This window comes from Peromyscus leucopus, chromosome 18 (genome assembly GCF_004664715.2).
Source record: "Peromyscus leucopus breed LL Stock chromosome 18, UCI_PerLeu_2.1, whole genome shotgun sequence".
Classification (NCBI taxonomy): domain Eukaryota; kingdom Metazoa; phylum Chordata; class Mammalia; order Rodentia; family Cricetidae; genus Peromyscus; species Peromyscus leucopus.
Window position 1 is genome coordinate 41,251,822 of NC_051078.1, and position 67,717 is coordinate 41,319,538.

The window sequence follows — 67,717 nt, forward strand, 5'->3', positions numbered from 1 at the left end:
GCCAGACCAAACCCCCAGGTTTCTCAGTGCTTATGGATAGGGTACAAACTGGCGTTCACACTGTTCTCACGACCCCATATCTCCCCAGGTTCAATGAATTTGCTTGGGCAGCTCACAGAATTCAGAGAATAACCTATTCTGCTGTTTCATTTATAGTGGGTGTTAAAGGCTACAAATTGCCTGAGTATGCGCAGTAGTTTTTGTCTACTAGACACAGACTAGAGTCACCTGGGAAGAGGGGCCTCCATCCGGTTGGCTCGTGAGCATGTCTTGCCGGGCAATTTCATTGATGTGGGTGGGCCCTGAACACTGTGAGCAGGGTCACCCCTGAGCATGATCCTGTGCAGCCTAAGAGAGCAACCTGAACACGCCAGTCATAGGAAGTAAGGCAATACACAGCAGTCCTCCAGCTCCTGCCTTGACTTCCTGCCTTGGCGACCCTCGATGACTGATTATAACTTATAAGGTGAAATAACCCCCTTTCTCCCCACATTGCCTTGTCATTGTGAAGGGTCCCCCAAACAGCTTGACCACACAGCAGCCATGACAGCCTTAGGGGCCTAGACACAGCTTCTGTGACAGGCTTACTGGCAGGCAACACCCAGATCCAGGAAAAGCCTCAAGCTGATACCACCCAGGGATCCACCCAGGGGTGAGGAATGTGCCTTGGCGTCCCAGACATTGCAACCATTAGATAAGGTGGACAGATGTCCTTGAGTCTAGCACACACCTATTTTTTGTTTTACAGATACCCCTAGACAATTGTCAGCCAATCAGGGTCCTGGACCCTGGGAATCCCCTCACCCCAACCTCTGATATGATAAAAACTCTGCCCCACCTGAGCTCAGGGCTTTCTGCTCTCACTGCTGTGTCGGACAGACAAAGGGACAAAGGGACTGAGCTCTGGAGCTTGAAATAAAGGCTGTTTGCTTTTACATTCGGGATTCGGTCTCCGTGGTGGTCTTTTGGGGGTCCCTGTGATCTGGGCATAACAGTCATCATGGTGTTTATAACAACATAGAAGCAAACTAAGGCACCCAGCGTGGTTGGTGGTTCATGCCTGTAGAATCTCAGCACTCAGAAGGCAGAGGCAGAGGTTCACAAATCTGAGGCTGGTCTGGCTGGATGGGGAGACAGTTGTCTCAGAAAATCAGGGTCCAGGAATAGTGTTTGCCAATCGTGTGCAGGCCCTGAGTTTGATGCTCCCACCACCAAAAGGAAAAGAAGGGATGAAAATGAAGAGCTGTAAGGGGGAAGGTATCTGCAGCCCTCATACCCTCTTCAGGTGTACCAACTTTTAGGAATCGGGAGTATGTTCAGCTACCTAGAAACTGGTTTTATGGAGACTTCATCACACAGGTGCAGTTACTTCTAGACTGGGAGGTAAGCACAGGCCAATGGGTCCTGATTCCCCTTTCTCTCTCCAGGTAGCCTTTCTTCCTTCAGATTATCAGCAGCACCCCGCTGGATAAGGAGAGTCTTAGGACCTAATACCAGACAGCATAGGTCAGAGAATTTCTTTTTTATGTATTTTTTATGTATTTATTTATTGGTCAGGGAAGTTATCTATCTATCTATCTATCTATCTATCTATCTATCTATCTATCTATCTATCTATCTATTTATCTATCTATCTATCCAGAAAACACTGTAGTCCAGGCTATCTCTGAACTTAGATAGTGACCCTCACCTCCTCTTCTGGAACTTAAAATAAAAAAAGCACACCACCCGTTTCAGAGACATTTTTTTTTAGGCCAGCTGTATTGGTTGACCAAAATACCCGCCAGAAACAATTCCACAGAGAGAAAGTTTATTTTGGCTCAGGATTTCAGAGAGAGTTCAGTCTGCCGCAGCAGAGCTGTACCTGGTAGTCAGGAAGGTGAGGAGGCAGCTTTCACAGGGAAGTCACCCAGGAAGCAGAAAGCATGCTGGGACCTGGAGTGTGGGGGGGGTCGGGGCCGCAAACCTTCAAAGGCCCCCACCCTAGGGCAGGGAGGCCTTACTTCCTAGAAACTTCACATCATTCAGCATTCAAAGCAGTCTCCAGCTGCGGAGCCAGTAGAGGATTAACCAGCTAAAAGAGAAGCAGACAGACCTAGAGTTCCTGACTTTGGATCTCCCCCTTCTCCCGCTGTGTCTGCAGAGCGAACTCTAACAGCGTCGCTGTTTAGTCCAGTCACCCCAGCTCACCTTCGCACTCCTTGGGATTCCCTAACAATGTCACCCGCAGTGATCTCACTACGTCTAGCGAATACCCTACCCCTAGTGCGTGCCTTTGTGGAGATAGTTCAGAACTTGTATTCTAACACCAAGCCCCTCCCACACTTACCTTCTCTGGCTCCACTAAGGATTGAAATTCCTGAGCCTGATACCACAAACAAGCTCTGCATCCTCAATTCTTTTTTCTTATTCCACTCAAAGAGTTGACCATCAAATCCTTTTTCTCCACCTACAGTCTAGTATCTCCCCCCCCCCTTTGGGTTTTTGTTTTTGTTTTTTTTTTTTGAGACAGGGTTTCTCCATGTAGTTTTTGGTGCCTGTCCTGGATCTTGCTCTGTAGACTAGGCTGGCCTCGAACTCACAGAGATCCTCCTCCTGTCTCTGCTGGGATTAAAGGCATGTGCCACCACCGCCCAGCACAATCTAGTTGTGGGCGCCATGGGCCCTGGCCCCCGACTGTGAGTGGCTGCGGCCTTGCTTGCTGACCTTGATCAGATGTCCTCCCTATTCAGATTCCCTGCTGGTATCCACCCTTCTGAATGCTTAAGGGAAGTTCCTTGTTTGTGTATCCTGCATATTGGGCGTTAACAACTTAGATGCAAGAATGTAGAACTTTGGGTCTAGAATGTAGACCATTGGTAGCGAACTTCTGCCTTCCGGGGATCCTCCATTTGTGTTGTAAGCCTGTATTTAAGGTTTCTTCCCTCTTTCAATAAACAGCATTCGACATCCTATTGTGACGAATGACTCGCTGTCTCTTGTCTCTATTTTTAATCCGCAGCCCTTCGCTCGGACATGGTGAACGGGTATCGGTAATGCGGGCGTTACCGCTACATCTAGTATCTTAACTTATGTGTTTAGTGTTTCTCATATAGTCTGGGCTGGTCTCAGACTTGCAATGTAGCTAAGGTGTCCTCCACGTCTGACTAACATTTCTTTAAAGCTTTCATCTTTAAACCCCAATGCTATCTCTAGCCTTTGTGAGCTGCTGTATTTATCGCCACAAAATCAACCAGTCAAATAATGATGCCACCCTACGGCTTACCTCTCCTTATTGTCTTCATGGTAAAGATCTAATCTCTTCTCCCAGCCTTGTGTGTTCCTGCCACAAAGCACCACTTAGTTTCTCCTAGACACGTAAGGTTCGTTTGAACACCATGACTTTGTTTTCAGTCACTGGGAGTTTTCTTTGTGGATCCCTAATCACAAAGCACGGTGTTCGGCAAATTGCAAATCCTCAATCAATATGCTTTTAAAGAAACTGATCTTAAGTTCTGGGTTATGACCTACTCAATAAAACATTAACCGTAAAGTGAAATAAAAGACATCAGTAAAGAAATCCCTCCTTCCAAAAATTGCTTTGCACATTTTAGATTTTTTATTTGTGGGTATGTCTTCTTGCATGCATGCACCCATGTACGTGTGCAGGTAACCATGTATGTGTGCAGGAAAGCATGGGGGCAAGAGAAGGGCAAGCATTGGTTCACCTGGACCTTGAGATATCGGCAGGTATAAGCTGATGTGGTTGCTAGACACTGAACTCTGACTAAGTGCTCTTACGCTTTAAGCCATGTCTCCAGCCCCCCCAACCCCAAATTGCATTTTATTTTGGAGATAGGAGGCAAGCAGTTGCAGCCTGGTGTCCTTGTTTTCTCAGTCCTTTTCGAGTTTTTTTTTTTAAGTGTGTATCATACACACACACACACACACACACACACACACACACATTTGTGCATGTGTACCAGAGGACACACGGAAAATAGTAGGAATCATTTTGCTCCATTTTCCTTGTGGGTCTCTGGGACCAAACTTGGGTCTCAGTCTTGGTGGTGAGCCACCTCCCTGGACTCTTTTCCAGTGTTGTTCAGTCAGTGCTTATAGACGACCAAGAGAAGACAGCTAGTGGAGATCTTTCTTTCCTCTGTGTGGAGTCTGTACCTCTTATGAGATATAATATAGATACAGAACTTCTTATGGGACATAGATAGACACACAATTTTTTATGGGACACTAATAGGCAGGTAAATAAATCAGTGTGGTCTTTATAAATGGTAGCACCATACCTCAGGATTCCCACAGATAATGACAGCTGAACACGCATTTTACCTAGTGGAAAAGCCCCATGCATGGCTGTCGAAGTCAGTAAGGAGTTGAGGTTAGCCAAACTCAGATCATATGAGTTCCTGTATTTGTGACTTAATTTAGAAACCATGCATGAGGGGAGGAGGGGGAAAAAAACTGACCTCTTCAAACTTACAGTTCTCGTATTCATTGTCATAATGGAAATCCCCAGATTTCTCAGAAATATGTTTTACTAGCTTTAATAAAACCAATTGCCAGAAATTACTATGAATTCGAGGAAGTATCAGATGTTACTGTCCTAAAGGGCAATGACCTAGACAGTTGGGTTATTACAATGGTCACTAAGGACTTCAGTGTTCTGTCTCTTTGAGAAACTGACATATCTAAACCTTCTGTTTCCTTCAAATTCATTTTTGTTACTATTTATATATGTGGGTGTTTACCCTGCTTGTATGTCCATTTACCACATTCATGTGCAGGTCAGAACAGGGGATCAGATCTCATGAAACCGGAATTACAGATAGTTGGGAGCTGCCAAGAGGGTGCTTGGAATTAAACCCAGGACCTATGGACTGAGCCTTCTCTCCAGCCCTGAAGATTTTATTTCCATTTTATTTTATGTGTGTGGGCATTTTGCGTGCATGTATACCTGTGCAACACATGTGTCCTCTGGAACTGGAGGTTGTGAAACACCCCTCTGATTTTTATGCTTAAAGCCATAGTTGCTCTTATGAAATACTGATAGGCGTGGCCCGTGGTGGCACACTCCTTTAATCCCAGCACTCGGGAGACAGAGCCTGGTGGATCTCTGTGAGTTCAAGGCCAGCCTGGGCTACCAAGTGAGTTCCAGGAAAAAAAAAAAAAAAGAAAGAAATACTGATAGGCCTCTGATGTATGATGTATGAATGTATAAAGTCAGATTGTCTTGGTAATAGAATTAAACTAGTATCAAGCATTCACTTTCATATATTGTTTCAATAGACATTTATTAATCAATTAATCTGTGTCAGTTATTGGCACTGGAGATAGAAATTGAACAAATTCAATTTCTGCTCTCCAAGACTTTAGAGTCCAGTTGGTAGGATAACACATCAACATTGTGGAATATGAAACAGAAATAGCCCTGGGATGCAAAGAAACTGGCTCAAAGGTCAGACATCTGGGTTTGTAGGCAAATGGCTCAACAAATAGTTACGAAGCACCCACATCTGGCTCCACATCTGGACGACCATGATTGAGCCTATATGCAGGAGAACAGCCTCGAGAAAGAACAGAGTTGAGCAGAGGAACATTCCAAAAAGAAACAAACCCACATCTTTGGGGGTTAACGACATAAAACAAGTGAGCACGGATAGCTTAGATGCCGGGAAAACCAAGCTCACTGTGTAATCTCTATTTCACTCCAAAACATGTTGAGGACATGTTGAAATTTCCCGGCTTTCCAAACTGAAGAGAGACATTCCTGCATTTCTGGGAAGAGAGCCCAGAACTTATTCGCAGCTCAGGGACCTCACCATGGAAAGATATACATACACAAGTGTGTGCATGCAGGAACATGCATGTGTGTGCATGCAGGAACATGCATGCATATACAACACACACAGACACACACACACACACACAGTGATTGTTGACTGCCTTGCCTTGCCTGGTCCCAGCCTTGATTCCTTGTTTTGAAAGGATCCACGCCCAGGAATCACAATACATGGAGAAGATTCGGTCCAGTCTTCATCTTCAAGAGCACGTTTTAAATTTCTTCTGATCCCAGAAAGAAAGCATGCACAAGGCCCTAGGTTGGAACCCCAGTACCACATACAAAATAAGGAGACCAGAGTTCACATACGTGGTCAGTGCTGACAAGGTGGCAAGATCTAGAGTCACCTGGAGACAAGCCTCTGGACAGCCCCGTGAAGGATCATCTAGATCAGGTTAATTGCAGTGGGAAGACCTGCCCTGGATGTGGGGAGCACCCTCCTACGGCTCGGTCCTGGGCTGCACAAAGAGGAGGAAGCAACCTGAACACAAGCATTTCTTGCTCTCTACTGTGTCTCTGGATGTGACATGGCCAGTTGCCTCAAGCTCTGACTTCCCTGGCTTCCCAGCCATGGTGGACTGTCCCCCCAAAACTGTGAGTCAAAATAAACACCCCCTAAATTGCTTTTTATCAAAGGGTTGTATCACAGACAGGAAGAGAAGGCCCTGCCATGGTGATTTCTAAAGAGGTGGTGGGTGCATGCTGCCATGAGAAGTCACTCACTTTAGAGCAGCGATTCACATTCGCCCACTACGTGAGTCTGGAAGGACTCTCCGAAGAAGATAGTGACACCACTTGAAAAACAGACTGTTTTCTTAAGTATATAAAGGTGTAGGTGGCTGGCAATGGTGGCGCACGCCTTTAATCCCAGCACTCGGGAGGCAGAACTCTGTGAGTTCGAGGCCAGCCTGGTCTACAGAGTGAGTTCCAGGACAGGCTCCAAAGCTACAGAGAGAAAACCCTGTCTTGAAAAAAACAAAAATAAATAAATAAATAAGTAAATAAATAAATAAATAAATAAATAAAGGTGTGGGTGTAACTGACATTTTCTTTCTCCCTCCTTTCCCTCTTAGGTTGACTTCTTTTCTTTCTCTCTCTCCCTCCCTCCTTCCCCTCCCTCCCTCCTCCTCTCCTCCTTCTTCTCCTCCTTCTCCTCCTCCTCCTTTCTTTCCTCCTCCTTGCCTCCCCTCTTTCATCTCCTTTTCCTTCTTGAGACAGGGTCTTATAATCTATTTTAGGCTGGCTTCAAACTCCCTTTCCCTGCCTCAGCCTCCTGAGGGCTGGCTGTATGAACGATGCATCACACCTGTCTCCTTTGGGGTTGGGGGGAAGAATTCAATATATACAGGCATGGTTGAGACACGGACCATCACGTTGAAGTGGGCTTGGACTAAAGGGGGTGACCCTGTGACAGAGTGAGCAGGGGTTCCAGGGAGGCCCGTGCGCTTTAGTGACCTCCTTCTCCTCCCTGCAGCTTTCATTCTTCCAGGGTCAGGGCAAGGTCTTCTGAAAAGGGTCTTATGACCTAATATCGGATAAAGTAGATCAGGTCATTATTTTGTGGCTAGCCAAAGGCTGGAAGTAAGAATTTCAATGTCCTAACTTGGGAGGGGCTTACAGCGGGAATTGTGGTCATGAACCAAAAAGCACTGGATCATGATACAATTTTAATTTTAATTCTAAACATACTGAATTACAAAATTCTTTTATGCCCTTTCCTAGCTCTCCCGTATCTGTTGTTGGTTGGAATCTTCCTCTTCAGGTTAAGAGATCAAATCTAGGACCCTGAGCATGCCCAGCAAGCACTTTATAGCTGAGCTACATCTGTGAGAGCCAAAGTTACGTTTTAAGTTTTGATTACTATACCTTAGAGATCTATGAAACAGAAATGCTTGACCACAGGTAGGCAGGAAGTAGGTGGGCAGGAAATGAGTCAGGATATACACTTGTCTCTGATTGGACCTGATGGGAAATACTTTAGCCTCTGCAAGACTTGATTGGTGGCCATTTTTCCAGGGGAACCAGAGATGGACCCATCCACCAGGCCAGTATTTAATTAAAGGTTGCTTCAAGTTTGGCTTTAAACTGTGGTAGTGGTCCATTCTGATGGGTGGGTGTAATACATCCTCGGTCCATTGTTGATAGTAATTGTTGACATCCGCTTGATACTGTGAATCTAGAAAGGTCATGAATTACTAACCCTGTCCAGGTTAGTTAGACAGGATGAGAGAGTCAGGCTTGCTTTTGTTTGTGGCTTGAGGTGGCAACTGGGTGGGGTGCTTGGTCCCTTTCAGGGACCACGTGACCTCCAAGGCACCCTGGGCATTGGCATCCAGCCAGCAGATAAGGAAGACAAGCGAGAAAGGTCCACTCCTTCCACCCCTCTGGTCTTCTATGAAGAAGCAAGTAGTTCTGATCCACTGTGTCTCAAGGGGGCCTGGGAAATGAAGTCCTGGCCCGAGGAGTTCCTTCCCAGCAAGCACTTATGGGAAAAGTGGGATTCCTGTTACTCTGGGTGAGTACCTCTTCATCTCTGTCACAATGTGTGTGCTGTGGTTTGAGTCTGACACCCTCCCGGGTTCCTGAACAGAGTGCTGAGCCCCAGCTTTTCTGCTGGTTTGAAGGCTGTGGAGGGGCCTGGCTGCTGGAACTCAGTCACTGGGGTTGGGCCTTCAAGCCCATGCTTTCACACGCTTACTCTGTCTCCTGGTCAGCCACCATCCGAGCAGTCCCCTCACCTCCCTGCAAGTACTGCGCAAACCACCCCGGCATGCCTTCCTTCCCTGAAACCATGAGCCAAAATAAACCTTCCCTCCCTTAGGGTGCTTCTGTTGTACATGTTGTCACAGCAAGGAACAGAGTCATTAATATGGTATATTTTCTGCCTCCATCCCAATATGGTTGTCATAGAGTGACTCATATATTCCATGTTTGTGCCTAACTTGAGCCTTCAGTGGAATGATATTAGAAGAAAAAGCCTCTGGGAACTAGTTAGGTCATGGGGATGGAGTCCTCATGGTGGAATCAGTGCCCTGTATTATGCAGGGTTCTTAAAAGGAACAGAACCAGTAAAATGCATGTGCATTATAAATGGGGTGATTAAGTGAATGGTTCAACAATGGCTGCTCAATCCATGAAGCTGGGAGCTGAAGCCTTGAGGATTGACAGAGTCACTGAGTTGTTGGAAGGCCGAAGAGGCTGCAGTCTGACGTCAGCAAAGGATTACAGAAGGAGCAACAGGCATCCAAACAGGCGTGCTCACCAGCAAGAAACAAAGCAGGCAGGCAAGCAAGAGAACTTTCTTCCACCTACCTTGTTATATGTGGGCTTCCTTCCAACCCTCCAAAGGGGGCAGGTCACCCTCAGGGACAGTCTTCCTCTGACCCTCTGAAGGGGCAGGTCACCCTCAGGGACGGTCTTCCTCTGACCCCCTGAAGGGGCAGGTCACTCTCAGGGACGGTCTTCTCACCTTAGTTAATCCCTTTTGGAAAAGTCTTTATACACCTGCCTAGAGTCTTGTCTTTTCGTTGATTCAGGATCCTTGTTGATAACCAAGATTACCCATCACATGTCCTTTTAAGAAGAAAACACCAAATGGCCTTTCTTCTTCTTCTTCTTCTTCTTCTTCTTCTTCTTCTTCTTCTTCTTCTTCTTCTTCTTCTTCTTCTTCTTTTTTTTGGTTTTTCAAGACAGGGTTTCTCTGTGTAGCTTTGCGCCTTTCCTGGAACTCACTTGGTAGCCCAGGCTGGCCTCAAACTCACAGAGATCCGCCTGGCTCTGCCTCCCGAGTGCTGGGATTAAAGGTGTGCGCCACCACCGCCCAGCGGCCTTGGTTCCTCTATGTTCTGATAGGTAAAGACACAGCAAGAAGTTGAACATCAGGAGTTAGGTGTTTACCAGCCCCTGGATCTGCTGATATGTGACAGATCTACCAATTTACCCTAAGAGACAAGAACGTATAAAACCTTTGCTTGTTTTGAGACAGGGTCTCATGCAGCCAGGCTGTCCTCAGCCTCCCTGTGTATCAGGGATAATCTTGAATTCCCGATCCTTCTGCCTCCACATCCCAAGTGCAGGGATCACAGATGAGCACCACCACTCCTGACTTGAAGTGTGAAATTTGGAATATGAGAAACTTACGAACTTACCACAGGGGTTACGATTTGGAGGAAGAACAGGTGGTTGGCATTTACAAAGCTCTAGGTTCAGTCTCCAGAGCAAGTGTGTGTGTGTGTGTGTGTGTGTGTGTGTGTGTGTGTGTGTTATTTAGAGAAGGCACTTTACATTGAGTTCATGGCAAATAAGCTACTGTAGCTCATTTTAGAAGAAACATCTTCTTGGGGATAATTTTAAATTTATAGAAAAATTATGATGATTGAAGATAGAGTTATGCATACCTTTTCCCATTTTTTTTTCTCCTAATGTTGGTATCCTACGTGACCATTGTACATCCATCAAAACAAGAAATTAACACCTGTGCACTGGCACTCATTGAGGACAGACTTTATTCAGGTCTTATGGATTTTCTTTTTCCTCTAAGGTTCCGTCTGTGTTCCAGGATCCAGCCTGTATTAAGTCATTACCTTACTCTTCTTCAGTCTGTGTTAGTTTCTTAAGTCTTTTCCCAGTTTTCATGATCTTCTCTCTCTCTCTCTCTCTCTCTCTCTCTCTCTCTCTCTCTCTCTCTCTCTCTCACTCACTCTCTCACACACACACACACACATACACACACACACATTTCTGACACAGGGATTCATTATGTGTCCCAGGCAGGTCTTTAACAATGATCCTCCTGCCTCAACCTCTTGAGTGCTGGGATTACTGGCCTGCCTACAGGCCAAGCACAATCTCTTGAAGAAACCAATGAGAAATGTATAAGGAAGAGACAAAAGGACTTGAGTTTGTATTTGAGAAATGTCATGATTTGGTAGAAGGAACATACAAGGCTTTTAAAAACAAGTTTAAGCACATACAAATCCAGATTTTCAAAAGAACTAAATTTGGGGATAATTAACAAGTGGACTTAGCATAGCATTTCAAAGATATTTAGAAAAGTGAATTTATACCCAGTTCTTTAGGAGTGTGGCCAGCTGTTGAATTAAGAGACTACTTAAATCAATCAAGGTTCTGATACAAGACAGCAAATAATTAGCTGAGATTACATGTAAAAGAAAAAAATCCCCAAGTAATGGTGGTTAGTGTTAATCTTCTGACCCACCCCTTGGAAACCAGGGTTAGTATTCTGACCCCTTGGTGCTGCCCTGCGTCCTGACGTAAAAGCCTCATTTTAAGGAAAAACCCTCTCTTCTGCTTTTCCTCCCACCAGGTGTGCACCCTCGACTCCCCCCTTCTCTCTTCTCAACCTCTTTCCCATCTTTCTCTTTATCTCTCTACTCTAATAAACTTATTTCTGCTCAGATGCAGCGTCTGGGTTGTGACTGTCCACCCGCCGCCCGCCGCCATGCCCGCATGGTGTGTGAGCCGCCCGCCAGCCTGCCGCTGCCTCTGCCCAGCATGCCAGCATGGTTCCCTGCACTCGAGAGAGACCCTCGGGGTCCCCCGCGTGCATATATCATAACAGTTTGCTCAAGACAGAAGTTTCTTTTTACATTAAAAACCTAGAGCAAGACAATTCAGGCTGCCCAGTAGTTCTCTGAGGTCGGAAAGGGACACACTTTCCTCCTCTGGTGTGGCTGATGACGTCAAGGCAGGCAACCGTAGAAGGTAGTTGAGCCTGGGCCCCTGATTGGTTCTGCTTAGTGGCTCCTTTATTGTAACAATGCGCTTGTAATCCTAATTCCTTTACCTTCATTGGGCCGCAAATACTGTACTCCCAGCCCTGAACAATAGCTTTCCTCACCCCTTTCTATTGGGCGTGTTCCCAGTACATCCAGATATGAAGAACAGAGGGGCTGACAGAGCCGGAACTGATTCCGGGTACATAAGAAATAGGGAAAAGCTGTGTGCTCAAGCAAACTTTTAGGGACAGTCTCCCACTTACCATCCTATGCCTATACACAGTCAGGCATACATTTGGTTAAAATCAGGTTCAACAAGAAAAATTATATAAACTCTCATTCAAAATAGAAAACACCAAATTATGCTCCCTAATACCCAGCTGCTCCTTTTTCCAGCTACTCTTTTTCTTGAATCCCATAAAAGGACCCCCCAAACAGTCATAGGGGCCTTGAGTACCTCCACTCATGTGGCCCACTGATGGCACATCCCTTTTTTTCTGTTTGTTATTGTGGATTTGTTGCTGTTGGTTTTTTTAGACAGGGCTTCTCTCTCTCTCTCTCTCTCTCTCTCTCTCTCTCTCTCTCTCTCTCTCTCTTTTCTTTTTTGGTTTTTCGAGACAGGGTTTCTCTGTGTAGCTTTGCGCCTTTCCTGGAACTCACTTGGTAGCCCAGGCTGGCCTCGAACTCACAGAGATCCGCCTGGCTCTGCCTCCCGAGTGCTGGGATTAAAGGCATGCGCCACCACCGCCCGGCTAGACAGGGCTTCTCTGCATAGCTCTGGCTGGCCTGGACCTTGCTCTGTAGGCCAGGCTGGCCTTGAACTCAAGAGATCCACCTGCAGCTGCCTCCCTGAGTGCTGGGATTAAAGGCGTACTCCACCATGCCCAGGCAGCACATTCCTTTTAATCTGTACTATTGTTTAGTTCCATACACTTACCTTGTTTCTTTTGCAAGTCTGTGTGAGCCTTTAATTTTTTTTTTTTTAATGAAACCAAGAACCTGGACATACCCGCACCAACCCCAACCACCAGTCAAAATTTTTTTTTTCCCTCAAATCAGTGACTTTATATCCCAAGATAGCTGTTGGAATTCAGCCATCTCATCAAATTATAAGACAGCTTTCCTGAAATAGCATTTTTATAGATACTGTGAAATACTTCATGTTAACAGAGGCAAAGAAAACACTGCCATACTCTAAAGTGAGTTAGGAGTTTCCAGAGAGTTTGATATACTTATTTGCCCTTTTGGCAGGGCAGTATCTCTTGTGGGAAAATAATTGAAATATACCAAGTCAAATGTTTTGTGTTATTCTAAATACAGAAGTAGGAGTTGGGTGTGGTATCATACATCTGTGGTATGGCAGACTTCAGAAAGGGAGAGCAACCGCTGTGTTCTCAGGACCGTCTGACACCAGATGTTGTGTACACACACACACAATCACACACACACACACACATACACACACACACTCACACAATCACACACACACACAATCACACACACACACACACACACACACACACACACACACGGTTAGTTATGGTTATACACCTATGTTGGGATCCTGCTTGCCATGACTAATGCCATGTGGGTGGTAAGTGCCAATCTGTCTGCCGGTGGCCCTGGCATGCACTCTATTTAGTTTGGTTTCTCTTGCTGTGATAAAATACTGACCAAAACCAGCTTGGGGAGGCCTTCATCGTGGAGGGAAGTCATGACAGAAACTCACGGCAGGCTGAAGCAGAGACCATGAGAGACCACTGCTTACAGGCTCTCTCTCCATGGCCTGTTCAAATTTCTTTTTGTATAACCACTGTGCAGGGGTGGCATGATCCACTGTGGGCGGGACCCTCCTGGATCAACCATGCACCAGAAAAATGTCCCACAGACTAGCCTACAAGCCTGAAGGAGGCATTTCTCAACTGAAGTCCTCTCTTCTCAGGTGACCCTAGCTTGTGTCAAGATGACGACTAACCAGTACCTTCCAAATGCTACAAGACAAATAAAGGCTTTGCAAAGGCCAGTTAAGCCTTTTGAGGCAGACCTGTGTCTCTTAGCTAATGTGTGACATGTGAATAGACTTTGAGAAAGCCCAGGTTGGGGGCCAGCGAGATAGCTCAGTGGTTAAAGGAGTTTGCTGCCAACCCTGATGACCTAACTATGATTCCCCAGAACCCACACCCACATGGTAGAGACCCGATTCTTATAAATTGTTCTCTGCACACACACAATGGCAGGAGCATACGCTCTCGTGCACACACACACACAATATAAATAAGTGAATTTAAAGTGGAGGAAGAATGGGGTTGGGGATTTAGCTCAGTGGTAGAGCGCTTGCCTAGCAAGTGCAAGGCCCCGGGTTCGGTCCTCTGCTCTGTAAAAAAAAAAGAGGAGGGAGAGAGAAAGAGAAAGCCCTGTAACCTCACTACTGGCTGTGGGCCGTTGTGTAACGCCACATATCAACCCATCCCTCTTACATCACGATGGCTGGCCCTCTTTTCTTCCCGCAGCCTGAGACATGCCTTTGTTGGCAAGTCTTAATAAATTGCATTTGATGTGGACTTGGATTTGCTTGCTCCTTTCTTCTGACTCTTGGTAGCATCAGCCCTGGGTAAGCCACGTCTCATACATTAGTTGCATTCATTGCCTTTCTTCCTGCTGTGGCTAATTACCTACGAAAAGGCTACTTAGAGGAGGAAGGGTTTATTTTGGCTCACAGTTCAGAGGAACTCAGTCCACCACAGTGGGCAAGTCATGGCAGCAAACCCGCTCAACCTGTAGCCCGGAGAAAGGGAGAACGTGTTCAGCTAGCTTCTTCCTCTTTTCCTTTTTATTCACTCTGGGCCCATGGGGTGGTGCCACTTAATATTTAGGGTCAGTTTTCCCTTCTCAGTTAAGCCATTTGGAAACACCTTCATAGATGCATCTATGATGTCTTACACTAGTGTCCTAGGTATTTCTAAATAGTACTAAGTTGGCAATAAAAATGAATCATTATGGGCGGTGGTGGCACATGCCTTTAATCCCAGCATTCGGGAGGCAGAGCCAGGCGGATCTCTGTGAGTTCGAGGTCAGCCTGGTCTACAGAGTGAGAGTGAGAGCCAGGAAAGGCACCAAAACTACACAGAGAAACCCTGTCTGGAAAAACAAAAACAAAAACAAAACAAAACAAAACAAACAAACAAACAAAAACTATGCTGGCTTTCCTCCAAACAATCTCATTTAAGAAATATAGATGCAGATGTATGTATTCATTGTAACTAACAAAATGGGTGACGCTCTAGTCTGCATTTGTCCTGAGTGTACACATTTACCTTGTAATAAACTTCATCCAAATCCCTTCAAACAACAGCAACAGCACACACACTGTCGCCGCTGTGGTCAGACAACTTACTATAGTCAGTATTTTAAATGATCAGCTAGCCAGTTGTGGTGGCACACACCTGTAATCTCAGCATTCACGAGGCCAAAATTGGAGGATTTCAAGATGAGTTGGAGGCTAGCCTAGGTTACACAGAGAGACCCTGACTCAAAAACAAGTAAAATATAGCCGGACGGCGGTGGCACACGCCTTTAATCCCAGCACTCAGGAGGCAGAGGCAGGCGGATCTTTGTGAGTTCGAGGCCAGCCTGGTCTACAGAGCGAGATCCAGGACAGGCACCAAAACTACACAGAGAAACCCTGTCTCAAAAAACAAAAACAAACAAAGAAACGAACAAGCAAAAAAATAAGAGAAAGCCCTTAAAGACCCAGGTTTCTATAAGCTTGGAGTGACTGAGGGATGGCTGCCCCAGAAGGTACAGGGAGTTCTGGCTGAAGATTCTTAATAAATGGGTCCCAAGAGCCTCCCAGCAGTCACGGTTGAACGGTAGTTTCTCGGGGCAGGTTCTCTGTAGCCTAGATGTGCCTAGAACTCACTGGGTAGCCCTGACTGGCTTTGAACTCTTAGCTCTTCTGTCTTATCCTAAGTGTTGGGGTTACAGATGTGAGCTCCACATCTGGCTAAAACCAAGTCATTTCTTGCTTCACAGGCATTTAGATGCCTTAGTCTTTCTTGAAGAAGCACGCATCTTCAGCCTGCAGTTTTGCTATTTTCTTGCCCTGGCCAGGCAGTCTTGCTTGTGTCTGGTTAATTATCTCCTTTTGGAGTTGGAGATATGGCACAGTGGTAGCAGGAGTCATGTGTTCATCCCCAGGTTTCCTCTTGAAAACTCCGTTATCCTCTCCAAGACCTCTCTAGTCCTTCATCTGAGTCCTTGAACTCACAGAGATCCGCCTGGCTCTGCCTCCCGAGTGCTGGGATTACAGGCGTGGGCCACCACCACTCAGCGTCTAATTCATTCTTAAAATCGTGTTCTACCTAGAAGATCAGTCTAATAGTTCTGACGGTGTGTAATCCCCATAGGCTATTCCCTAGCACAGGGCGGTACTCAAGACATGTTTATGTGGCTGAGGTGAACCCATATTAGGTCATCTACCGCCAAAAGTGGGCCTCGGAATCCCCAAACTATAACTCAGATGCACAGAACAGGCCCGTGCTTCGGGAGCACCTGTCAGTTTGGTTTTTGGGAGTCTGAGGTGGATCTGAAGTGGATCGAGTCATCTTTTCTTATTGCTGGGAAATAAATACTCCAAGTAGTTTTGGTGGGAACAGAACCGTGGGTAGCAACCTGGGCATCCTAGGCTGGGCCAGGGCTGGATCCAATCCTCTCTGTCACTTGATTGAATGATGCTTAGAGATAAAACCCAGCCTCACCTACGCTCTGCCACTAAGCTGCATCCCCCGCCCTTCAGAGGCTGTTTCAATAGGCTGCCCAGTCAGGCAGGCCTTGAACTTGTGATCCTTCTGCCTCAGCCTCCTTGGTAGCCAAGCACCAGGGATGACAGACCCGTACTATCAGGCCTGGCTATTATGCGGTTTCTGTTTCCAGGTGGGTACCACCCAGGCATGTGCCACATCCACGCTCAGTGACCTGGCAGACGTCACTGAGCCCCCCTCCGCCTGAACCCCTGCAGTCACAGAGAGCCCTGATGGGGTGGGCATCGGTGGCCAGACACTGGAAGGAACCCCAGTGGGTGCTGGAGAGAGGCTCAGAGGGAAACCCCGAGGGGAGGAGGAGCTGGGAATCCCGCCAACCCAGCGGACTTGCGCAAGAGCTGGCCGTCCCCGCGGAATCCCGCGTCTCCCGCTGCACCCACCCGACCCCGTCCCAAGCAAAAGCGAAAGGAAGCCGAGCTGTCCGGCGTGGCCTGGCGTGGGCGGGGAGGTGGCCGCGCGCTCTGGCTCCGGGGGACCGGGCTGCCGCTTTGTGACTTCACCGGTTTCGCAACAAGCCGGGGACCGCTCGCTCGCGCCCCACCCACCCGGCTGCCGGTCCACCCTCCGCCCTCTCACCTCCGAGCGCTTCCCTCCCTCCGGGGCTGGGCCCGTCCTGGCTGTCTCCGAGCCTCCTCCGTCCCGCCGCCGCCGCCGCCGCCGAGCGTTAGCTGTCTGTGTCGTGGCCACCGCCTCCAGGCAGCCCGCAGCAAGCCGGCTTCGTGGCCCCGACGTCGAGCGCAGCGCCCTCTCACCGCGATGCTGTGCTTCCTCAGGGGGATGGCCTTCGTCCCCTTCCTCTTGGTGACCTGGTCGTCTGCAGCCTTCATCATCTCCTACGTGGTCGCGGTGCTCTCGGGGCACGTCAACCCCTTCCTCCCCTACATCAGGTGAGGGGCAAGCGGGGCGTCAGGGACCTGGGAAGCAGATCGAGTCCATGGCACAGCCCTGTTGAGAGGGAGGGAAGGTGTCCAGGCCAGGCGTAGTAGTGGCATCTTCTTGAGGTAGGGGCAAGATGGGACGATGGAAAATCACCTCTGACACCCCCTCCCCCGGCCTGTGTAGAGAGGCAGGGAGCACGTGTTGGGTTCTGCCCTTTGAGAAACAGATGCACAGAGCAGCATCCGGAGGGCCGTCAGAGGGTACCTGGGGTATGGGATAAAGTCCTGGGAAGGGCCTTCTTTGATGCCTTCGAGACAAGCACAGTTCCGAATCGACACCATTTATTATGAGTAGATCCAGGCATGTGCCAAGCTGCTCACCCATTTCTCTTCCACTTTGCGAAAACTCCTGCTCCTTCCCCGCCCCTCCCTCCTCTGTCTGAGCCGGGATCTCATGATGTAGCCCTGGCTGGCCCGCTGAACTCTAGGCTGGCTTTGAACTCACAGAGAGTTTCGCTAGTGCTGGGATTAGAGGTGTGGGTCAGCCCCACCCCCAGGCCCGCACTTCTCAACGGCTCTTGAAGTGAATGTCTAAGTCCATTTTCCGTGAAAGAACATGGGGGTTGAAATGGATGAAGATACATGGATGGGACACTGGTGTGAAAGCTCCCCAAGGACAGAAGCAGAACTCAGGTCCTGGTTACCCTGTGTCAACAGCAACTGTCAGAGCCTTGGGAGTCAAATGGACCTGCCTCAGACTCCCCTGGACCCGGTACCTCCAAAGTCAGAGCCCTCAAGCTGTCGAAAACTGTGACATTTCTTGTGTTACTGCTTAATGTTTCCTGTTTAGCTTCCATCTTTCCCAGGGGTCACTTTATCCATGGCAGGGGCAATAGCTTGATCCTCTTTAATGGCTCTATGTATTTGGTAGCTTTTGCCCTTGGAGGGACTTTAGCAGCTGGTCCTGAGCCCCTGGGAAAACCTTGGCAGGGTGCTCATGGCACACATCAATCCTAAGTACCAGCACCATCTCCCTTCTCTCATTTCTGAGTAGAAGATATACTCCCTTTGACATATACAAAACTGAGCTCTTATCCCCTCCGAGTAGATCATAGCAGTTTGTCCTAGGTCTGAAGTTCATTCCTGGCTAATATGTGATATGGATTGGCCAGGCTGTCAGAGGCAAGGTTGGAATCTCTGTGTCTGATGTAGTTATGACTGATATTACCCTAAAGTGAACCTCAAATGGGAGATAATCTAGAGTGGGTAAATCAGCTGAATCAGGCGAGATGCAGAAATCACAGACACTCCAGGGAAGGGGCTTACAAACTAACAAGGAAAGTCTTAAGGAGTGTCGGATTATGGGACACAAAGTCACAAGGTGGACGGACCCCTTAATGCTAGGAACTACAGGCCAAATCAAACATAAGATTGCCCAAGTGTGCCTGGGGATTTGGGTCATTGTTTGTCTTCCACCTTGATAGCGGTGCGGGCACTGGACCGTCTCTGAGCCCTTGACATAAGATGCAGGTAAGAGCTAGACATCGAGTGGTATGTGGGGACTGGAAATAGACCAGAGTTTAGACTGTTTGCCCAGCATGCACAAAACCCTGACCCCAGTTCCCAGCACTGCAGACCTGCAAGATGAAGAGAAAACGTTTAAAAAGCCCTCTGCAGACAGATCTCTGAGGCCAGCCTATAGTGAGTTCCAGAACAGCCAGGGCTACAAAGAGAGACCTTGTCCCTCTTCTCCACTCCTCTCTGTACTTCTGACTTCCTCTAGCCCCACTGGCTTCAGTTATTGTATCTGTCTTGATTTCTGGTTTTTTTTTTTTTTTTTTTTTTTTTTTGGGAGGCAGGGTCTTGCCATGCAGCCCAGACTAGCTTGTACTTGTGGCAATCCCCCTGTCTTAGCTTCCTGAGTACTGGGATTATAGGCCCGAGTAACCACATCTAACCCCGTCTCCTCCTCCTCTTTTCCTTCTTGAAACTGGGCATCCCCCTGTTGCCCATGCTGGAGTCTCTCCCATTCCTACTCAGCCAGCCAAGTAGCTGGGATGAGAACGGTCTGCTCCTGAGTCCGGCTCTCGTCAGGTTGTTGCTTTTGGTGCTGGGGCTCAAACCTGGTGACCCATGGCAAGTACTCTTCCACCGAGAAATGTCTATAGTCTTTTCCAGGCTTAGACACGTGCCCACCGCTGGACGATAATGTGATGGCTATTTAGATATCTATAGACTTTCTCATCTCTTTCTTCAAACATCATCTTAGCAAACCCTGTCCTAATAATACCAGGAAGGGTAGTTCAAGATTTATTTTTTTTATTTTTTATTTTTTGAGACAGGGTTTCTCTGTGTAGCTTTGGTGCCTTTCCAGGCTGGCCTTGAACTCACAAAGATCCGCCTGCCTCTGCCTCCCGAGTGCTGGGATTAAAGGTGGGTGCCACCACTGCCCAGCTAGTTCAAGATTTAAAATTGCATCCTACCTCTCTTGGACCCCTGGAACCAGACTACCTATGCACATGTATGTGTGTGCACACACGAGTTCTGTGGCATACAAGTGGCGATCATCGGCCAATCTGTTGCGGCCAATTCTCTACGTATGCTGTGTGGTTTCCAGGGATCGAACTCCAGTTATCAGGCTAGCAAGCAAACGCTTTCACCCACTGAGTGGTCTTGGAGGCCATGGGCTTGCAGTTTTAATCCATCCTCGTCACTCACATGTGTGGTTCACTTGCCATCGCTGGCCGGTGGGTCTCCAAGGGCAACCACAGCTATAGTCCAACTGCTTGAAGGCATCAGAGGACAACCACAGGTGTTGGCCTCAGTCTTTTGCTCACCCCAGCACCCATCACCTTCTAACAAATCAGGAATATAAGATCCATGAGCGCTCGGAAAGTGGGTGGAGTTCCGTGATGGAACACTTGCCTTGTAATCTTCAAGGCCCTGGGCATGTATAGAAAAATGCCCCCTTCCCCAATCCGTTTACCCCAGGTCCTGGTGGATCCGAATTAGGTAAGTTCAGCCAATTGGCTGTTTGGTTGGTGATGTGCAGTTTCTCAGGATGAGTTCCCTTCACTGTTTGGCCATTGTGGTGGTCTGGTACTTTTAGCACATTTGTGAATTAAGAGGGGAACCACTTTCCAGGATGGCCTTCAAGTCAGCTTCCTCCTTATCAGATAACTTCTCTTTGTGACACTGTTGGTCTTTTTTTTTTTTTTTTGGTTTTGTTTGTCTTTTCAAATAAAGTCTCCACTAGTCTAGGCTGGCCTCAAACTTGATAGGAAGCCAAGGACTACTTTGAACTTTTGATCTTCCTGCCTCCACCTCTCGAGTGCTTGGATAATAGGCATGGACCACCAAGCCCAGTGAGTAACTCCGTTACTCTTTAATATGTTGCATAAACGTTCAGATGATTCTGAGACCTGGAAAGATACTGAAATTCATGCATAAGTAAAACAAAACAAAAACAAACAACAAACGAAAGAAGCCGGGCGGTGGTGGCGCACGCCTTTAATCACAGCCCTTGGGAGGCAGAGCCAGGCGGATCTCTGTGAGTTCGAGGCCAGTCTGGGCTACAGAGTGAGATCCAGGAAAGGCACAAAGCTAACCCTGTCTCAGGAAAAAAAAAAGAAGAAGAAGAAGTAATTCCCATTGGAATTCACTGATGCTGTTTTTCATTTGATAACACTATTGGTGAGGTTTTGGGGGGAAACAGACCCTTCCATACATTGCTCCTGGGAATGTAAATTGATTTTAAATTTAACATTTTATTATTATTTTTTAATGGGTGGTTTGCCTGCATGTATGTCTGTGCGCCATGTGTGCGCCTAGTACCCTGAGAGGCTAGACAAAATGTTGGATCCCCTGGGACAGAAGTGACAGATGGTTGTCAGTCTCCCTGTGGGTGCTGAGAATCAAATCTGGGTCTTTTGGAAGGGCAGACAGTGTTCCTAACCATTGAATCTTCTCTCCAGCCCTTGATTTTAAATCTTATGGAGAGACTTTAGTAAAAAATCTATGAAAGTGTCAGATACATTCTGTGATGTAACAGCTGCCCTTTTTTGGGAAAAGTATCCTACAGGTTGCTTTCCTGTGTGAACGAAATGCCATCTGTAAGGTTGCTCAGGGCATCTACTTGCTCATCTAGTTATTTGCTGCGTGTGGTAGGGGAGCAAACTCAAGCTTAGTGTGTGTGACAAGGTCTCTCCCATTGAGCTACGACATTGTTTTCGGTCAGCTTGGCCACCATTCAAATAGTCAGAAGACTTGCTAAATAAATAGATTAGCCAAAGAATGAAGTGCTTCCAGCGAGAGAGCTCTCCGTGTGGCATCCCACCGTGGAAGCGCTCTGAGGTACATTATGACATGGATAAAAAGCAAGATGCAGAACCAAGCTTGCTGTTTTTAGTTAGAAACAAAAGAGGAGAAAAACAAATACAGTTGTACCAGCTTGCGTAAAGATCAAGAGGAAACTGGGGTGTGTTAGTGCACAATTTCATCTCAGCACTCAAGGGGCAGGGGCAGGAGAATTGCTGGAGGTTTGAGGCCAGCCTGAGACAAAGACGACTTCAGCAAGACTAAAAGAACTGGGGACTGAACTCAGAGACAGGAGTGCACGCTTGGCCAGGTGGGGTGGTGCACACTTTCAATCCCCAGCACTCAGGAGGCAGAAGCAGTCAGATCTCTGTGAGTTCAAGACCAGCCTGGTCTACACAGCAAGCTGCAGGGTGGACAGGACAACATACTAAGACCCTGTCTCAAAAAACAAAACAAAAAAACAAAAAAGCACATGCTTAGCATGCACCAGACCCCAGATCATCACCAGCGCCTCAAATAAAGAGACTAATAAAAATTGTTTGTGGCTGAGGGCTGCTGAGGTCAGTAAGATGGAACTTTCCTGGCATATTTTTGGTATGTTTTCAATATTTTAAACAAACAGGCTCTCTATCCTGTGGTTAAATTAAAAACATGGAATCAGACCACTACATGTAGTAAGTTGGAGTGGTAGAAAGTGGTATTTTTTATGTGCATTATGCACCCGTTAATGCAAGGATATCAAAACCAAGAACAAACAAAATAGCCTCGTAGGATTAGGCCACGCCCACATTCTCAAGCACTAGCCACCATGCCTAATTTGGAGTTTCTCTTTCCTCCTACAGGCTCTCTGGTATCAGTTAATCTTTATGGGCCTATAACATCCAGGCTACCCTCTTAAACATTCCTTGGACATGTGCTTGGGTCTGCCATGTGATCCTGCACTCTTAGAATTTTGTCAATTCTGGGTTCTGGACTGGCCTTTTGTAAGTGCATCCACCTGACTTGTTTTAGGAAGTGTTTTTTTTTTTTTGAGACAGGGTTTCTCTGTGCAGCTTTGCGCCTTTCCTGGAACTCACTCTGTAGCCCAGGCTGGCCTCGAACTCACAGAGACCCACCTGGCTCTGTCTCCTGAGTGCTGGGATTAAAGGCGTGTGCCACCACCACCCAGAGGAAGTGTGGTTTTGCTAGACAGCAGATGTGGTCTTAAGCACCCATGCTGTTCCTCATGACCATAATTTCTGCTCAGTAAACAATGGCAGAAAACCAGGCTACGTATAGAATTAAGACATTGTAAAGAGGGAACCAGAGTTGCATGGTAAGGTAAATGGCATGAAATGTTTGGTCAGGACTTTAATTTCAAAATCAAAATTATGCCTGAAGGTGGTGGTGCACTCCTTTAATCACAGCGCTGGGGAGGCAGAGGCAGGTGGGTCTCTGTGAGTTCAAGGCCGGCCAGGACTACATAGGAAGAGTCTGTCTTAATAAAACAAATCAAACAGAGTGTGGTGGTTCATACTTTTAATCTCAGCACTTGAGAGGCAAAGAGAGGTAAAAATCAAGGCCAGCCTAGGCTACATAGTGAAATCCAGGTGAGCCGGGGTTACAGAATGAGACCCTGTTTCAAAACCAAAGATCCAACACAAGGTAGTTAGACTTTGTGGTGCTTTGAAAGAAAATGGATCCCAAAGGGAGTGGCATTACTAGGAGGTGCGGCCTTTTTGGAGGAGGTGGTGCTCAAGTTGTGCCCAGTGTGACGTTCAGTCAACTTCCTGTTTGCAAGATGTAGCACTCAGCTCCAGCGCCATGCCTGCCTGCATGTCGCCATGTTTCTTGTCATGATGATAATGGACTGAACCTCTGAAACTGTAAGCCAGCCCCAATGAAATGTTTTCTTTATAAAAGTTGCTGTGATCATGATGTCTCACCATAGCAATAGGAAACCCAACTAAGACAGTATTGCTACATTAAAAAAGAAAAAGAAAGGAAACCTCAAAAAACTTGCCCAAGGCCATGTGAGTGGGAAGCCTCTCCCACTGTTAGGCTGAACATCTAACGTCAATGGACACGATTAGGAACTCTGCCCTGATGGCCCATGTTACATTTCCTTAAGCACATTTCCACTGCTGTGTGAGCACAGTGTTGTATGCTTGCAGTCAGGGGTTTGCAGGCTTCTCTGGAGCCATGGTTGAGGAGTTTGACTAACAATAACTATTTAGCATGTTCTTGGTAGGCCTTATTCCATGGAGACAGGGGCTCTCACTGAACCTGGCATTAGGCTAATAACCTTCCGTCTGAAGACACAGATAATGTTACATCCTGTACTCAGCATCTCCAGTCCCTGGTTTAAGCCATCACCTTGGTAGTGGAAATCACATGTGCTGAGTGATAAAGAACATGGATTGTCCATGCTTGGGAAAGTCATGCACCATCAGGCATGCGTTCTTTGTATTGTTCCTGCTTTAAGTGATTATTCATTGCCTTAGCATATGTTTAGTTTGGAGTATGTTCTTCAAGTTCATTGGAATTTTCCAAAGTTGGCTTAATTTATATAAATGTAAACACAGGAAACGTGGTCATAATTCATTTCCCAGGTACAGCTTGTTTTGAAATTACTGTGTATTCGATGGCTTCAACAACTTCTAAACCACGGGCAAAAGAAAAATTACCCCTGATTGCTGCTGTAAATTCCTCCTTAACAGGAAGGCCGGTGAGGTGGTGGGTGAGACTGAGGCAGGGCAAAGCATGCTGGGAAGCCATGTGATGCAGAATGCTGTGCTGGGAGCAGGATGCAATGGTTTCAGCTACATTGGAAAGCAGCTGCTTTGCCCTCTCACCTGCTCCAGTGTCTTCAATCAGGCACCCAGATATACCTCTCTCAACCAAACACATCCCATGGTGTCTGTGAAGGACCGTTTCCTGGACACCATGGGAATACAAAATTCTGAGGATACCGAAGAAGGGGGCTGCTCAAATGCATTATATAGAATAGCATAGGGTATTTAATATGTATAAGCATGCACATTCTCCTGCATGCTTAGTCATCTCTGGATTAGTTAGGACATCTAATACAAAGTAAATACTGTCCAAGTAGTTGTTGGACAGTATTGTTTAGGGGATAATGACAAGGGTATATCAATAAGCATCCAGTTCGAAATGTGTTTTGGATTCTTGCTTGGCTGAGTCCATGGATTCAATAGGTATGGATATAGATACAGATATGGATGTCCAACTGCTCTACCTCTGATCTTGTGCAGTGGCATCATTTAGTGTGAGCTTACCGAGAAAATTTAAAAAGAGGCTCACCCACAAAGTCTCTTGGCTGTCCCTTGCTGTCACTACATTTATTGCATTTCCACATCTGGTGGAAGGGATTACTCAAAGTTTACTTATCACATAGCATGTAATATCAGAGACTTGACAGATTTATGAAGAGTTCTTTTTTGACAGGGTATCACAATACAGCCATGACTGGCCTGGTACTCAATAAATGAATTAGGCTGGCCTTGAACTCACAGATCTCTACTTGTCTCTGCCTCTTGAGTGCTGAGACTAAAAACTTGCACTATCACACCCAGCATGAAGACATTTTTCATCGATAATAAGAACCCTTTTACTTTTAATGAACAGACAATACTATTATTTATTACTTATTACAATTATTTATTTTAAGTTAGCATACACAATGACAGGTTTAATTATGAAATAGGCATACTACTATATTTCGTTTTTGTTTGTCTTTTTCCTACAAGGCATCCGCCAGCCTCCATTCCTTCTGTCCTCATCCCATGTCCCTTACCCCTTCCACACAGTAGGTTCACATCTTGCATGTCCCTTACCCGTTCCACACAGTAGGTTCACATCTTGCATGTCCCTTACCCCTTCCATATAGTAGGCTCATCTTCTGTTGTCTTCTTGCCCCAATAATACTGTTCTATGACGTTTGTAGATATGGCCAGATTTTATTTGCTGCTTAGAGAATTTTCATGAATTTTCTTGAGAAAAAACTAGCTCATGTAGTTAGGTACCATTTCATCTGTGAATAGAAAACCCCAAATTTGACAGTTTTTACCAGACATATTTAGGAAATTCTGACTCAAATTGTATCTCAGATAGTTTGCTGACTTTTTTTTTGTGAGACAGAGTTTCACACCATAAGCCTAGGCAGGCTTTGAACTTGAGGTAATCCTTGCCTCAGCTTCTTATATGCTGGGGATACGGAGTGAGCCACCCACTTCTTGTTGATGAATTCTGATTGATTCCAATAGGTTTTATTGATAAGTGAATAAATTATAGTGTTATTTGTAAAGAGTCATAGCGAAGTTTTGTTTTTTAAGTAGTTGTAGTGTTGACAGCGGCCTATGGTGGTGAAAAGGTGGTGAATACGAGCCTCCTGGGTGTGAACTAATGCATCGATGATATAGCTATTGTCCATTCAGAATCCTGGAGAAAAATTAGTACAGCATAGTGGCATTGCTTGTCGAAGAGACTTTATAACTAAATTCTGCTATTTGAAGAGCCTAGAGTTCTTACTTCATTAATCGCTTCCTGGTCTACAGCAAAGGCCTAGTGGTCCCTTCTCTTTACCATGGGGCTTCTTTCCTGTGGCGTGCTGGGGTCAGCGGGCACGCTTCCTGACAGCCATCCATGTACTTCTCTTTCCAACTCCATGTTCAGTGTCTTGAGTTTTGGTAACGTTTGTTTCCCTTGTTGGATATATGTTCCTTAAGGACTTGGCAAAAAACCAAGCATCTTCAAGAGCTGCCTGTTAAACATTTATTGGCCCATCCGTGGTCCCTCTCCCCAATCATTCTGATGACTTTGTTTGACTACCAGGAATCAAGGAACTGGACATTTGGTATAGATTCCTCTAACTTGAAAAAGTTGTGAAACTTCCAAAATACCCAATTTCTTCCTGAATAAAATGTAATTTATAGAAGACATGCCCATATACATTCAGCTAGGCTCGGACACCCCCCCATACACATTTAACTAGGCTCCTGAAGATGAAATTACAAACAATACAGTAAATATAAACCATGTCTGATGCATAATTAATATTCAATAAGTAATATATATTAGGTCTTTTTTGTTTCAGGGTCTTGCTATGTAGCCCAAGCTGGCCTTGAACTCATAGCTTGCTTGAACCTCCCAAGTGCTAAGATTACAGGTGTATGTCCACCAAGTCTTGACTAGTCTTTTTGGGGGTGGGGAGTTAGAGTCATTCATTCAATAAACACATAGGTAAATAAATATGTTATTTACAGGTTGCTTTATATCCTGCCTGTAGGGATTTATTTGTTTGTTCATCTGTTTATTTATTATCCTATTTTCAGTTGAGACTTTCCTTCACATTAATCACACACTCACCAATGAACCACACCATACCTATGTGGTTTGAAATAGATAAACAAGAATAAAATACCATTCTGAACTTCTGAACTTTCAGATCCCATGTTTGGTGCCACAATGAACCACACCATACCTATGTGGTTTGAAATAGATAAACAAGAATAAAATACCATTCTGAACTTCTGAACTTTCAGATCCCATGTTTGGTGCCACATGGACTGTATATCCAGGCGTTTGACATACATCATGGTCTACCATCAATAGACACGTGCCCAAGTCTAGCTGTTTTCCTATGGCCTTTCAGAATGTTTTTATCTCCCAGCCATGTACTTTCTTGACTATCAACTCATTATGCTATTTGTTTCCCTTCCCAAAATCACGCACACCCACCCTAGCTCATCTCCCTGGCATGCCTAAGGCGGTAGATGAATGCCAAGAACCGTGAGGCTCCTCTCTGGTGGTTGATCTTTCACACCCTAAGGTGGAAACAGGAAGACTGACGTTCTCTTCAGACTTAATCATCTGGCAGATGTGCTGCCCCTGGGCTCAGGCTCTCTCTGCCATTTTTCTGTTCCTGGCTCTTGTCCCTTTCCCCATCCACTCAGCCCTGGGCTCAAGAAGGCACCCTGCACTTGGGTAGCCTTCTCCAGCCCTCCTCCTTAAGTGTAGGAAGCTGGGCAAGTGGGAGGCTCTGTCCTAATCAGGCTCTGACGACAAAATGGAAATTAGCAAGGAGTCAAGGTGTTTGTCTTAGGCACACTTCGCCCCTTTACAGCCTCTTTAAAAGTCAAGTGTCGACAGCACTTGGAGCTTCCTGCTTTCCGCAGGCACAGACTTCTTGTAGAATTTTCCGCACGCTTGGAAGTGTGTCTTTCCAGTGTGATCAGTTTTCAACATACACACTTCAGAGCTGTTTTTAAGACCGGAAGCACCCGGAACCAGCGCAAGCCATTTCATGTTGGGAGCACCTTCGCCATCCTTTTTAAGCTGGAAGGGTGCCTGGGAGTGGCCTGGTGACATTTTTAACCTGGTGCCCACGAAAAGACAATAGAACATGCCCACACACTTCCTCTGAATGGAGCTGGGTACCTGTGCATGCTAGGCACTTTGATACTGGGCCATGCTCCCAGGTCTTCAACACTGCTTTCTGAGTCACCTAAGGAACTGATAGATTGCACCTAAGTCTTTTTTTTTTTTTTTTTTTTTTTAAATAGGAACCTCTTTTTGTTAAGCTAATTGACCAAATGAAAACACCTTCCATACCCTAGGGGGCGTGTTCAACTCGTGACCTAAGGGCTGCTTGTAGCTGAGGACCAGCTATGAATGAAGGTCCCTTCCGGTGGGGTTTCCATAAAGTACTTAGTAGTGATCAATAATATCACTCAGTTTTATGTTACTGTGCATAAATCCAGTCATTCAAAGTGTTGCGTTTATATGCACTTAATATCTCAACCATAGGATTTTCAAACATATTTTTTCAGTTACTTTTATTTTTCAAAGTAGTCTCACTCAATTCTTCATCTTGAGCTCATCAGGTGGGGTTGTTTAAGAAACAGTCGTGTTGTTTATATTAAACACGTTCTAACTTTTGCCCAAGTGCCTTGGTCAGGGTGTCTATTGCTGTGAAGAGACACCATGACCATGACGACTCTTACAAAGGAAATCGTTTAATTGTGGTGACTCATTTGCAGTCCAGCGGGTTAGTCCATCATGGTGCTGCAGAGGTGGCTGAGGTTCTACGTCTCGGCTTCTAGGCAGACAGCAAGTGGTCATCTCAATGGGCGTGGCTTGAGCATAAACGAGACCTCAAAGCCTACCTTCACATTTTACACTTCCTCCAACAAGACCACACCTACTTCAACAAGCCACACCTCCCCAAAGTGCCATGCCCTTTGGGGGCCATTTTCTTTCAAAGCACCATAGCGTGTATGGTGTCTTCATGTAATGTGTGAGTAGGTGTGTATGTGCAGTGCAGGTATGGGTGCTTGTGTGTGTACACATACTTGTGGATGCTGGAGGGCAAATCACAAGCTCAGTCCCCATTTGTTTCTCAAGACACTATCTCTCACTGATTCATCTAGGCAGACCAGACAGCAGTAAGTTCCTTATGATTACAAGTGGGAGGCACCACACCTAGAGGTTTCACACGGGTGCTGGGAATTGAACCTAGGCCTCACGATTGTGCAAAAACACTTCACTGACAGGTCTATCTCCCTAGCCCTAAATGTGATCTTTTTTTTTTTTTTTTAGTAGAAAACAAGTTTTAGTGTTTTTTTTTTTTTTTTTTTTTTTTTTTTTTCCCAGGACAGCGTTTCTCTGTGTAGCTTTGCGCCTTTCCTGGAACTTGCTTTGGAGACCAGGCTGGCCTCGAACTCACAGAGATCCACCTGGCTCTGCCTCCCGAGTGCTGGGATTAAAGGCGGCCGCTGCTGCTGCTGCTGCTGCTGCCGCTGCTGCCGCCGCCGCCGCCGCCACCGCCGCCGCCGCTGCCGCCACCACCAAGATTTCTTTAGAGCCCAAACAAAAATATTTTAGAACAACTTCAGGTCATACCTGTGAAATTCAGTGTCTGAACACCGAGAAAGACCAATATAAAATGGACCAATTATCTGTCCAGGGGTTGGAGTTGAAATTCCTTTAGAAATAATTCAGCTATTTTATTTTGTTCCTTCTCAGTGACACAGGAACCACGCCTCCAGAGAGTGGTATTTTTGGATTCATGATAAACTTCTCTGCATTTCTTGGTAAGGACATGATTATTATAAATGAGAACTTTACAATCTCATGTGAAATAAAATGTTATTTATAGTTTGTGTGCTTTACAAAAAAGCATTACCTTTGTAACTCTAGTTAGACTACTTTGAGAGACTTAAGTATGTAAAAAATTCAAAATTATGTATAGCTTCATAGAACTATACTTTATCTGGTAATCAGACGCAGGATTTGTAAGAGGTAGTTTTAAATCCCAAACTTCTAAAATGGAGTGAAAGTTTTTATTTTATCTAAGATTTATTTTTATTATTTGTGTGTGTGTGTGTGTGTGTGTGTGTGTGTGTGTATGCACAAACATGCCCATGTTGGTGGTTAATTTTTACTGTTGGTGTGTGTATACAAACACACATGTGTCAGTGCCCTTGGGGGGCCAGAAGGAGGAAGTCAGATCCCCTAGAGTTACAAGCATTTTTGAGCCGCTCAGCGTGGATGCTGGGATCTGACCTCCAGTCCAAATGCTGGAGCAACAAGATTTCTTAACCACCGAGTCATCTCTCTAGCCCTGAAATGGCTTTTCAGTGTAATTTAGTTTTTAAAAAACTTACTTGTATCCCAGCACTCGGGAGGCAGAGGCAGGTGGATCTCTGAGTTCAAGGCCAGCCAGGTCTACAGAGCGAATTCCGGGACAGCCAGGGCTACACAGAGAAACCCTGTCTCAAAAAACAAAAACAAACAACCCACCACCACCAACAACAAAAAAATCTTTGTAGCTAAGGCACCTGCATAGTGCAGTGCATAAGGCGATGTCTTTAAGATGTTTTCTGATGGTTCAGCAGCTTACACAGAATCATCTGGGGTTAGAAGCATGATCCTGAGCGACCCAGATCTGTTTAGTCAAGAACTCAGGGAACGCATGTTGTAAAAAGCACATGGAACCAGGGTGTAGGTCAGTGATAGAACACTTCGCTGGCATGTAGGCAGTACCAGGTTTGATCCCTAGTACCATAAGTCCAAAACAAAACAGTTTAGGGGACTTGGATGCTTCCTACAGATTGGGAACTGCTGACCTGTGAGGAGAAATAGAAAAAGATCAAACCAGAGTAGTTTGTGTCCGTCTCTGGGATGACTTTCTCTTTTCGTTTCCACTCCTCAGAAGCCGTGCAGAAATAATTAATGGGATGCAAACCTGTCATGAGTCCATTGACGTCATGTAGAGTGAATCCAGTTGCTTTACCATTGATACAAAACCCGGTCCTCTGAGGATTGGAGGATGCAGGCTTCAGATGTGGGGCTGTCAATCCTTCCCCCCTCCGCCCTGTGGAGCCTTCAGGGCCGATTGTGTAACCCCACCCCACCCCCCACCCCCGCTTCCCTCTCCAGAGTAGACCAGGAGGACTTCCTGGAACCCTCCTGAGGGAGCGAACCTCTTTAGAATTTGTGCAACCTGATAGAAAGTTTCATGTGGTCACTCATCGGTGGGCTCTTCCAACTGGGTTTGGAGGTGAGCAAGAGGAAAGAGAAAGAAACACAGGGCCAGTCAGTCCTGAGGCCTTTATGCGTCTTTGCTGAGCCAGACTTAGAAGAACGAGTAATTCGTTTGACCACAACCAAGGACAGGTTCAGGCTTTAGACACAATACGTGACATGAATATGTTACAATTGTGAAGTTGGGCTAAGTGTCCAGTTGTAGCTTTTTCTCTTCCAGATAAAGTCTTGCTCTACAGCCAGGCCCACTTAACGTTGGTTGTGTAAGACCAGGGTTTCATAGAGCTTGCAATTCTCCTTCCCTAACCTTCTACGGTCTGGGAGTAGAGCCATGTGCCATCGCCCCGCGCTAGGCTGCTGTTTGTTTACCTAGTTTTTAACCTTTTAAAATTTTGAGACAGGGTCTCTTCCAGTGTGGCCTTTACTGTATCAGTACTCATGAAGTCCACCTTATCATAGCGAGGGCCACACGTTTTACACACTTTAAAAACAGACCAGAAGAAAAAATTTAATATTAGCAGTAGACACAAGACTGGTGTGCAGAATGTGTCAAAGCCCCTACAACTTGAACCCAAGGGGGAAATATGAATGCACCGTGGTCATGCAAGTCTCAGAAGGCATGGGGAAAGCCAAAAGGCAATTTTCAGAAGGCTGGAACTGTTACCACTCACTCATGAGGACATACCAACTAAAGTTTCTAGGTTTCACTCCTTAGACGGTTGCTTATGTTGAAAGCATTAAGCACACAGTTACTCTCCCACCTCAGCTGACTCAGAGCCATTGAGACCCGATTCTCAGCATTTTAATCCTGAGTATTTTTTCCCCCAGACTATTGTTCTGAAAATGTGCCCCAAACTTACAAATCGGGAATGTTGATGGAGTCTTGTTTGTAGCTGGAAAACGCAGGGAGCAAAATAGAAATTCATCTACAAGAGAAGGGCAAAATAAAGACAGGGTCTCACACACCAGATAGAAGCCTCCTGGAAGTGACAGCGTAGACTGATTTGGCAGTGACTTGGAATAGTCTTCACGGTACACTGTTAAGTGAGAAAAGCAAGTCAAAGAATAACACATGGAATGCAATGCCCTTTACGTGAAAATAGCCAAGATGGTGTGTGTGTGTGTGTGTGTGTGTGTGTGTGTGTGTGTGTGTGTGTGTATGTGTACACTGCATGGGGGCAGAGAATGGGAAGAACAAAATATGTTGCAATCGGGACTTTTTTCTTTGCTGGGAATCAAACCCAAGGCCTCATGCCACACTCCCAGCCGTAATTAAGAAATTTTGTAAAAAAAAAAAAAAAATGACTCACACATGTTCTTGTTTTTCATTAGAAGAATCAGGGATTAAATTTCACTAGACTATATATTTTTTTCAGGTGCAGCTACGATGTACACGAGATATAAAATAGTGGAGAAGCAAAATGAGACCTGCTATTTCGGCACGCCGGTCTTTAACTTGGTGTCGCTAGTTCTTGGACTGGTGGGGTGTATTGGAATGGGCATTGTAGCCAATTTTCAGGTATGGCCCGAGCGTTTGGGGTGGTTGACAATGAAAGAGAGTGTGAGTTGAGAAGCAGGAATTCAAGAAACCAGCTTGTGTTGGCAGGGTTATGGATGAGCTATGAGGTCAATGAATTAGAACTGGGTTGATCGAGTTTTAACACGATTGCCAGTCTTGCCTGGGAACTGGGAGAGAAGGGGTTGATATATGCAAGACAGTGAGAGTGTATACCTCAAACGGTGTTGCAAGCTCAGCTCTGCTCTCTGTTTGTCTGTTTTTTTTTTTTTTTGTTTGTTTGTTTTTTTGTTTTGGTTTTTCGAGACAGGGTTTCTCTGTGTAGCTTTGCGCCTTTCCTGGAACTCACTCTGTAGCCCAGGCTGGCCTCGAACTCACAGAGATCCGCCTGCCTCTGCCTCCCCAGTGCTGGGATTAAAGGCGTGCACCACCACCGCCCGGCTGTTTGTTTTTAAGACAGTTCTTTACCCCCTTGGCTTGGCCTGGAACTCTTGGCAGTCCTCATTTTAATTGCATGCGTGCGCAGACACACGCGCGCGCACACACACACACACACACACACACACACACACACTCACTCACTCACTTAACCTTAAACTATTAATCCTGAGTTCTCCTGCCTCAGCCTTCTGAGTACAGGGACTGCAGGCACTGAGTACCATGCTTGGCTTCCCAGTTCTGTTCATGTAGTCTGAAGCAAGAGCTACGTTAGCTTTGTAAATGATTTTCCTCAGACAGAATGCTTATAACTCCACCATTGGCTACAAGCCATCACCTGACCTCTCCCTTTTGTAGATGAAGATTTGGTTTGTGGAGGTGAAATCATTTGCTTCAGGTTTATTCAATCAATTAGTTTGCAGAACCCAAATATGGCCTCTGTTCCAGTACCCATGCTTTTCTCTAATTTGTAGATTCCTGCTCATCCCACAGTCTTTCCCAAGAAAGCATTTGATTTGCCTATGGAGAAGCTATTTAATATCTTAGAAAAATCTGTGAACTTCCTGTTCACACTGCTGATAGTGCCCACCTCCTAAGACTGTTGCGAGGATTGGATGAGAGAATCAGCGTCCTGTAGCCAGCAGTCTGTACTTAGTGACTGTGATAGCCACTGTGATTGCCCTGAATTCTGCCTGTTGTCTTCATGTGAGAGCAGGATGGGTTGCTACAGGAGGCCTTGGGCTCTGCCCAGGAGAATCTCTCACCTTCTCCCCACCAACAATGACCTTGTATCATGCTTGTTTTCACAAAAGATGGCAACCTTCACTCTAGTGGGCAGCTTGAGCATATACCGTACACAGGAATAAACACAAACCTCCTACATCACCTTCTGCCCATCTATTCTCCGACGTCTACTCCTGCGTGGAACTGGAGCGCGGTCAGAGTGGCCTCAGCTTGACGTGCATCTCACGAGCCCCACAGACTCACTGTCTCTGCACTCATCAAGGGAGATGCCCTCTGTCAGCACTGGGGTGGGCATCAGGATAGAGCACCTTTGCCAACAGTTAGGGTGAAAGGCCCCCTTCCTTATATGGTACAGTGTATTCAGGATGACCTGCAGGCCAGGTACCAATCTTTGAACCAATCCTTGGGTGATGAAAGGCGATAGCACAGTTTACAGCTCTTCCATCAGAAAGTATGCTGAAGTGGGGAGGGGAACTTAGAATGCTATGCATTATCAGCGTGTGATTATGAATTGTTCAATGGGATGGTAGTGTGGATTTTGCATATCACTTTCTCTGAATAACACTGTAAGTTGTAAATGCTGCTTTAAAAATCATAAAGGACAGACTTCATGAAGAAAATATAGATGTTTAGATAATGGATCTTTTTTATGATTTATTTATTTTTATGTGCATGGTGTTTTGCCTGCATATATGTCTCTGTAAGGGTGTCAGATTCCCTGAAACTGGAGTTACAGACAGTTGTGAACTGCCATGTGGGTGCTGGGATTTGAACCCAGGTCCTCTGGAAGAGCAGCCAGTGCTCTTAACCCTTGAGCCATCTCTCCAGCCCAGAGAATGGATTTAAAAAACAAAACAAAACAAAACAAAACAAAACAAAACAAAACAAAACAAAACAAAAAAACCACTTGGGAGGCAGAGGCAGACGGATCTCTGTGAGTTCCAGGCCAGCCTGGACTGCAGAGTGAGTTCCAGGAAAGGCACAAAGCTACACAGAGAAACCCTGTCTTGAAAAACCAAAAACAACAACAACAACAACAACAAACACCTCTCCTTTAAGGCTTCCATGAACTAGGTCATAGAACCTAGACGTAGGATCTTTACAGCGCCCATGGGAGTCAACTGTTTCCCTTGCCTGTGCTCTCAGGAACATCTCCTGACAGCTTCCTTGTCTGGGGTCCTGTAGTTCATTTTTAGCATGCTATCAGCTGTGGACCTGGAGAAGAATCTGAGCTGGGAGGCCCAGAGACAGTGGAGGCCCTGGTAATTTGACCATCTAAATCCTGCTGACGAGACGTTCACAGCTTGCTTCCCCAACTGGGTGGGCAGGTGGCTCAGTCTTGTGTTTGCCTCATTTATTCCTGTCTCTGCTTTCTTTTCTTTTTGGAATTCTGTCCTTTGAGATGATGACGTAAGGCATCATGTTAAGTGGTAAGCAGGAGGACCTGAGTTAATCCCTAGAAGCCAGGGTAACTCAGGGATGGTGACACCAGTCCTGAGGCTCCCTGGCCCATTGACTTGACCTCATTGGTGAGTTACAGGTCAGTGACACATCCTTGGCCTGTTGACTTAACCTCTTTGGTGAGTTACAGGTCAGTGAGAGATCCCTGGCCCATTGACTTAACCTCATTGGTGAGTTACAGGTCAGTGAGAGATCCCTGGCCCGTTGACTTGACCTCATTGGTGAGTTACAGGTCAGTGAGAGATCCTGTCCAAACAAAGCGGGTGGCTCCTGAGAAGTGACACCTGAGGTTGACCTCTGCTTTCCGTGTGGACACATGAACACACACGTATTTGCACCCACATGAACAGCACCCCACACAAAATGAAATAAACCAGACACAAAAAGACAAGTATCTACAAGATCTTCCTCATAGGTATGATCCAAAAGAGCTGAAGCAAGGGAACACTAACTTTTTATTTTTACAAATAAATTTTAGTTTAGTGTTTATTTTACGGAAATAAAGGGTGGCTGAAGCCTGGAGGTGGTGGCATATGTCTTGAATCCTAGCAGCGGGGAGGCAGAAGCAAGCAGATCTCACTGAGTTTGAGACCAGCGTGTGGTGTATTGTGTACCCTACTAAAATTTGCCTGAAGATCAGAGAACAGAACAAGCCACTAGATTAAACACAGATGCTAGACAGTGTCAGCACTCGCCTTTAATCCTAGCACTCGGGAGGCAGAGATCCATGTGGATCTCCATGAGTTCAAAGCCACCCTGGACCACATGCCAGGCAGTGGTGGCACACACCTTTAATCCCAGCACTTGGGAGTCACACACCTTTAATCTCAGGACTTGGGAGTCACACATCTTTAATCTCAGGACTTGGGAGTCACATGCCTTTAATCCCAGCACTAGGAAAGTTGAGACAGGAAATGATATAGGTGGGCAGAGAAAGGTATATAAGGCATGAGGAGACAGGAACTAAAGCCTTTCAGCTGAGGAAAGCTTTTCAGACTGAGGAGTCCTAGAGGTAAGAGGTGACTTGTTCCTTTGTTCCTCTGATCTTTCATCATTTACTCCAATATCAGGCTCTGAGTTTTGTTTTGTTTTTTTTAAATAAGACCATTTAACATTTGAACAAGTGTGGTCTACAGAGTGAGTTCCAAGACAGCCAGGGCTACACAGAGAAAGCCTTTCTCAAAAACCAAAAAAAAAAAAAAGAACAAGAACAAAAACAAAAACACAACACAAAACAAAACAAAACAACAACAAAAGAAAAACCCCCAAAACAAACAAACAAACAAACAAACAAACAAACAAAAACAAAGGGTGGCTGGTGCCAGAACAGGGGGGAAAAAAAGAAGAAGAAAAAGCCATGCTTGTGTGGTCACAGCCGAGTGGTTAAAGTGATGAACTGGAAAAAAAGCCAATTAAGAACTGTCAACCAGGGCAGTAAGATGGCTCATCAGATGTCAGCCCTTGTTGTGTGACCTGATGACCTCAGTTCAACCCCCAGATTCCACCAGAGGGAGAAAACTCACTTCTGAAGTTGTCCTCTGATCGTGTACCACGGCTTGCATGTTCTCTCTCTCTCTCTCTCTCTCTCTCTCTCTCTCTCTCTCTCTCTCTCTCTCTCTCTCACACACACACACACACACACCTGTAATCCTAGCACTTAGGAGGCTGAGGGAGGGTTGAGTTGGAAGCCAACCTCAGCTACATAACAAGAACCTGTCTCAACAAACAAACAAACAAACAAACAAACAAACAAACACACTCACCAAAGAGATAGAGATGATCTTGATTTAATCATTTCACATTATAAACATAGACAAAAAACGTATATACCATGGATATGTAATTATTATTTATAAGTTAAAACTAATTTTTTAAAAACTGAGATGTTCATTATGGCAAAAAAAAAAAAAAAAAATCCAAGGTTTAACCCCCTCAGTGTTTTCTGTGCTTCTTGCCTTGTAACTTGCAAAGGCTTCTACCCAGTCCAAAGGACATCTCATCCCCCCAAAATTCATGTCTGACCTAAGAACCATTCCCCTTCTAAAGGACCAGGGGCCGCCGGGGATGTGGCTCAGCTGACAGAATGCTTGATTCCCATGCACGAAGGCCTGGGTTTAATCCCCAACACCCTATAATTCTGGGTATGGTGCAAGTCTGCCTATTGCGTTTAGGAGGTGGATGCAGGGGGATATAAAATTTAAGGTCCTTGGCTACAGAGGGAGTTGATGCCAGCCTGGGCTACATGAAGCTCTGTTTAAAAGAGAGAGGTGGGGCAGAGAGAGACTATTTTTTTGAGACCAGGTCTCACTATGTAGCCCAGGCTGGCCATGGCTGCTGGATCCCCCTTCCTCAGCTTCCTGAGTGCTGTGATAATGGGTGTGGACCACCACACCTGGTTTCAAGACCTCTTTAGTGGTAGAGTGCATACATATACCATCGTGAAGGAGACACATCAGGACAAACCCTGCAGAGTCCCGGGTCTTCTAATCTGGTCATGGCAGGGTAAACACTCCCAGGGAGCCCGTGAAGCTTGCAGATTCAGCGCCAGAGGATGTGTCAAGATGGCCAGAGCAGAGGAAGGAAATTTTCTCTTAGTGGGAGGAGAAAACATATTCAAATTCAGGATGTCTATTAATGTGGAAAGTACCAGAATTCTGATTATTCCTGAAAGTGACTCAGTAGCAGATGATCACTGGTTTCTGTTTTACCCTCACCCAAATATGCCTTACAGTCGAGCAATGAAAGGAATCTCTTTCTCTCAATTCTTCTAAGATGTTTTTTAAAACTATGGTAAAATATACATAATATAGAATTTTCATCTTAAAGGCTTTTCTCTATATCATTTAGAGATTGTTTTCCTGAATTCTGTAAGTACACACACATTTAAAGGGGCACGCATATTTTAAAACACAGACTGTCCCTTTCTTTTCATATCTAACTGTATCTGTATGCCTGTGTTAGATATCCTACTTACAGACAATAACGTGATGTATTGTAGCATGTGCATGCGATTGTGTTGGTTCTTAACAGTGACTCACCTGCCTCCATCTCCTGAGTGCTTGGATCACAGGACTGAGCTACCTCACCTGGCTTCTAAATGCATCGATGCATTTTTATTTATTTATTTATTTATTTATTTATTTATTTATTTATTTATTTATTTATCTAGACGGAGTTTCTCTCTATACCCCTGGCTGTCCTGGAACTCACTCTATAGACCAGGCTGGCCTTGAACTCACAGAGGTTTTCATGTCTCCTGAGTGCTGGGATTAAAGGCGTGTATCATCACGCCCTGCTCCAAATGCAGTTTTTTATAGGAGACGCTGTCATAGAGTCTTCCCTAGCAGAGGTGATGGCCGACCAAGAGGGAGGCTCTGATTACCTTAAGGTCACAGTCTCAGGGTGGAGCCAGGGCTTTTGATTTAGAACTGCCAGGCTCCACAGCCCACCCACAACCCACACAGCGCTCCTCCTGGGTGGATGCTGTCCTTTTCTTATCTCAGGTACAAGCCTAACTGTGGCACAAGCAGCTTCCATCCCAGGCGTTAATCAGCAGTGGGAGGCTTTTCTGGATACTGATGACTTGTAGGGGTTCTCAACTCATGGACTGTAACCCCTTTGGTGGTGGTGGGGTGCTCAAAAGACTCTTTCACAGGAGGTTGCGTATCAGATATTCTGCATATCAGATATTTACATTACAATTCATAACAGCAGCAAAACTACAGTTAGGAAGGAGCGATGAAAATAATTTTATGGCTGGGGGTCTCCACAACGTGAGGAGTGGTTTTCAAGGGTCTCAGCGTTAGGAAGGATGAGAACCACTGGCCGAGAGCCTCCCAGAGGGAGTGAATGGGTGCTGGTGGGTTCAGGTCAGCACTTTCCCACGGCGTAAGACCCCGCCTGTGATCTCTGCAGGAGTTAGCTGTTCCCGTGGTCCACGACGGTGGTGCCCTTCTGGCTTTCGTCTGCGGTGTGGCTTACACACTCCTGCAATCGATCATCTCCTACAAATCCTGTCCGCAGTGGAACAGCCTCACCACGTGCCACGTCCGGATGGCCATCTCGGCCGTCTCCTGCGCAGCCGTCGTCCCCAGTATCCTTTCGGAAAAACATGGCGAGGAAGCAGACTGTTCCGCCGCGGGCCGCAGCAGTGGCCCGGGGGACTGCTCAAGTGGGGTCTTGCAGTAGGGAGAGAGACTCACTGAGTTCAGGTGGGTACGTGGGCGTCTAGAGCCAGGGAGCAGCTTGGGGTCGCTGGGTAGAGGAGAACTAAGGAGACGAGAGGTGGTTCGCTCAACATTCTTGACGGGATGCTTGTCCAAGACACTTCAGGGCAATCAGACAGATGGGGGGTGGGGGTGGGGGTGGGAAGGACTCAGATAACCCGAGAGATCATATCAACCATGAGGAGATTGATAACGGTGAGGTTGTCAGACTCGGTGTCACCGTGGCGAAGTACCTACCCCAACAGACAACTTTCCGGGGAAGACTTTTGGTTCACCGTTTCTGAGATTTCAGCCCGTGGTTGCCTGGACCGCTGTGCGCCGGCAGACCATTATGACAATAGGAGCATGTGCGCACAGAATTTCCTCACTTCATTATGAACAGGAAAGAGAAAGCGCGTGATGGAGGGGAGGAAGGGAGAGAAGGGGAGGGAGAGGGGCAGGGGTCGGGGATATGACTCCCCCAGCCCTGGCCCAAAGACCGACCCCAGTGACCTACTTCTTCCAGATAGGTCCTACCTCATAAAGTTTCCAGAACATCCCCCAGTAGTGCCACCAGAGTCTAGGACCAAGTCCCTGGCAGACACACAACCAAGGCAACTTACAGATGGTTTATTTGGGGCTTATGGTTGCAGAGGGTTAGAGTCCATGACTATCTTGGTGGGGGAACCATGGCGGCCCGCGGGCAGGCACCGGAGCAGTAGTTAAGAACTTACATCTTGAGACACAGTCATGAAGCGGAGGGAGGTAACTGGGAATGGCAAAGGCTTTGCAAACGTCAAAGCCCACCCCCAGTGACGTACTTCCAACAAGGCCACACCTCTGAATGCTTCCCAAACAGTTCCACCAACTGAGACCCAAACATGAAAATATATGAGCCCATGGGGGCCATCCTCATCCAATCCACTAACACTAACCTTAACCTGGACCTAGTTAAGTTGACTTTATAGTCTAAATTTATATTCCAGTTAAGTTGTTCTTTATACTGATGTGCACGGGTGGGCCCAGGAGAAGGTTTAGGATCCAGACTACAGTCAAGCGAAGAATCTGTGTCCTGGCAAGTCTGATGTTCCCTCCACACCCCTGTTCTTAAAGCACTAAAGAGACAAGGGGAAGTTACCAAGTGTCCATACTCTTCAGAGGCTCAAACAGGAGAAAAGTGGACGCCACTGCAGAAGTATTAGATTCTAACAGGTTTTGGGGGGAATGGAGGGTAGAGAAAAACGTGAATGGGAGGGGATAGAAAAAAAGCAAGGAACACTTGAGTCTGTTTGCTTTTCCCTCCCACGGGTCAGTTTCACAAGCCATCTGAAAATATTTAATTCTTGGAAGTGCTTGGTTAAAGATACCAAATATTGGCATTGTACTTAAAGAAACAGCTTTGCGACATCCCGAGAGTCGGGACTCCACGCCTGCTGGCGACATGGCAGTTGGACTAAGTCAACTCAGGGATTTCCTTTCAAACTTAGTCACTGTGATTAAGTCAACCCCAAATCCATTCAGCCTTTTGTAGTCGCCGACCTTGTTTTCAATATGAGAGTCACTAAAATTTCTAATTTAGCAAGGAACAAAAGGAAATGAGTGTTTAATCGTGTTTATATATTCTGATCTAAAGGAAATGAAAGTCGGGCATCGAGGTACATGCCTGTTAAGTCCAGCACTTGGTAGGCGGAGGCAGGGGGATCAGCCTGGGCTCTCAAGAAAGACCCTCTTCCTCCTCGTGAGGGCTTTTGACCTTGTCTTACTGTGTCTTGCTTTGTGGGGGTTGGTTGTAGTCTCTGGAGGAAGGGAAATGGAGGGGGAGTGGGTCTGGGGGAGAGGGGGAGGTCTGGGGGAGATTGGAAGAGTGGAGGGAGGGGATGTATTATATCAGAGTATTTTCAATTAAAAAAAGGAAAGGGAAACATTCTCTCTCCCCCCATCTCTTTCTCGTGTGTATGTTTTGTTTATTGTTTGTTTGTTTAAAAGAGGGTCTTGTTATGTACCCCCTGCTGGCCAGTAGCCAAGTAGTTTCGGCTTGCCAAGTGCTGGGATTACAGGTGTGTGTGATCACACCCAGCTCCCTTTCTTTCTTCAATGAAGTATTTAAAGCAAGAAAAGAAAAGTGATATGGCATTTCAAGGGTGCAAAATCTCCATCTTTTGATCTTGTGTCAGATTGTAGGAAAGAAATGGGCATTGTAAGTAATGCAGGCCAGGTCATGTTGTATAATGGTCAAGCCTCAGATCACATCATGGCCTTTAAACTTTGAGCTTCTTTTTCCTCCTAAAATAGAAATTACATCAGATAGCCTAACCATGCAGTTTTATTTTATTTGTTTATTATTGCTTTGAGACAGAGTCTTACTCTGTAGCCCAGGCTGACCATGAATTTGTGGCCCATCTTTTGTATCTCAGCCTCCTGAGTGCTAGTGTTACAGGCACACACTGGGATTACAGGCACACACTGGGATTACAGGCACACACTGGATTACAGGAACTCACTGGATTACAGACACTCACTGGGATTACAGGAACTCACTGGATTACAGACGCTCATAGGGATTACAGGCACTCACTGGATTACAGGCACACACTGGGATTATAGGCACACACTGGGATTACAGTCACACAATGTGATTACAGGCACACACTGGGATTACAGGCACTCACTGGGATTACAGGCACTCACTGGGGTTACAGGCACTCACTGGATTATAGGCACACACTGGATTACAGGCACTCACCAGATTACAGGCACTCACTGGGATTACAGGCACTCACTGGGATTACAGGCACACACTGGGATTACAGGCACACACTGGGATTACAGGTATGTACCACCTAGCTGGGTTCCTCCTCCTAGTCTTGAGGAGATTATTAATTATAACATTTTCAATCAAGGAGGAACTAAGCCCCTGACACTGAGAAATTTACTAACAAACTGCATGCCTTTGCTTCTAAAACAACTCCTTCCTCAATTCCCTGTCCTGTTTATAGTTTGAAGATGTTCATACTTTCTCTCAAAATAGATTTCCTTTTTGTACGGACTGTAAACTGTATAAGTAAGTGGCATTTGTAGTGTCGTAAACAGTTTCTTGTGCAGGAAAACTTTCTTTGCTTCCAACTCCTAGAGGCAAATCTCTCAATCCTCAAACCAGAGTCCCAGCACAAGGGACATTTTGGCCTCAGTTTCCCATCTGAGCATTTCCATTTCCCATTCTCATGTCCAGGAGGTTCAGATTCCTAGCCAAGCCAAAGGGTCAGAGACCCACACAGAAGCAGGTTAGTCCCTGCAACAAATTACCCTGAACGAATTTCAACAAATTTCCTCCTGAAAAAGCCTGTGGCCTCCAGGGTTTCTGTGGTAGTAATGTTTCTCTGGAAGGCTCCTTAGAATGCCTGAGTTTCTCCTTAGTATTTCTCTGACACAAAACAGCATCACTGACTCCTGAGGAAAATGAGTCACTGAGTGAGGCTAGTCCATCCATTTTTCTTTTCCTTTTTCTTTTCTTTTTCTTTCTTTTTTTCTTTTTTTCTTTGTTTGTTTCTCTGTGTAGCCCTGGCTGTCCTGGAACTCAGAGATCCCCCTGCCTCTGCCTTCTGAGTGCTGGGACTAAAGTCATGTGTCACCAAGTCCAGCTGTGAGGCCTGTGATTTCCTAGCAGGTTTCTAAACTTCTCCTGCTTATCAGCTCATCTTGCCTCACCTTCTAAAGCTCCCAGAAACTTAACAGGAGCTGGGCATAGTGGAAATAGTCCAAACCTGCCATGGAGAGAGAGAGAGAGAGAGAGAGAGAGAGAGAGAGAGAGAGAGAGAGAGAGAAGACAGAGAGAGGAGACAGAGACAGAGAGATAGACAGAGAGACAGAGAGAGACAGAGAGACAGACAGAGAGACAGGAGAGTAGGAGGCAGAGAGGGAGGACAAGGAAGGAAGGAAGAAAAGAAGAAAAGGGAGAGAAAAAGCCTGGTGGTGGTGGTGCAGGTGGTGGCATACTCCTTTAATCCCAGAAGCAGAGGCAGGCGGATCTCTGTGAGTTCAAGGCCAGCCTGGTCTACAGAGTGAGTTCCAGGACAAGCCAGAGCTACATAGTGAAACCCTGTCTCAAAAACAAATGAACAAAAGAAAGAAAGAAAGAAAAAAAGAAAGAGAAAGAAAAAAGAAGAAAGAAAAAAAGAAGAAAGAAAGAGAAAAGAAAAGAAAGAAAGAAAGGAATGGAGAAGGGAAGACAAGAAGAGAGACCCTTCACAGGGTTCCTGAGGCATGTCATCTGAGACTTCCCTTCTCTCCAGGCTCATTGTGACTTTTCCCCTCCAGGCATGGTGGTTTCCTGTTCTCTGCTTTTGCCTGTGCTCATCCCAGGGGCTCTTCTAGAGCTGGGCTATTGGCCCATCACAGTAACTGTGTGACTTTTTGCATACTTGAAATGTGGCTAGCCCAAATCGAGATGTTTCATAAATGTAAAATACACACTCACTTCAAAGACTTAATTAGAAAAAAAGGAATATAGCTGAGTAGATGACATCATCAGTTCCCCTCCTCCTTTTGCTTTTTTTTTTTCTTTCTAATTCAGAGCTTTATTAGGAGGAAATGGGGGAGGAGAGGAGAGAGGGAAGTCAGGCCTGGAGAGGAAAGAGAGAGAAAGATGGTGGGATGGGGGAGAGGGAGCAGAGCAGAGAGAGGGAGGGTGGGGTCCGCATCTGGCTTTTAAGGGCTCCAGGTATGGAGCTACACCATGCATGCACTGATTGTGTGGCCATGGTAGTCGCCAGCTCACACTGATGATGTAAGACGCAAGACCATTTGCTTAACTCCTGGACTGCGCATGTGCGGTCGGTCACGCAGCTGGAGTAAGGGCAGAATTCTAACATTCCAGACTTTTTGCTTTTTATGAAAGAGTGAGTGAATAGGATTAGGGGTGTCATTTCTCCCGGAAAAACTGCTTCCAGCTGACTTGGTGGGCGTCGGTTGGCTCTTAGGGCTGTAGGGATGGGGGTCTTTCGAGGTAGACAGGCGTCCTGGGATGGTGGGCTGCCTGATGCTTTGGAATTGTCCATCCTTTCTGGCTCAGAACCCTTTGGTTGACAGGATACAGTCTGGTTGGCGGGAGTGGTGTGCGGGTGTGGGTCCGGGGGCTGGGCAAACGAAAAAGCGGAGCGGGCAATTGCAGGCCCTTGGTATAGGTTTCCGACAAGGCTCAGCCCTGGATGCAGAGCGGGCTGAATAAAAGAATGATAAGCGGCACTGGTTATGGTGCTGGTTACTGGCGGAAATACCCAGTATCAGTATTCAGAGCTTTATTAGGAGGAAAGCGGGGAGGACAGGAGAGAGGAAAGTCAGGCCTGGAGAGGAAAGAGAGAAAAAGATGGTGGGATGGGGGAGAGGGAGCAGAGCAGAGCAGAGGGTCTCCTTTTGCTTTTTTTGGTGGTTGTTTGGTTGGGATTTTCTTTTCTTTCTTTTTTTGTTTTGTGGGTGGTGAGTGGACTTAAACTCTATGTAACCGAGGCTGGCTTCAAACTTTTGATTCTCTTGCCCTAGCCTCCCGAGTGTTGGGATTACTGACATGAGATGTTACACCCAGCTTACACTAATAATTATTTATATTATTACACATTAAAATTATATCATCAATATTTTATTTATTAATTTTGAAAAAGTGTGTGTGTGTGTGTGTGTGTGTGTGTGTGTGTGTGTACACGGGTGCCTACAGAGAGCAGAAGAGGCATCAGATGCCCGGGAGCTGTGGTGTATAGGCAGTTGTTTGGCTGGGGACCAAACTCATGTCCTCTGGAGGAACAGCACACACCCTTAACAGTGAGCTATAACTCCTCTTCCATCACCATTAATATTATTTATTAGTTAATATTAGGTTCAATAGGATCTATGCTACCTATCAGTATAAAAGATAACATCAAATAATGTATCAGTATTACTGCAGGGACAGTATTTTAGTAAGTTGGGTTAAATAAGATACACTATTAAAACTAATTGCATTTATTATTATTATTTGATTTTTCAAGACAGAGTTTCTCTGTGTAACAGTCCTGACTGTCCTGGAGCTTGCTCTGTAGACCAGGTGGGCCTCTTAGAAACAGACTTTTGAGGCGTGGCTGGAGAGAAGTGGAGCCCCTTCCTCCTGACCCCGAATTTTAGAGCCAAGAGATTCTGCTTAAGTCAGATTTGGGGGATCAATGGCAAATCCCTACAGACCAGTTTGCAGCCACGGAGACCCCTGCCTTCCCTGGACACTACGACCTCACAAGGTTGAACTTGGAAGGTAAAGAAAAAAAAAGGTAGGGAGAAATAGAAAGCTCTAGAAAGTCTATTTTTTTTTAAATACAGGGAATCGACCCAAAGTGCTGAGCCAACGCCAGTTTGTGCCTCCTCCGCAGTTCAGAGCCAACACGTCCTTTCCTGGCCCCTCCCTTCATATTCTGCAAAGCTTAGCAGTTCTCAGCCTAAAAGCAGCCTCCGAGAGCATCGATGTTCCTTGATCATCTAATGGCCGTACTTCCGCTTCTGCTGGTTTCAAATCTATGAATTCTCTCCTCTATGTACTTCCCTCTTCAGTGCGCTAGGCACCACACTGTCTGGGGGTAGATGAGGAAGGGGCTCCACTTCTATACAACCACTCATCGAAAGTCTGCTTCTAAAAGGTAGTAGTTTGCCGGGCGGTGGTGGCGCACGCCTTTAATCCCAGCACTCGGGAGGCAGAGGCAGGCGGATCTTTGTGAGTTCGAGGCCAGCCTGGGCTACCAAGTGAGTTCCAGGAAAGGCACAAAGCTACACAGAGAAACCCTGTCTCGAAAAACCAAAAAAAAAAAAAATAAAAGGTAGTAGTTTGAATGTGAAAAATAGCTCAGTTTTTTTTTATTATTATTTTCTGTGTATGGGTGCGTTGCATGCCTGTATGTATGTCTGTGCACCATGTTTATGTGGTGCCCACAGAAGCCAGCAGAGGGCACCAGAGTCCCTGGAACTGGGGTTAGAGTTGCTTGTTCTGGAAATTGGAACTTGGGTCCTCTGGAAGAGCGGCCAGTGTTCTTAACCACTGAGCCATCTCTCCAGCCCCTTGGTTGTTTATTTTTGTACATGCAATGTTCCTGTTCATGAAAGCTGTCACCTTGGGAATGACATTTTAGGGGAAATATTTTTATTCAGTAGCAGGAGTTTAAAGAAAAAAGACCCGTCTTGGGTTCCTGTGTCAGCCAGTTAGGCCGGCTTTAAACAGCTTAAGTGGAACACCCAGAAATGCTTAGATTGAACAAAATGTAGACCCAGATGAAAATTTTACTATGCACACCTGTCTTAGTTCCTGTCCTATTGCTGTGAAGAGGCACCACGACCATGGCGACTCTTACAAAGGAAAACATTTAATTGGGGCTGGCTTACAGGTTCAGGGGCTTATCATCATGGCAGGGAGCATGGCGGTATGCAGGCATGGTGCTGGAGAAGTAGCTGAGAGCTATATCCTGGTCCATAGGCTGAGAGAGGGGGGGGGGGACACCTGGCTGGGCGTGAGCCTTTGAAAACCCCAGTGACACACTTCCTCCAACAAGGCCACACCTCCTAACCTTCCTAACACTGTCAAAGAGTTTCACTCCTGGGTGACTAAGCATTCAATGATATCAAGCCTATGGGGGTCATTCTTATTCAAACCACCCCAGCACCCAAAAAGGTATTGCTGAGGAATAACTGCATTTCCATGCTATAATGTATTGATTTATAGATTTACTTCGTGGTACTGGGAACTGAACCTAAGACCTTAGGCATGCCGGGCAGCCTGTTGTGACTTAGCTACTGTCCTGATCGAAGGTCTGAGGTTACAAGATTGACTATAGAAATGTTCTATTTAAACATTGTGTAGTGATTATCCGAATAGAATCGTCTGAATAGTGAAGGACCTGTTTTCTCCGCCCTTTCCTTAACCATCTTTTCTAAGTGATTGCCTGTGCTTCCCTAATTTCCATAACCAAGCTGGAATGGAATCCGAAAGAAAAGGTAACCGCTCATCCTCAGTACAGTTGTCCATCCTGGCTGGGTCTGCGAGACTGTGGCTGTCACTGACCTTTCTTGGAAGGGGCTGGAAGGTGTGGAGTCAATGTGACGTGGAATCTGCTTGCTGTGTGCGTGTGATAAACAGCTCCAAAGACAGCGTGGAAGCAAAGTTAGTGACAGGTGCAGTTGGCCATCATTGTACTTCATGGATCCAGGGCAGCTGCTGGTCTGCGGACCAGAGTAAGCACTTCAGAGCTCTCTCTCTCTCTCTCTCTCTCTCTCTCTCTCTCTCTCTCTCTCTCTCTCTCTCTCTCTCTTCCCTGAGACAGAGTTTCTCTGTGTAGTCCTGGCATTTCAGGTTTTTTTTTTTTTAAGCAAAGGATCTTCTTAATTACCCCGACTCTGGTAAATTGGAATCTCTTGTTTTCAAGGAAACTAGTCAGTTGGGAGATCCAGCCACTTCCTTAGTATGTGTCAGTTTGGCCAGAATGTTGGGAGACAAAGAGGAGGATAGAAAGTCCCAGGGGATTTCACGGGGCAAATGGAGGGAGGGTTTCCACCAGAAACAGGCAGGAAGAGGCACAGGCCAGTGGAAGGACCAGAACAGTGCAGGGCCGCTCTCAGACTGTTCTCATGGACTGAGTTCCTGCCACCGGGGGAAGGACGCTGTGGGAAAGCAAGTCCCCAAGGAAGCCCGGAGTTCAGTGGGACAAACAGTAAATGTCTTCTGCCAAACAGAGTACTTTGAAAATAAAAACAATGCTGAATTGAAGTCCAGCAGCTCGTTGTGGAACGGCACATCACAGAAGCAATAGTTGGTTCTCCCCATGGACTAGGGAACAGTATCCCAGAGACCAAAAGAAAGATCTATTTCTCTCTCTCTCTCTCTCTCTCTCTCTCTCTCTCTCTCTCTCTCTCTCTCTCTCTCTCTCTCTCTCTCTTGTTTAACCAAGGCAGATGTAGCAGAGCAGTCCGAGAAGTGAGGGTCCTGAGTTTGATGTTGGGTCAGAGGTGAAAGTCAGGGCATCCATGGAGTGATGGTTGGGGCATAGCATGCTCAGAGCAAGTGTTTTCAAAAAGAACGGAAGATTGGGGCACGCAGTGGAAGCCATCAAGACAGCCACAGGGACGATGCTGAAGAAAAGAACGATCCAGCTAGGGTTTCAAAAAGTGCTCGCTTTGACTAGCCCGTCAAAAGGTTCGTGTGGTGGGGAGGTAAGTAAGCCTGGTGCTCCTTTCCTCTTGCAGAGGAGACTGATAACGGTGCAGTCAGCAGAGCAACCCCAGGTGTACTTCAGTCCTCAGCCACGAGGTGGCAGTGTTCCCCCACAAATCAAATGCAGTCACGGGCTCAGCGGGGCTCAACAAAGCAAGCCCTTAGGCCGCTGGAAATCTGCTAGCTTCTTCCATTTTCTGTCTGAAAGCGCTAAAAAGAGGAAGGCAGGGTGGGTGGCTCGTGCTTGTGGTCCCAGGACTCGGGAGACTGAGGCAGAAGGAGCATGACTTTAGGACCAGCCTGGGCTACATAGGGAGACCTTGTTGAGCATTAAAAAAAAAAAAAAAAAGAGCCTAAAAGTAGCGCCTGGTTTTCTCTTTACTGTGCCACCCAGATGCTGCCTCTGCAGAGAGAAATAGGCACTGCCCTAGACTTCCATGTAGTGCTTTAGATCCTTCCTCGCATGCTGGACGGGGAGGGTGAGAATGATAATTCATTGTCGTTCATGTAGCTCAGCCTGCATCTACATGTAAAGCAGAGGAATTCGGTACCTTCTCGGTATCATACTGCCCCACCATTTTTTTTAAAAAAAAGTTTCGTTTAACACACACACACACACACACACACACACACACACACATCTACAGCACACATGCAGAGATTAGAGAACAACTCTAAAGTTGGCTCTCTACTTCCATCACGTGGGCTCCAAAGACCGAACTCGGGTCCTTAGGCTTGGCCGCAGTGCCTTTTACCCACCGGGCCATCTGCCAGTCCTGCTGTCTACTTAAAATTTTAAAATAAATATTTATGCATATGTGTTTTGACTTCACGCATGTATACGCACCACACGCATGCGTGGTGCTCCCCCTTGGAGGCAGAAAAGGCTTGGGATCCCCTGCAGCTGGAGTTACAGGCAGTTGTGAGCCACCATTCGGGGGCCGGAACAAAGCCAGTCCTCTGCAAGAGCAGCAAGCGTTCTTAACCGCTGAACCATCTCTCCGGCTCCTTGTCCTCGGCGTTTGCAAGCCCATTGTCCAGGGATGATCTGGAACAGGGTCTGCCCTGTGCCTGGCACCAAACATTCGTGGCCACAGTTCTCTGTCCCTCATCAGCCTGGCCAGAGCCTTGGAAAGGACACACAGACACACAGACGCACACAGAGACATGGGGGAGACACACATGCGCACACATACGTGCAAAGAGATTCGTGGAAAGGGAGATGCATACAGACACAGAGGGAGGGGTGTGGGGGAGAGGAAGGGAGAGAGGAGAGAGACGTACTCATGTATATGTGGAGGCCTTTTCACTTCTGAGACAGCACTGGCATATTATTTTCCCATTTTGTGACAATGAAGTGAGTGGCAGTGTAGCCCAGTGGTAGGACACTTTCCTAGCTTGTGCAGGGCCCCGGGTTCAATCCCCAACACTGCCAAAAAGACTAAAAATAATAAAGCAAAAATTAATAGACTCAAAACAAGTGCGATGAGTTGATGACACACGGACTTTGATTTTCTGTATCTCAATTATCTGTTTCATTATTTCTCACCTCCAGACAGAGCCGAGCTCGGAGGCCCTGATTTGGGCATCCATTTTCTCCAAAGGGAGTGTCATCTGAGGAGTGTGTTGTTGCTGCTAGCATTTGCTCTGCAGATGAACTTGCCTTATTGTGCTGAGCAGAACTGTTTGCAGAATTAACACCTGCAGGAACAGAGACATAAAAACCTAGCGGGACACTGGGCTGGTCTTGTCTGCATGCACACGCTCATTCTTGGGTGGTCCCGGGAGTGCCCACTAGACACCTCAGTGTGCCCTTCAATGTGGGGTTCCCAGGGAAGGACAACCAAATCAAGTCAAGCTCTTTCTTCACTGGGGTCCAAATGTGCTTCGAGGTTTCGGCTATTCTGTGGTCCTTGGTCTACCTAATTTTGAAGTTATGTACACTGAGTCTTCAGATAAGGAGTGGGAGGTATAAAGAACTTTGGGTACATTTGCATTCCCGTCAGCCCGGCCTGCTCTCTGACCTCTTGCTACAAGGCTTTGCGTGTGGCGTTTTTTCAAGGTTACAGTTTATGTTGACTGGGCAACTTTTCTCTCTGGTCTTGATGATCTCGTATTTCAGGTGATTTCCTTCGGATGAGCTGTTTTAGGCTAAACCCTGCCTCTTTGTTGCTACTAGGATTACGTGTATCACGTGGTGAGCGCTATCTGTGAATGGACCGTGGCCTTTGGTTTTATTTTCTATTTCCTAACATTCATCCAAGATTTCCAGGTAAGGATTCACCAGTTTAAATCCTATGTGAATCAGTGATGATTAGGATTAGTAAAATTTAGAAACGTTCTTGCATTTTGAGAAACATTCTCTTTTTAGTCTTATAATGTGTGTGTTGGGGGAGTAGGCATTGTGGACCACACAACTTTATGAGCTTGTTCCCCAAGGGGGACCCAGTGGACACATCTCTAACGGGTCATTTAACTTAACCAGTGGAACTTTCATGTTATCCGCTATTTGATGCTCCAAGTCCTGGCTGTGTTCAGGAAGATCTCACTAGTTCCAATACCCAGAATATATGCCTGTGTAAAAAATTTTATGATGTTGAAAAGAAATCCTCAAGATCAAGAGAAGACAAGACCTTAGCATATTTGACCACAGGGAGAGTCTCACCTTCTAGAACAAGTGAGAGTCATTGGCCAAAATGATGTACAGAGCCAAGAAACTCCTTTAGGACCCAATTCAAGCACGGCACAATAGTGGGGTCACCTCTTGGGGGACGAAAGCTTCTGAGACCATCATGGCTAGTACTGGAGTTGTCTCACTCTCTGACGTTCTTGCCTTCCCTCTCTGTAGAGTGTTACCCTAAGGATATCCACAGAAATCAGTGATGACTTTTGAAGGAGCGAGAATCCTGTCTCTCTCAGTGAATGTCACAGACAGTTTCTGGAAGTGGCACAGAGCATGGGCGGACTTGGATGTCACCCTGACCGGGACTCATCTGTGGCACATCCGGGACTTGAATTTCATTAAGAATTTCTAGTAGTTGTTCTATTTACAAAGGTATGTTTTCCTAGAGGATGTTTAGCTTCGATGACACATTAGCAATATTTTTATATTTTCTAAGACACTCTTTATATGAACAAATTCATAGGCAGAGAGGATGAGGCATTACAGAAAATGGGGGATTATTTTTGTATAGATTCTTTAGACTTTTTATGTATCAATGATTTATGAAAATACACTAAGTGAAAAAATGTTTAGTACATTTTTTTTTTAAAAAGAAACCAAATCAGGGGGACATTTACTTCAAAATTTCATTTTTTTTTTAAAAACACAATGATCTTCATACATTTTTATCACAAGAGCATTTATATAATCTCATTCATAGTGATTCTATGCCCTCATGGTAGAGATTTAGTTAATAAATTAATACTAAAGCACTCTGATTTTTAGTGCATGAAACAAAATGCTTTTACATTTAAGGCCTCAAAACCATTTACTATGCACATTAGCCAGCGGATGTGGAAGATCTCCGTTTGAAAAGCCTCCTCCTTTGCTTCTGCCAGGGAGCTGCAATTAAAGCTTCCGGGCTGCTGTTAACTGGGACCCGAGGAACTAATGCCTGGTAGGACGGGCTCAGCCCTTCCCTGGGACTTAAGAAGTGAGACTTCTTAGTTTCCCCGTAAGCCAGTCAAAGAGAGCACAGAGCCGAGACAGGGGAAGGAGGTGGCCTCAGAAGCCCAGGTGCAGGCCACTGTAAATGTTCCTGTGGCCACTGTTGTGGGGCATTCCAGGAAGCTGAGTCAGGCCCTTTCCTGAGCAAGGCCTGCAGACTCCACCCCTCCATCCGGCTCAGAGCGGCTGTAGAGGAAGCGGTGGCCTCGAGGTGCTGACCAGATCCTCAGTTCCATGTCTAAGTGTGGGCAAGCGGTTCTGCCTGGAGGGCGCACGTGCCCCGCGCAGAGCAGCCCATCTGGACAGCCTTGGTGAGGGGGCACCTGGGGCTCGAGGAGCCTGCAGTGGTGACTCCCGGGTGGGCGAGGCTCATCGGCCCCTTCTGCTGTGACATCCCGTGTCTCCTTAAGTGTGGCGGGGTGGAAAGTGACACCCACGTCTGAGTCCACTGTGATGCATCGCCACGTGTCCCCATCGTAACCCCGGGACAAAAAGACAGTGACCTTTAGTCATTCTGAGGAGAAAGGGGAGCAGACACCTTCCCTGGGCGAAACTGTGGTTGACGGAATCCATGCTGCTCCGTGCTTTGAGGAGGAAAATTATTGCAACTTCCCAGAGTGCGGGCGGCCCCTCTGCATTCCCGCCCTCCACTCACCCTTCCAGGGCAGAACCCGTGCCTTTACCTAGAGTTCAACACAGTGCCTTCGGGCACACAGTAGGTGCTTAATAGATCCTCATGGCATGTATGCATATATAAGTGAATGAACAAATCAAGCCATGACTAGGGACGTGTGAGGTGCTGTCTAGGGGGTCTGGTCACTCTAGTTCACTGGTTATTTTGATGCCCGCTGCTAGTCTGTGCTACTTAGTAGTGGTGTCCACTTTCCACTGTGCACTAGACACGTTTTATGATTCTGTGACAACTCACTTCTGGAAAGATACCACAGAAATTGTTACATGGGCTAGACCTGTCTTGGCAAACTGAGAAGGCCCCACACCACCCCAATCTGCAGATTCCATGCAGCTTCCAACGTTACCCCCATTCTGGTATTGTTTTTAATTTCTACAAATGTATATTTCCTTGGACTTCATGCCTGAAAAGGTAAAATAAAACATTTCTTTATTTTAGTAACTTGTCTTTGTAATAAAAATGTCCCCTTGGTGCTGTGATGAAGTACAGTTGTCTGGGCTGGTTCCAGACAGTTGGACGTTTGTTATCAGGGTGTGGCTTGGCCTGGGGAAGCGACACCGTGGGTAAGGGCTGTACAAGCAGGAAGACCCGAGTTCGACTCCCTCGCACCCACAGAAGAGCTGAATGTGGCTGCGTGCCCTGCAGAAGAGCTGAATGTGGCTACGTGCCCTGCAGCCCCAGTGCTGGGAGGGGGTCAGGATACGGGAGGATGGTTATGGCCGGCTGGCCAGATGGCCAGGTTGAGACACGGAGAGGTCCCATCTCTAGGAAATAAGGCGGAGAGTGGTAGAGAACGACACCTGGCATCCTCCGGCCTTTGCGTGCACACATGTGTACACCCCAGACACACAGAGATAAATACATAAGAGTAAAGATGTGGCTTAAACCTTAAGTTTTCGTAGTTCATGCAGTGTTATATGTGCGCAGGACTGGTTCCTCTCTGCTGACTCTCAGACTGCGTCGGCATTTTGTATCAGTCAAGACTCTTAGAGCCACAGGCTTCAGAACTCCTCTTCCGCTCAATGCCAAGAGCATCTCGGGTCAGGGTAGAACTGGCGTTAGGGACGGCAGGATTAGAAGGGGTCGCTGGGTGTTCCCCGGCAGCCTCTCCCCTGGAGGAGTGAGGATTCTCAAACCCTCAGGCCTGCCACTGGCTCTGGCCAGGAGAGGGGACTTCTCTAACAGTTCCTCCAAAGCGCAGATGTGAAACCGGTTGCCCTGATTGGTTAGCACAGGTCATGTGGCAGGGCGGGTTTGCTCTGATTGGTCACATCAGTGCCTACTTCTGGGAGAAGGAGCAGTCAGTATCACCCAAAAAGTGCTGGATTGATGCTGGGTAAAGCTCTCCTCAGAAAGTTGTAGAAAGCAGGCCTTGGAAGGTTAATAATAATAATAATAATAATAATAATAATAATAATAGCCTAGCTTGCTTGAGAGCAAATCAAACTATAGTCACTAATAACCTTTTCAGATTAAAAAAGTCGAGTAAGCCATTTCAGTAACACATATGCCTTTTGTTAACATTTAAGTCATGGATGGCTCTTAAGTTTCTGTCCGACCCCTGTGACGTTGACTAGGCTATTATCACGTTTTTCAGATGAGGAAGCTAACAGAGTTGGTCCAGCGACCTGCGAGCAGTCTCCAGCCCCGTGCGGCGACAGACTCCAGTCCGGGGCTCTGTTTTCCTGACTTCTATTCAACTGAGTCCTTTTGTTTTCTCTTTTAACACTAACAGAGGATTCCACAGAAATTGCAAATTGCATTTTATAAACCAAATTAAGTACACCAGTGCCGAACTGTGTTTGGGTTTCCTAACATCCCTTACATGTGGCATTGTCCCATGTTCCCATTTTTTCCCCCTCCCTTGGAGACACTCTGGTCTGGAGTTTGGGCCTGGAATGAGGAAAGGGGAGCGGTGGGGGGGTGGTGGAGATAAGTGGTCTCTCCCTCTCTCCCTCTCCCTGATTCTGGCAGGCCCGTGAGCCCAGCTGTCTCCCCACACACATACTCTTGGTCTGGCTCTGAATGTCCCACATTCTCAAGTCCAGAAAGTCAGGCATCTGCATCATGTCGGTTGCACAAGAGATCCACCGCACTGGAGCCCCGGAGGGGAACTGCTGGCTCCCCTTGGTCACCCCCAACAGATTCATGTTCCAAAACGAAGGGCAACAGAACCCCAAGCTCAGATTGGAGATGGCAGAGACCTCCGAAGCTGATGCTTGGAAAAGGCTGGAGGAGACACCAGCCGTGTGCGAGGTTGAAGCTGGGGTGCCCAGAGGTGCTGGGAAGCCTGTGGTGGAGGCATTCCCTCTCAGGAAGCAATTCCGGGTGCTCCCCCAGCCCCAAGCCGGTTCTGCCTCTGCCCTTTTCAGTTAGAAGTGGCCTGTTTGTTGTTCTGATAGGAATAACATTAGGATTCATTAAAAAAAAAAAAAAACAAAACAAAACTGAGACAGGATCTGGTCCGGTAGCCCAGGCTGGCCTGACCTTGACTTTCTAACCAAGTCCGTGAACTTGCAACAGTCTTCCTGTTTCAGCTTCCCAAATTCGGAAATTACAGGTATGAGCCACCAGACCCAGCCCAAGATACATCTGACATTTTACCTGTAAGACTCCTAACTGACACAGTTAACCAGGGGTCCTACCAATGACAGTCCTGTGACCTGCTGCTGGGTCACTACGTGGGTAGAGACGAAATTCCAAGGTGAGTGGGGTCTGGTCACCCACACTCGGATCCCTTTGAACCATTCGCTCTTAAACATTTTAAATAAACAATGTATTACTGACTTCAGCCTCACAACAACGTCAAACTGTGCGTACTCTGAGAAGCCATTTTGCCTTGCAGTATCTACATTTAATCAGGTTACTCCTTTCCTTGAAGATAACTACTTTAGAAATTAAATCTCAGCTCTGAGAGGGGTAAGATGGACACGCAATCCCACCCACAGCTGGGAGCTATTGGCAACTCATAGCTGCTGGGAGAGTAAGAGGCAATTTTCTCTAAGAGTTTGGCCCCTGGTGAATGAGGTGACCCCCACTGGAGGGCCACACATCCAAGAATACGTGGGCCACAGATCAGATCTGAGGGTGAAGGGAGGGGAGGGCCAAATCAGGAGGGGATGGGGAAAAGCTGAATAGGATCGAGAGCTAAGAGAAAGAACTGTGGTCACTTTGCAATGAAAATAACAGCAAAAACCTTAAAAGTAAACTGTAATGTGTCGGTGCCTATGTGGGTATTGGGTGGGGTACACATGCCGCAGCACACGTTGAAGTCAAGCGACTTTGGGCATTGATTCTGTCCTTATACCCTGGGATCTGGGGATCAAACTCTCTGGTCATCAGATTTGCATAGGAAGTACTTTTATCCGCTGGCCTATGGATAGCTAATTTTATTAGTTTTTTTTTAAACATAAGCAAAAAACCTCTCAGTTTTCTCCTTTAAATGTTTATATCAAGTACAAAAATTAAAGCCAGGCTACTAAGCAGAGCTCTGAGCTTTCTCTTCCCCCTTGATTTAACAGAGTGTCTTGGAGATACATTTGTTAATGCAGATCTTCTTGGGGGCCGTTTGCAGCAGACAGCTGTGTGGCACAGCTGGCCTCAAACTCTTATTTTTTATTTTATTTTTTTAAAAATTTAAAGTACGTGTATATGTGTACATCTTGTGTGGGTCTGCACATGAGGGCGGGTGCCACGGAGGTCGGAAGAGGGCGTCAGAGTCCCTGGAGTTGGAGTTATAGGTGGCGTGAACCATTGGCTGTGGGTGTTCTTAACTGCTGCGCCATTTTGTCAGCCCTAGGCCTCCAACTCTTGTCTCCCTGTTAGGTACCGGGTTATGGGAATACTTAGTTCTATTTCTGACCAGCTGTCAATTGGATCACTGGGTTACCATTTCTTTTGTAAGCTTCCTGTTGAGTGGGTAGGTGTATGGCTTCCTAACTTTTGCAATTCGAGGCAAATGAACTTGTTTTACCTACATGTGCAAGAAAATCCGTGTGAGAAATTTCCATCATGAGGTGCGGGAATCAAGGTGACCTGTACTAACGAATACTGTGGTGTAGCTGTTCAAATCCTTTCACTAGATATTTCTTTTTGTTTCTAACGAACACAACCACTTCCTTCTACGAGGAGGCTGCCAAGGTTGAGTCCACCTTTCCCAGGGCCCAAGTCATCACCAAACGTGAATGTGACTGTAGCTTGGGCACCTACTCGGATTTTTGAAGCAGACAGTGTGGGGAACAGAGGCCTGCTGATGCGTCATTGACCTCTACAGACTTTCCCTTTATTTAAATACCTCCTGCAGGAGGGGCAGGGCTTTAGGCTCTCCTTTCAGTCAACAGAACTCTCCTGTCATCTGCATACTCCCTTTGACCCCATGCTCTTCCCTTGTGTGGTCAAGATGGTCTCTAGACCACCTGGGGTTTCACTGAGCCTTGAACTCTGCTGCTGCGTAATCCGTTCCTTCTCTAACACCCTCTGGCTCCCCAGTACCATATATATATATTCATATATCTCACATATATCACACACATAGATAGATAGACAGATAGATAGATAGATAGATAGATAGATAGATAGACAGACAAACAGACAGATAGAATCACATTGAGGAAGAGAAGAGGAGAACAGAGAAGAGAGGCGAGGGGAAGGGAGAGGAAGAGTGGAGCTTATTAAAAAAATCAAGCCAGATCAGGAAAGGCGCAAAGCTACAGAAGAGAAACCCTGTCTCAAAAAAAAAAAAAAAAAAAATCAAGCCGGGCGGTGGTGGCGCACGCCTTTAATCCCAGCACTTGGGAGGCAGAAGCAGGTGGATCTCTGTGAGTTTGAGGCCAGCCTGGGCTACAGAGTGAGTTCCAGGAAAGGCGCAAAGCTACACAAAGAAACCCTGTCTCGAAAAACCAAAACAACAAACAAACAAACAAACAAAAACAACAACAACAACAACAACAAAATCAAACCAGGAATGATGGTTACAATAATCCCAGTACTTGGGAGATTGAGTTCGGAGGATCATGAGTTTGTACAAGGTCCTGCCTGCTCTTCATTATGAGTTCTAGGCTGGAGACGTAATGAGATCTTGTTTAAAAAAAAAAATCAGAATAGCAGTATTTTTAACATACAGATAAATAATAATTATGCCTTAGGTACTTCAGTTGGTCAATGTGAGCAAACAGCTTGGGAGACTGGATTCTCCAAGCAGAAAATCTTGTGGTTGAGGTTTTATTTTCAGCATCAGTTACTTTACATACAGTTGGGGCAAAATATGGACAAAAGCAACTTTTAAGCAGAAGGGCTTATTTTGGCCCACAGTTTGAACGGAAGTCGTGGGAGAGATTTTATGGTGGTCGGAGCCTGAGGCAGCTGGTCACATGGCATCTGTAGTCAGGAAGCAGAGAGAGAGGAAGCAGGGCACACAGCCCGCCTTCTCCTTTCGATAGAGTCTAGGATCCGAACCCACAGCAGGCTGACATTCAGTTAGGATGGTCTTTCTCCTGTATTAGCATAATTGACAAACTCTAGAAGTTTGTCTCCATCCACAGCTAGGATGGTCTTCCCCATTAATTAGCATAATTGACAAACTCACAGAGGTTGGTTTCCATGGTGATTCTAAATCTGTCACACTAACAATCAGTACAAGCTATAGCAGTTATCACAAGCATAAAAATGAAATTTAGTAATTCCTTCAGAATAGTTGATGCTGGTAGGACAAATTGGACTGGGAGAACATCATACACCAGCAGCAGGGCATGGTGGCCCATGCCGATCATTCTTGTACTAGGTAGGATGAGGCAGGAGGATCTACAGTTTGAGGTCAGCCTGATTGAAAGAGCAAATTCACACCAGCCTGAGCTACAGAGTCCCTAACTGGAGAAAGGGGGCACCAGGGCCACAGCTCGGTGTAGAACACTTGCTTAGTGTGTACAAGGCTCTAAATTTGACGCCCTGGACCACAAAACTGTAGTGTGATATTAGAGGCATACATGTGTACACAGCCCCCCTTCCTGTCTCTGCCCTGTTAACTGCAGCCTCCATACAACAAAATGTGTAGATTTCCCCGAATAATCCTCTAGAAGGATGTAGAAAAGGACACAGGGTAAAGAGGAGAAGGGCAAATGATGACTGAGCAGGGTGACCAAGCTGTGGTAGGAGATGTGGGTGCCAAACTCCTTTCTTGGTGTCTGTGGAGGTCTACTTACACTTCTATTTTTTGAGAGGACAGTTCTTCTGAAAAGCACGATCTCATCACCCAGCTGTCTTGGTCACTTTGCATCACGATGACCGAATGCCTGGCAGGGCGGCTGGAGGAAGGGTTTAATCCTGCATCAGGAGGTCATCACATCCTGAGGGGAGGAGAAAGGTGGGGGCCTTTCTCATCTTATCGAGCCTGGGTAAGCAGACAGAAAGGGGCACTGCTGGAAGGGCCCAGAGAGAGCTGTACCCCAGATCCGTTCTCCCAGTGACCTGTAATTCTTTCAATGATGCCATCGTATTTTGAGTCCATCAAAGGCATCATCTGTCCACTAGGTCAGAGCCCCCAGGATCATCTTGGACAAACCCCAAAGTGTATTTCACTAATCCCCTAGACATTTCTTTTTTCTATTCTTTCTTTTTCTTTTCTTTTCTCTTCTTTTCTTTTCTTTTCTTTTTTCAAGACAGAGTTTCTCTAGTAGCCCTGGCTGTCCTGGAACTCACTCTGTAGACCAGGCTGGCCTCGAACTCACAGAGATCTGCTTTTTTCTGCCTCCCAAGTGCTGGGATTAAAGGTGTGCGCCACCACCCGGTCCGTAGACATTTCTTAATCCTTGTTGACAATGAAAAGGGACCATGATAATCTCCCATGCTGGCCTTGTACTTGTCCCCCAGTGCAGGCATCAAGGACACACATCATTACTCTTGTTGAGAATTGTGCTTTGATGGATATCAACCATCCGTTACAATCTTCTTGTTCTCCCTCCAAATGATTCACAGCCGTGCCCCAGAGGAGTCAACAGACTTGGTGAACCTCCTGGTCCTGGGTGTGGTTCCGAATGACCCAAGGATGGGGGATTCGGGAGTTATTGGGGAAAGAGTGAGAGAACTCTACTGTTGAGAACCTTAAAATTGACAGTGGCCATGAATCAACTTGTCAGTTTTCCTGGGATCATATGATAAATGAAATCTAATTACTCCTTTTTAACAATGCCGTTTTATGTGTAGGAGTGTTTTCCCTGCCTGTGTGTATGCGTATGTGTGTGTGCATGTGTGTATATTTGCATGCCTATTGCCATAGAGTTCAGAAGAGGGTGTCACATGCCCTGTAACTGGAATTAAAGGTCGTTCTGAGCTACCATGTGAGTGCTGGGAATCAAACCCAGGTCCTCTTCGAGATCTTAACTCCTGAGCCATTATCACTCCAGCTCTGTAAATGAAAGAGACAAATTTGGGGAAATGGGTGAAATATCTCATCTGTTTGCTATTTTAACATGGTAGATACCAGCACTGCTTCAGTTTGCAATTTCTCCTTATTTTTGCAGTCATTTGTTGCTTTTTCTCTGTTTTTGTTGGTTTTTTTTTTTTCCATAGTAGCCATCACAACGAGTGTTTGATGGTGTCTCAGCATTTACTTTTGGTTGAACATACAGGTTTGACATCTGCCTTCTAGCCCACAGTATAGTCTTCTTTGGGCCCAGAGCGCGGTAGGACTTGGAGTCCTGGGCTCCAGCTCACTTACTCTGTCTTATTAATCAGGATAAAATGAGAAAGCCTAGAAGGCATATTTTACCTTTCTTCACAATACTTCAGTCAGGGTAATCCTAGGGAGGCTAGTTCCGGGTGCCACCCCGGGTCATCTGATTCAAGATGAAGAGTGATAGTGTGGAACTGGCCAGCGCCTAGACAGCCTGCTAACAGAATCTGTAATACGTGCATCAAAATGAACAGTGAATCCGGCTCACTCTTTCATTTCTTCTTAATACTTGAAAAGCCACGTATTATTTCCACGCTCCCTCAAAGGCTGGAGCAGGTGGATTTATTCCCCCGTGTGACTGCGTTCAGCGCCACCTTGAAACTGAAACCAGGAAAATCCCTAATCGCTTGCCAGAGAAGGAAAGCACAAGCCTGTCTCCCGTTGTTATTAAATAATTACCTAGTTGTTGACACACGGCAGGGGTGGTGGAAGCCGATGTGCTGGCGAGGATGACTGGGGATTAGTAATGGTCTTGGGTCATGAGGCTGCTACATGAGGAAGGACATTTTTGTGTCCCCGAGTTTTTGGCTCGGAACTGTTGAACCAGGGCGTGCATTCCTCCAACTCAAATAACCAGGCCTCGATGTGGTCAGTAGTTAACACTGACTGTGTGAATGACCGTGGTTAACTGGTCCAGTTCCTTCTGGAGGCACTCTAAAGTCATGGGACGCCAACGGAGGCCGTCACATTTGTGATCTGGAGGGAAGAGACTGAGGAAGGAGAATGGAGACCGGATGGATTAGCCCTTTTGACCATCCACCATCACTCAGTCTCCAGAGCCAACAAGGCGGCTTTCCTCTAATGAAATCTCTCGGACCAGTTCAATCCTGGGCTTCCTGAGGCAAGTTCTTGCTTGGTAATGCCTCCCACCTTCGTTCCAAACAGCGATCATTTGTGTGTGTCTGCCACACAATTCCTTGCCATGTCCCGTGCCGCAAAGTACTCAACACTTTGCAATAACTCTCCAGCTTAAACGCTTTCAAAGAGGAGCTACTAGTTCATTTCTCAGACAGTGAAGGAGGCGGTGGCGCACACACCTTTAATCCCAGCACTTGGGAGGCAGAGGCGGGCGGATCTTGATAAGTTTTAGGCCTCCTGAAGGCCTCTTCGCTGTTGCAACAAACCAAATCAGACTGAATCGGGAAAAGCCCAGGCTTAATGGGTGAAGCATCCCCAGGTGATTCCCAGACCCCGCAGAGAGGAGACTGGGATGCGAGACCGGAAGAACCACGCGTCTGTTTTCTGGGATGCAGCTTAAATACCCTGTGAAAGTGGTCTTGAGCCTCTCTGTGGGAGGAGCTGTGCTTGGTGGGCTTTGAAGGGGCGGGGCGGGTTTGAGGAGGAGCCGTGTGAGTTGGAGCTCCCACCCAAACTTTCCAGACTCTTTGTGTATAGGGATGCCTGGGTGCCAGGGTGCCAGGGGTTGAGGTGGAGCTCCCATCCAAACATCTCTGTGAGTTAGAGTGCAGCCTGGTCTACAGAGTGAGTTCCAGGACAGCCAAGGCTACACAGAGAAACCCTGTCTCAAAACAAAAAACAAAAAAAAAACAACAAAAAAAAAAACAAGCAACAAAACAAACAAAAAGCAAAAAGCAAAAAGAATCTGTCTCATTTCCTGAACAGTGTAGTTGTGCAGTTGGGTCAATGGTATTGCCGCCCAGCAGGTTACTTAGGGTGGAAATTTGAGAATCATCCCGGACTCTTCCACTGCCCTCTGTATCCTCAGGGTGCATTAACTTTGTCTTCCATGTAAAAGAACAGAGAAGTACCATCTAAACCACTTTGGGGCACGAAAGAGACAACATTACTAGTTAGACTCAGAATAAATGATCTGAAGCCAGCGGAGACGCACGATTAACCCGTCGTCTGGCCTGGCTTTGTTTTGTTGTTGTTTTGAGAGCAGTTTTTTTTTTTTTTCTGTGTGGCTTAGGCTGGCCTCAAACTTGAAATCCTCTTGCCTCTGCTGCCCGGGTGCTGGCATTGCAGGTGTGTGCCACCACGGCTGGCCAGGTGGCCCTGTGTGCTCCCGTCAGCCTCATCACCACCACTTTAGTCCGTGTGCTTAGACTGGTGTCCCAGCTTGCTGCCATTGCCTCCAATTTGGGTCCTCTCTTCTACACATCTGACACGCCACAGACACAGACACACAGTTAACATTCTCCCGTGTTTACTTAAAATCCTTCCGTGGCTGCCTTTAGGTTGATGATTTTCGAATATCTTAGTCTAGCTTATAAAGCTCTTGGTACAGAGTCCTTTTTATTCCTCCAGCCTTCGAGCTCACTCATTTGTTCATCCATCCAGCCTTTATTGGATGTTATTCTGGGCCAGTCACAATTCTAGAGTCTGGGAACATAATGACAAGATGGACTTCTGCCCCCAAGATGTTTTCAGTGGAGTATGTTTTCAGATGGCATCACCGTGAAGGACTTCACCCATAGACTTCACTAACAGAGTGGGGGCTGGCACCCAGCCTCAGCATCAGTATCATCTGAGAGCTTGAAAGGAATTTCAGGCCTCTGTACCAGACTCACTGAATCTACTGCACCCCCCCACACACACCCAGCTAACTGAGTGAATGTTTCTCTTTGAAACCTTGGCCCCTGAGTCCATACTGGTTGAAGTCTCTGGTTCAGATCTCAGAGGATAGTCCTGCCTGGCTAGAGACTCAGAGGGGGGCCTAGTTTGCTAAATGAAGGAGGAAGCTGGTGGGGACGGACCAACGACTCATAGAGGGTTCCAGAAGTTCAGAAGCACAGGAGCAAGAGAGAATACGCTTCGGAGTAAGGAATTAAAACTTTATTTTGGGGTTGGAAGGTGTGGTGGCGGCCTCAGCGAACTTAGAGATACCATTGACTCAAGGAAACCCCTTGATCAAATTCAGTACCATGGGTTCCATCCCTGTTGGAGCCAATCATGACACAGTGAGGAAGAATGAGTGTTTGATTCGTGGAGATGAAGAGCGGAACAGAAGTTACCAGGGGCAGGGAAGGGGAGATGGAGATTATTATTTAATGGACTAGAGTTTCTCTTTGGTCCAATGAAAAATTTCTGGAAATGGTCGGTAATGATGGCTGTATAGTGTTCTCAATACTATTGGATCACACACTAAAAATACAGAACTGGAGGTATGGCTGAGAGGGTAGAGTGCTTGATTGGCATGCACAATGCCATGGGTTCCATCCCAGGCACCATATAAATCTGGGTGCACGCCTGTAATCCCAACACTTGGAAGGTGCAGGCTGGAGGACCAGAAGTTCAAGGTCATCCTCACTGCCTAGTGAGTTCAAGGCTTGGGATGCATGAGAGCCTATCTCAAAAAAAGTGCAAAAAAAAGAGGTCAGAGTATTACATTTCGTTATATTTTCCTTCAACATTGAATACTTTGCTGTCTAAAAAGATCTAATTTTTCAAGTCCCAGCTCTACTCACGTCCTTGCCTTGATGCCCAGGAAGTCAGGTACTTCTTGGAGCCATCTGTCAAGAAGAACTAAGGATGGCGTCTGTATCACAGCCCTGTCCTTACAGTCCATGGAGATGGTCATTCACTGAACTCAGGCATCAGGAGCTTGTTGAGTGATCCGTGCGATCATACCAAGCCTTAGCAGCCTGGCTGCCCGGCCGGAGCTTGTGTCCTGTACCAACCCTTCCACGCCTCTCCGGCTCCACTCCCTCCTCTGTCCTCTCTCTACCGCAGTGGTTTCCAACCCTGGCTGCACACGGACTCACCAGGAGAGCTTTGAAAAACCCCAGAACACAGACCAATCACAGTGGAAATTCAGGGCCTGGGCCGGAAGCATCACTGTGGCAGAGCCCCACAGTTCAGCAGGCCAGCCTCCCCTGGAGGGCCCAGCAGGACATGAGTCCTGGGTCCCAGGCCCAGAACCTCCAGTGGAGTAGATAGAAACCAGTCCTCTGTGTTACCGCACCGTGATCTCAGTGCTCTTTCCTTTAGTTTGTGGTCTGCACTGCCTACCACCTTCCTAACAACCTCTTTCAGACCCACTACTGAAATTTGCTTTTGGAAAACATTTGCCAGCAGCTGTCTTGATGTCAGTGGCTGTCGCTGAAGTCTTCCTGTGTCCTGGCCTGCTGGAGGTCAGGACAAATCTCTCCCACTTGCGTCCCTCAATTAAACACAGAGGCTTATATTAATTATAACTGCATGGCCATGGGTCAGGCTTTTGGCTAGCTAGCTCTTATATCTTAAATTAGCCCACAACTATTCATCTATGTATTGCCACATGTTCTGTGGCTTTACCTGCGTCCTATTACATGTTGCTCCTCGGGAGGCTTGCTGGCGGACCCCCCCCCCACTTCCTGTCTCTCTCTTTGAATTTCCCGCCTGCCTCTAAGCTGCCTTGCCATAGGCCAAACGCCTTTATTTATCAACCAATCAGGGCAACACATAGTCGCAGAGTACAGAAGGACACTCCCCCATCAAGTGGCTTCTGTGTTCTCAGATGCTGCTGCTTCAGACACAGTTGATCATTCCTTGCACGTTTGTCCTTGGAATCCAGGCCACTGCTCTTGCAGTCTTAGTTCCGTTTCATCCTTTTCCCTTCTATGACCATTTCCTTAGATCTTTATATTTGTTCTTTAAAAAGAGCAGTCCCAGATGTGATTTTGAGTATGTATGTGTTCATATGTGTTTATGTTCACATGTGTGCCCATGTATGTCCATGGATGTGTATGTGTGCATGTGTGGAGGTCAGATGTTTATATTGGGCATCTGTTTGTTTGTTTGTTTGTTTGTTTGTTTGTTTTTTCTTGGAGACAGGGTCTCTCACTGAACTGGAAGCTCAATGGCCCAGTTGAACTGGGCTGGTCAGTAAGTCCCAGAGATCTCACTGTCTCTTCATCCCCTGTGCTGGCAATACAGGCATGCTGCCACAACTAGATATTTTGGCTGTGGACGCCAGGGCTAGAACCTAGACATTCATGCGGGTAACAAGCACTTTCCTGGCTGAGCCATTTTCCCAGACCCAGACATGATGTTTCTAAAAAAGAATTTATTTTATCTGTAATTACGTGTAGCATCTCTGTGTGGGTATTTATAATGAGCCTGGGAAGCTGCAGGCATTACATCCCTCTGGAGATAGGGTTCCAGGTGGTCGTGAGCCTGATGTGGGTGATGGGAACTGAACTTCGGTCCTCTGAAAGAGCAGCTCATGATGTTAGCCATTGAGCTGTCTCTCCCGCCCCAGGAATGGCTTTCTATCTCTGTGTTCACACTAAGCATCTGTCCATGAGTAAGTCTTGGGTGATGATAACCGTCACACTGAAATTCCTACAACACTGCTACAACACTAACTCTCGGCTTCATAGAATCCCCTCTTTAAGAACACGGAATAGCTCGCCCTGGCAGAGAACTCCAGGGATGCCTGGACTAGACCGTGAGGTGCAGAGGAAAGAGCTGGGAACAGCAAACACACTGCACAGAGAAAACCAGCCAGGACTTACCAAAAGGCAAGGAGATGGTCCGGAGGCCCTGCCAGCAGGCCTAAGCAGACAGGGAGGTGGTCGATGGAATCTGATGATAGGAACCATCCAAGAGATTCCCCGAGGCCACATTAAAGTGTGAGCAAAGGGCTGTTCAGTGCGTAGGGAGGGTGTTATTCACAGTCCTTGGATGAGCGATGGAATGGCCCCAGAGAAAACTCACATGGGGGGTTCAGCCCGACAGCTGGAATTCAGTCACCCTGGCAAGAAACAGAGTGATAGGAAACCTGCTATAGTTTGTACCATTTATTAAAGTCGTGTGCAAAACATGACTGTGGCGTGTTCTGTGGGGCTCTCATTACAAGATAAAGCCACCCAGGCCCATTTCCCATCCATGTTTTTCAGCAGGATGGCTCACATATTGAAATCTGAAACTCCTTGGGTGAAAAAAAACCCTCTGAAGGCCATACCAGATGTTGCCTGTGTGGCTCCCCAAGCCCAGAAAGATGAGTTAATCCTTGAAGGAAATTATTTTGAACTTGCATCACACTTCAGCAGCTTTGATCCAGCAGGGCCATAACAACCCAAAACAAGGCTATCAGAAGAGCCGTGGGTGGCAGTCCTGTCTGTGAAACAAGGACCAGGCCGGCGGACTGCAGGCTGGGCTCGAGATGCAGATGGCCTCATTTGGTGTGATGTGAAAATACTGGATGCTAACCACATGCACTTATAAACAAAGCTCCCTCACCCTCTAAAGACCCTGCGCAACCATTGATGTCTCCAAGATGGCCCTCCTAAGTGCTCTCACAGGCCTCTCTAAGCTGGAACCTGCTGCCCCATCATGGATGACACACAGCTTGCTACATGACTGTTCTCTGGGTACGGTTTTCTTTCTCCAACTATATCATGAATTGCTCAAGGCCTCAAGCCAAGTATGTTTTATATTGCTTCCTATCTCTGAATGCCTAGTCCTCTGAGAAACACAGAAAAGTATGAAAAGTTCTGCTATACATTCCTAAAATCAACTGCAGTGCAGAACCTGGCCTACAGCACACACTCAGCCAGACAACAGATTAATGAAATTTATAATACAATAGATTTATTACATTAATAGAATTATTGGCTGACAACTAAGTTGAACTGCCATGTGTATTGCTTTTCTCACTGTTGGGAGAGGATAATGACCAGAAACCATTTCTGGGAGAAAGGACTGGTTTTGGGTCCTGGTTTCAGCAGAGACCTGTCCACCATGGTGGGCGCTTTTGTTTCAGCCTGCAGATACCTTGCTGGATGAGGAAGTAGAAAGCTCAGCCTGGAGCCAGCTGTGCGCTGGCTATCACTTTCAAAGGTCACCCCAGCAACTCATTTCTCCTGGTAGGTTCCGTGTCCAAGAAGTTGTAACACAGCCCGGAACAGTGCCTCCGTCATGGAAGTATCTTCTCATTTACACCATACGGCATGACAAGTCATACACAAGGAAGG

General features: G+C 46.5%; 1 protein-coding gene across 1 annotated transcript; it reads left to right on the forward strand.

The window, feature by feature from the left end:
• The first annotated feature begins 16,747 nt into the window (after positions 1–16,747).
• Positions 16,748–53,508, forward strand: Dram1 (DNA damage regulated autophagy modulator 1). The gene is made up of 7 exons (XM_028880298.2): positions 16,748–17,281; positions 29,615–29,682; positions 32,512–32,654; positions 39,210–39,387; positions 47,439–47,497; positions 50,890–50,982; positions 51,559–53,508. The coding sequence occupies exons 1-7, from the start codon at positions 17,151–17,153 to the stop codon at positions 51,601–51,603; spliced, it is 717 nt and encodes a 238-aa protein (XP_028736131.1). The 5' UTR covers positions 16,748–17,150; the 3' UTR covers positions 51,604–53,508.
• Positions 53,509–67,717: the final 14,209 nt, after the last annotated feature.

Bases quoted from the DNA above. Each gene is read 5' to 3' on its own strand.
- Dram1 (XM_028880298.2), top strand. From the start codon at position 17,151: ATGCTGTGCTTCCTCAGGGGGATGGCCTTCGTCCCCTTCCTCTTGGTG. The intron at 17,282-29,614 runs GTGAGGGGCAAG...GTTCCTTCTCAG, and splicing joins CCCTTCCTCCCCTACATCAG to TGACACAGGAACCACGCCTC. The intron at 29,683-32,511 runs GTAAGGACATGA...TATTTTTTTCAG, and splicing joins AAACTTCTCTGCATTTCTTG to GTGCAGCTACGATGTACACG.